Raw genomic sequence first — 72,089 nt, forward strand, 5'->3', positions numbered from 1 at the left:
CATCGAAGACTTCATCTTATCTTTCTTCTTGGAAAAGTCTTCATACTCTCGCATCCTTTGGCGAAAACGAGCAACCCCCTGAGGAAGCATAGCTGCAAGGTTGCAAGTACTAAGAATCATCCGGGACAGCATCACATCGTCATCCATTTCGGAGATAGTCTTGTGAACCGAAGGAGGAGCAATATGACTTAAGGCCTCTTCACAGACAGCAGCATCTTTAAAGCTATCATCAACCTTTACCGACCAGCTTGGCACATAAACTGCATCAGGATTCAACCCTTCAACGTCCATACTCGAAGAGCCTTGAACAGGTGTAGCAACAACCTTTTTGGTTGAATCCTTTTTGCCATGAACAACTAACTTCCTCTCCCTTTCAGAACCCGCCTCAACACCTTGGTCCTCAGACTCTTCAACATCATCACTCAACTCCACCAGTTCAGTAGAGGTGGATTGAGGAGCAGCTTTCAAACGACGAGTAGATCCCCGAGTCGAAGTCTTGGGGGCAAGAGGCTTAGAGAAACCTTTAACATTCGACACACTAACATACCCACCACCTTCAAACCTTTGCTCGGTACCTTTAACCACAACATTTTCATCAGGAACAACAGGAACATCCCCAAAAACCACGTCCGAAGTGTCATCACTTTTGATGAAATCCAAGGCAGACATAACTGCAAGCAACAAACAGATAGAACATGAGACAAAAATTAGAAAGGTAAAAGAAAGGAGAAAACAAAAATGCATACCCGTGCCATTTCTCATCAGAACCGGATCCCGGTCAGCTTTTTCCCACAACTTACTAACCCCTAATAAAACCAGCAAATGCTCAGGAAAGGGACGAACCCTCGCAGGGCATTTACGAATAGATTTCAGAAAAGCATCATTTAAATCAGATTCAAGGGGTTCCGGTTCATTGAGAACAGCATCCGGGTGACGCCACACAGTTTTAAACGGAACAATAGTGTCTGAAACCCAGAAAAAACGATTCTTCCAAGTTCCAAGTGTGGTAACCATAGATGAAATAAGGCCAGAGTCAACCTTAGATGCCTCAAAAGTAAACCAATCGCCATTCTTGGCCAATCGGGAAAAACGACGGAATAACAATAAGGAAGGATCATATCCGAGGGCACGGCACAAAACCTCGAAATGTAAAACCCTAGCCATGCCCTTTGGATGAATCTGACCAAAGGAAACCCGGTAATACTCTAACAAATTCAAAACAAACAGAGAAAACGGATAGCGAAGGTTTGAAAATTCAAAGTGACGACAATAAAGGGCGATGAAACCACTTGGGCATTTATCAATCGAAGCATCACACGCAGGAGCAGTAGGTGTAAACTCAATCCCAATGCCATATTCCTTACAAAACAACTCTACTTCCTCTTGGGTTAACCGGGAAAAGGATCTTGCTAAATCCTTAAGGGCACCCATTTTTGCAAGGAAACTATGAAAAAGTAAAGCAAAAGATAAACAACACTAACCTTGAAAGAAAAGGGGAAGACTTGCACAAAATACTTGGATGGAAAAATGAAACGGCAATTAAGAAAAATATAAACAAGTTAATATAGGGGCAAAAATGTAAATAACAACTTCTGCAAAACCGCCACCCTATCAAGTGCCATACATCAATCAAATCAACTGTCAGTCATTTAAAATTCAAATTCAAAATATTAACTGCCTTCATCCTTTCAAGCCATCAAGCAACGAACCCTTGAAACCTTCAAGCGATAAAACACATGCATAAAAGTCAGAAGTCTTTGAGCATACTACCCAAAAACCTCTGACTTGGGGGGCTGATGACGGGGGTAGCCCGAGACTAAATAAAGTGACTAAATATGCAAATGCTTAAATGGTTAAACGGTTCAATGGTTAAAAAGCGGTAAGATGGGAAAAGCGAGGAGGAAACAGTGGCCAGTCACATCCGGAGCTTGCTTCACCAACCCACGGCCGCAAAAGCAAAGCAGGTCTGCACAATACACACTATTACCCAGGGGTCAAAAGCCTTCAACCCCCAAAAGGGGAAACCCTCCACTGCAAGCAGGATTACTAGTCTTGTACATGCTACTTTGGGAGATGTCTTCCCTTATAAAAAGACACTTCATTTACTCCAGAAGACATCCCTGATCAGCTGAGATTCTCTAATCTCTGGTCATTCGTGTGGAGTACTTGCTTACGTCCAAGTCACTCCTTTTCACATCCACCACACACATTCTGTTTGCTCTCACTTCTGGATCTGAGTACACCTCAGAGAAAGAATCTTCAGCAAACAACAACTACGAACTAGTAAACCTCCTTCCACGTCTTGCAAACGTGGGGGGACCCCGCGACCTGCGTTAGGCAAGGTTGAACCCTTCAACCTTTTTACCTAACCAACTCAGCTACCATCTTTGGTCTCGTGTTTGTTACATCAACATGACTCTACACTTCAATCTAAACCACTGAACTACGACTTCACCCTGAAGTCATCACCCCACAATTCCCCACCACCCTCCCGTCATCCTAGTCCACCACCAGTTCACCAAATGGCCGATAACCAAACTGTCCACCAGCGTTCCACCGCGGGTTTTACCGCAAACTCACCCATCACCCTTCCTGAAATCACCAATGATAAGTCTTGGCAAATTCCTTTATACATCATGACTGCCATTAACAACTCTTGTCAGTTTCATGGTCGTGATGATGAGGACGCGCCAGCACATATCAATCGCCTCACCCGTCTGTGTAGCATCTTCGGCATCGAAGGCGTTAATCTTGATGCCCGCTTTCTCCAAGTCTTCCCCTTTTCACTTGCTGGCCACGCAGCCACATAGCTTGATTCGCAGCCAGCAGGTACTTACACTACTTGGGCTGGACTTTGGGATGCCTTCCTTGCTAAGTATTTTCCACCTGCGAAGGCCTCTCGCCTTCGAGATCAGATCCATTCCTTCAGAATGGAGCCTAACGAACCATATCACTTGGCTTGGGAGAGGTTTCAAACATTGCTCTCACGTTGCTCCCAACATGGACTGTCGGATTGGGCCTTAGTAGAAAAATTTTATAATGGTCTTACCCCTGAGTGCAAGGCCCGATTCGACACATCCGCAGGAGGCCACCTAATGGGAAAGAAAACTGTGTCTGACTGCAATGACCTCTTTGAGAGCTTCGCTCATGCTGATATAGATCATAGTGCTACCGGCAGGAATTCCAATCCTGTGATTACTTCCTCATCTTCTCGAGGAGTGAACCAAGTCGTTTCAGACTCAAAGGTAGTATCTCAGCTTGATTATATCACCAAAGAGTTGCTAGAAATTAAGAAGAAGGTAGATAGATGCGAAGTTTGTAGAGGTGGACATGACACCATAGAATGCCCAACACTTACCCTAGAACAGGTCGAGTATATAGCAGGTCAAAATAGGGGTCCAACTAACCATTCAACAATAGTAACCCTAGTTGGCGTGCTAACACTTATCGCTCATCAGGAAACCCCCCTGGTTTTTCATCAGGTCAATATCAAAGCAGGGGGCCAGGTTTTTATTATAGTGGGGGGTCGGGTCAAACAGGTCCATTTGCTAGTTCAGGTTCAGGTGGGCAGTTCAGAGGTGAGGGGTCAAACCAAGAGGTTCAACCTAAGAATGAGGGGTCAAATGGTAGTTTGTCTAGGATAGAGGACCTTCTTTCCCAATTATTGGATACGGATCAGGCTACCCAACGTACCTTAGAGGACCACGCTACGCTCCTCAAGAATAATCATTCAAGTTTCTTAGACCTTCAACGGCAAGTTGGGGATATTGCACGCCAGTTCAATTTTCGGGCAACACAAAGCCCAACCCATCTGGTACTTTGAAGGCAATTTCGACCCGTAGTGGTAGGACTCTAGGAGAGGTAGTGAGACCCGAGAGTGTTGAGATAGAAGATGAGGAGCCTGTAGATGAAGAGATTGAAATGGAGGCGCCCGGTAAAGTGCAATCTAAGTTCATCCCAGCAAGTACCGCACACACCGGGGGGCCTTCAAGTGAGAAAAGTGTAGGTAAAAAGCCCATTCAAGTTGTTCCATCACCCAATGTTGATATTTCCCGTGCTCCATTTCCTTCACGCCTTAAAAATCAAACGTATTCCAAAGAGTACGGGAAATTTTTAGAAATCTTTAAGCAGCTTAGAATCAACCTTCATTTCATAGAAGATCTCCAATCAATGCCCAAATATGCAAAATTCTTAAAAGACCTTCTAAAACGCAAGGATAGGTTAGGAGAGGTTTCAAACATCCCCCTTAGTGGAGGGTGTTCTGCCGTAGTGTTGAACAAGGTCCCGGAAAAATTGACGGATCCGGGCCTTTTTACCATCCCGTGCTTGTTTGGGAGTGATACCGAGTGTAGGGCCCTAGCCGATCTAGGAGCGAGTATAAACCTGATGCCATATTCCATGTATGAGAGGTTAGGTCTAGGAGAGTTGTCCCCTACACGCATGTCTATATCTCTATCCGATAGATCCGTTAAGTATCCACGTGGCATTATCGAAAACCTTCTAAGCAAAGTGGATAAATTCGTCTTTCCCGTAGACTTTGTCGTTCTTGATATGGAAGCCGACGAAAAGGTTCCTATCATTCTAGGATGCCCGTTCTTGTGTACCGCCAAGGCCATCATTGATGTCTTTGACGGGAAAATCACACTTCAAGTCGGTGAGGAGAGAGTCACTTTCGAGATAGCACGCTCCATGGAACATCCTAGTGGTTCTGATGATCTTAGTAGTCCTTGTCATTCGGTCTATTTCATAGAGTCTTTCTTATCTTGTGTTGACCATTGCTTTGACTATATTAGTGGAGCCGACCTAGTTGAGAGTAGGATAGATGAGGTAGTTGAGAAGGTAGAGGAGGTTGTGAGTGAGAGTGAGGGAGTAGAAGAGGACGAGTGGGTCCCCGAAGTGCTAGAATTGAGTGAGATCAAAAGTGAGAGTGAGAGTACACCTATAGAGAAACCCGCCCCATTAGAACTCAAAGTCCTCCCGTCCCACTTAGAGTACGCTTTCTTAGGTGAGGGTTCCGAGTTCCCCGTCATTATTTCGTCTAAGTTAGAGGAGGGAGAGAAGGGTAGGTTGTTAGAGGTGTTGAGAGTGAATAGGGAAGCCATTGCATGGCGTCTTTCGGATATCAAGGGCATAAGCCCCGCCTATTGTACCCACCGGATACTCATGGAAGATGACTATAAGCCGGTGGTGGAACCTCAAGGACGCCTCAATCCGAACATGCAATAGGTTGTTAAGAAAGAAGTGCTTAAGTTGTTAGATGCCGGGGTGATTTACCCCATTTCCGATTCACATTGGGTTAGCCCGACCCAAGTCGTCCCAAAGAAGGGTGGGATGACGGTGATCATGAATGAAAAGAACGAGTTGATCCCTTCCCGTACCGTTACCGGTTGGCGTGTGTGCATAGACTACCGAAAGTTAAACGACGCCACCCGGAAAGACCACTTCCCCTTGCCATTCATTGACCAAATGTTGGAGCGTCTAGCGGGTCAACAATTTTATTGTTTTCTCGATGGATTTTCGCGTTATTTTCAGATCCCCATCGCCCCGGAGGATCAAGATAAAACGACATTCACATGCCCTTACGGCACTTATGCGTATCGCCGCATGCCTTTCGGGTTATGCAACGCTCCGGCTACTGTCACACCCCGATTTCCACGTGTCTCACCGGTGGACCCGGTGGGGGATTACTGTGACGTAGTTGGCAACATTATATTCAAACCACACAATATATATGAATGCACAGCGGAAGCATAAAGATAAATATATTTCAACGTTAAGTGTAATATCAATGTATCACCATTGTTGAAATAAAAATCCACAGGGGATCAATAAAAATAACAAAAGTATTGTTCAACAGACTTCAGGCATCTTAAGCTTGCGAGACTTCTAATGATGCTAAGGAGAAATCCCAGCCAATTACGCATAGTACCTGCATTTAGTCTTTTTGGGGAAAATACGTCAGTTTACACTGGTAAATACATTCAACTGACACTTTTGTAAAATGTTTAATAAAATTGGTTTAAATGCTCAAGGCACAAACTCTTTATAACTTGGGATAATTTATAATCAAATCTTGTAAAGAATTACATGTTACTATGCGTTCAGTCGCCCGGGTCGTGCCGGATTAAAGTTTAATAGACACACCACATAGCATAAAACCGTGGTGGGTAAACCAACGGCTACACTTTTATAGTCATGGACATAATGCCGGGTGTACGCCTACACCCGGATGTCAAGGTCGTGGCCATTCGTAAATGCTGCTAAGGATATCTGGGACATGGTCATTAAGCCCCCAAAGGCGTAAAGCCAACAAAACAAGTTTTTAAACGGGTCACATTGATAATACCCAACTACTAATGAGTTGAGGTCAATTGCCCGACCAAGCGGTATTTTAGATACCGTAACCCAAGCCCGTATAACGGAAAATAATTTGCAAGTATAATTCCTTAATTAAAATAAATTGCAGATAGCTTTTACTGGTCCCCTATTCTGGAACGAAGGTTTAAATTAACCTATTAGAATCCTAACGGGTCTTTAATTTAGCCGTAGCTTAGACCGGTCAGTTTTAATGGATAGTTACGGTTTAATCGCATGAAAGGCGAAAACCGTGAATGGAGTGTGATTTTGACCCAACAAGTTTGAAGACTTGTTTTATATGGGTATAATAATCATACTCTGGATTTTGGGGTCAAAACAATATGGTTTGACCCGTTTCGGCTAATTTATGTAAACTAGTTACATAAGCCGAACCGTGCGCGCAAAAGGCGCAACGGGTAACCGTAAGAGTCCAACACTGTTTTCCTATGTCAATATGCCTTAAGGAGGTTGTGGTATCAGTAGGATACCTTCCTTAATGCCCGTTACGAGTTTAAGTTAATATTATGCCCCGTAGGGGTATTTCGGTCTTTTTAAAGATTATAAAAGAGGTTTCTGAGTTCTACAGGAAATCTGAGTTTCCCGAGCAGTTTGTAAAGTCTAAAATACTTTATTTACTATTTAAAATCAGTAGCAACTGGAATCGGATCAAAAGACCTTGTAGAACTCAAGTTATGGCCGAAAAGGGTATATTCGGTATTTACCGAACCGTTGCCATAACCGCAGGTTATGAGCAGGTTAAAAATAATTAAAAATCTTTAAAAATCCCAAAATATTATTTTACATCAATGAGTAAGAGGTTTGGTGTCGAAATCCGGGTTTAGATAGGCGTTATGCTAATTGCGCTATTTAATTACTAAAGTTTCGCAATTTGCGCTATTTAGCATAACTCCTATTCTAGACCTCGGATTGACATGAAATTTTAGGGACATGCTTAGAGATCAGTAACCAAGGTTATGATCCTTTCACATGTCCGAAATTCTCGTTTTAAATTTAAAAGGGCGTTACGGTCAACTTTTAAGCATTTAACGGAAATGTGTAAAAGACTCGGACAAACAACGAACCGGTCACAGAGGGTTATGCCATCATGTAACCTGGTCCTAAGAGAGTCCTAAGACATATCTAAATCAAACTTTAACGGGTCAGAACTGAAGTCAAAGAAAAAGTCAAACTTTTGCGACTTTCGGCTCCGAACCGGGTCAAAACAGAAAATGGTCGGATCAAACAAGCTTAGATTAGTTTATATACTTGTTATCATGTTTTATGAGTGTTCAAACAGGTTACATATCATCTACATTACAGATTATGCAAGAAATCGCAAAATGACATTTCTGTTGACTTTTTCTAAGCATGTTTGACTCGATATTTGGACTAGTTAGAGTGGTGATCAGGGGGTGCCCTTTTAAGGGTTTAATGGCCACATGAATACCAACATATAACTACCTTTGATTCGGTTAATCACTGGACCATTTGTGATTAACCGTTAAGTCAACCGTTAGTTACGACGGATTGACTTTTAAGCTAAAACTAAGCAAAAACTAAATAAGAAAGGGTCAAGCACACTTACTGAAGTCCTATGCAAGACAAGAGATGAGTAGAGAGTGTTCTTGAGCTCCAGATGTGATCAATGAAGGCAGAACAAGGTGTGAGGAACTTGTTTGCACAATGTGGCCTTTTATAGGCAATGTTGATGCATAGGATCATCACAACAAGGCCTATAAGTGCTTCTTGATGATCAACATCTGTCCCATAGTGCTAGGAGATGATTAGGGGTCGCCCATATCTTTGGAAGATCCTTACATTAATGTTTTACCATTTTAAACAGCCAACAGCCAACTTTCTGTCGCTGGGCGTCGCTTACGGACCGTATGGCATGGGCCTTGCGGTCCGTAAGCCTGTGGCGGAAAATGTTTTACCCTTTCACTCCCTTACGGTCCGTAAGGCTGGACCCTTACGGTCCATAAGCTCTTAACAGTGGCAAAAAAAATCAACCTTTCAAGATTTGAATGGTCAACTTGCATTATATAATTTCTGAGGCTTGCCTTTAACCCATACTTGATCAGATGTCTACCCTATTATGCATTATGGGTTTGCAAAAGGATGGGCTCATGAATAATCATTTGTATTGTATTATTTTCTTAGGATTTGGATTAGTAACTTAGATCCTTATTGATAATTAGTAATGACCGGATTAAGATATATTAGATGCTTATTAATTTTACTTAGGGTCTCGGGATTTATAATAACAAAGTCGCTCAGAGGTAGAAAATTAACATGTCGACACATTCGAAAATCCTACCGCATATCTTAATTAAATCCGGGTTTATATTATTTTTGTCGTATGCGACACGTGTCATTTATTTATTGGACACAAAATTCCGAGGTGTTACATCCTCACCCCCTTAAAATAAATCTCAACCCGAGATTTACTGGAACAAATAAGGGTATTTTTCTTTCATCGTGGATTCAACCTCCCACGTGAATTCGGGACCTCTACGGGCATCCCACTTGACCTTAACAATAGGTACATGCTTCCTTCGAAGCTTCTTTACCTGTCGATCTTCAATCGACAAAGGTTTTTCCACAAATTTCAAGCTCTCATCTATATGCACATCTATATGAGGTATCACCAATGATTCATCAGCGAAGCACTTCTTTAGATTGCAGATGTGGAACACATTGTGAATTCCATTGAGCTCTTCTGGCAAGTTTAACTTATAGGCAACAGACCCGACACGTTCGATAACCTCGAAAGGTCCTATGTATCTCGGGCTTAGTTTGCCTTTCTTGCCGAAACGCATCACCCCCTTCCAGGGCGATACTTTAAGTAACACTTTTTCACCTACTTCGAAGTGAAAATCTTTACGCTTCGGATCCGCGTAACTCTTCTGCCTATCACGGGCAGCTTTGAGACGGTCTCGAATCTGGACAATCTTGTCCGTCGTCTCGAAAACTATCTCTGGTCTTGATAATTGGACATCTCCAACTTCCGCCCAACAAACAGGCGATCTACACTTTCTACCGTATAATGCCTCGAAAGGCGCAACCTTAATGCTGGTGTGGTAGCTATTGTTGTAGGAGAATTCGATTAATGGTAGGTTATTATCCCAACTACCACCCAAATCGATAGCACATGCACGTAGCATGTCTTCCAACGTCTGAATAGTACGCTCACTCTGACCGTCTGTCTGAGGATGGTAAGCCGTACTAAAATTCAAACGTGTGCCCAAAGATTGCTGGAAACTCTTCCAGAAATGCGACGTGTATCTAGTATCCCGGTCAAAGATAATAGATACAGGTATGCCATGCAAGGCTACAATCTTATCAACGAATAACTGGGCTAACATGTCGGAGCTATAAGTCTCCTTGATGGGTAAGAAATGCGCTGACTTAGTCAGTCTATCAACGATAACCCATATTGTGTCATTTCCTTTCCTCGTCTTGGGTAACTTGGTAATAAAATCCATAGTTACACATTCCCACTTCCATTCGAGAAGTTCAGGCTGTTGTAGCAAGCCAGATGGCTTTTGATGCTCAGCCTTGACTTGCGCACAAGTTAAGCATTTTGCTACATAAGCGGCTACCGACTTTTTCAAGCCTATCCACCAATAATTTGCCTTTAGATCCTGATACATCTTATCAGCTCCTGGGTGAACAGAATATTTGGAACTATGGGCTTCCTGGAGGATAACATCTCGTAGTCCTCCATAAATCGGAACCCATATTCGTCCATTCAATCGTAAAATTCCGTCCTTGCTAAGAGTTAACTGCTCCTCAGTTACTCCTAACTTCTCTTTAGGATAGTTAGCTTCCAACACAGCTTCTTGCTGTGCAGCTAACAACCTTTCAATCAAATTATTCTTTACTTCAATGCTCTTGGCATTGATTCAGATGGGTTTCACCCTTTCCTTTCTACTCAGGGCATCAGCGACTACATTCGCCTTGCCGGGATGATATCTGATTTCACAATCATAATCATTTAAAGTCTCCATCCAACGGCGTTGCCTCATGTTCAATTCCTTCTGATTAAACAGATGTTGAAGGCTCTTATGATCCGAGTAGATTACAAACTTGATACCATACAGATAATGCCTCCATAGTTTTAGTGCGAACACAACGACACCCAGCTCCAAGTCATGGGTGGTGTAATTCTTCTCGTGCACCTTTAACTGTCTCGAAGCATAGGCAATAACCTTGCCTTTCTGCATGAGCACACACCCCATGCCCGTGTGTGAAGCGTCGCAGTAAATTACGAACTCCTCGGTACCTTCAGGTAATGTCAGCACAGGAGCGTTGCTCAGCTTCTGCTTCAGAATATCAAAGGACTCTTGCTGCTTAGGGCCCCAAACGAACTTTTCTTTCTTCTTGGTCAAAGAAGTTAAGGGCGCAGCAATCCTTGAAAAAATTTCAATGAATCGCCTGTAATATCCTGCTAAGCCCAGGAAACTACGAATCTCTGTAGGCGTCTTTGGCTCTTTCCAATTCATGACAGCCTCTACTTTAGCGGGATCCACCTGGATACCACGCTTGCTGACAACGTGTCCTAGGAATTGGACTTCTCGAAGCCAGAATTCGCACTTAGAGAATTTGGCATAGAGTTTCTCATGATGTAGCAGTTTGAGAATACAGCGAAGGTGTTTCTCATGGTCAGCTCGGTTCTTAGAGTAGATAAGAATGTCGTCGATGAAAACGATGACGAATTTGTCTAAGTACGGCTTGCAGACGCGATTCATGAGATCCATGAACGCAGCCGGTGCATTTGTGAGCCCTAAAGGCATCACTAGGAACTCGTAGTGACCGTAACGAGTCCTAAATGCGGTTTTATGTACGTCTCCATCTCTGACTCTCAGTTGATGGTAGCCTGACCTCAAGTCAATCTTCAAGAAATAACTTGCCCCTTGTAACTGATCGAACAAATCGTCGATCCTCGGCAAGGGATATCTATTCTTTATCTGACCTTATTAAGTTTGCGATAATCGATGCACAGACGCATCGATCCGTCCTTCTTTTTAACAAACAGGACAGGTGCTCCCCAGGGAGACGAACTGGGTTCGATGAAACCTTTAGCTAGTAGTTCATCCAGCTGGGTCCTTAACTCCTTCATTTCGGTTGGTGCTAGCCTGTAAGGTGCTCTAGCAATAGGTGCTGCTCCAGGGATAATATCGATCATGAATTCCACTTGCCTATCTGGTGGCAAACCAGGTAGATCTTCAGGGAAAACTTCTGGATATTCTGAAATGACGGGAATGTCTTCTATCTTCGGTTTAGGCTCTTCAATAATCACCTGTGCCATGTAGATGACACAACCCTTCTTTAGACATTTTGAAGCCTTGAGCATAGTTACTTGCTCAGGCAATCCGTACTGGGTATCTCCCCGAATGGTAAGCGATTCACCAGACGAAGTCTTTATCACCACTTGCTTTCTGTTGCAGACGATTTGAGCCTGATTATGAGATAACCAGTCCATACCCAATACTAGGTCAAAACCGGCCAATTTAAAGGGAAGTAGAGATAGAGGAAAAGAGTGGTTCTTAATGGATATCACACACCCATCTAACACAGTGGAGACAGTTTCTATGGTGCCATCTGCTAGCTCTACCTCGTAATTCACATTTAAGGTTTTGACAGGTATATTCAGCAATTTGCAAAATTTATGATCTACGAAAGACTTATCAGCGCCCGAATCAAATAGTACTCTTGCAAAGATATCATTTACGAGAAAAGTACCTGTGATCACGTTATCATCCAGCACTACTTCTTTCGCCTCCATCCTGAAGACTCTTGCATTGGTCTTCTTGGCCTCTTCAGGCTTCTTGGCATATTTAGGGAAGTTGCTTTTAATGTGCCCCTTCTCGTTGCAGTTATAGCAGGTTGCATCTTTTATCTTCTTGCAGTCCACGGTCTTGTGGTCCTTGGACTTGCACAACCCGCAAGCATACGACTTCGACTGAGTCTGCGAGTTTGATTCGAGCCTACACTTTCCAAAGTGATGTCTCTTGCAAGTCTTGCACTTGGGCTTCTCACCAGACTGTTGCCCATCCTTCCTTGACTCCGACCCCCTCTTGTTATCACCGTTTCCACGGTGCTTCTTGCCTGACCTCTGTGAAGTATCATCTTCACGCTTTCTCTTTTCAGCCTCTTTGTTCCTCAGCGATCTTTGTCGGACCGCATCCAGAGTAAGGGACAAAGATATGTCGGCTACAGATCGAAAGGTCGCTGGCCGAGAGGCCTTCACGTTTGCCTTTATTTCGGGGGCTAACCCACCGATGAAACGAGCTATTCTTTTTGGCTCCGGGGTTACCAGATACGAAACCAACCGGGACATTGTGTTGAAGCTCGTAAGGTAAGCTTGACAGTCAAGGTTTGTCATCACCAATGACAGGAAGTCAGTCTCTATCTTTTCAACCTCATGTTGAGGGCAGTAATTCTCCTTGATGAGAGAAACGAATTCCTCCCATGTCATGCTGTATAGAACAGCCTTTCCCGAGGCCTGAACCAACGACCTCCACCAAGCCAGGGCCTCGCCCTTGAATGATTGAGACACAAACTTTACCACGTCTCTTACTGCACAGCCGCTAATCTCCACCACGGTGTCCATCTCGTCAAGCCACGTCATACAATCGACCGCTCCTTTCTCCCCAGAGAAGTCTCGGGGTTTGCATGATACAAAGTACTTGTAGGTACAGCCCCTGGCGCGAGACGCATCAGTATACACTCTCTCTTGACGGACACTGTTTTCATTGGACGAGTGATTATCATCGTCCTTTTTAGGCTTGGACGGTGGCTTGCTGTGTGATTTTGAGTGGGTTTTCGGCTTGGAGTGTGGTTTGGATATGGTTCTGCTCTGAGATTCAGTATATTCCTCGTATTGCCGATCCAGGGCTGCCTTAACAGCGTTGTCGACAAGAGCTTTTAATTCTGCGCCCGTCAGATGAACCTGGGCGTTATCATATTCGTCTTCTTTCGTATGACTATTCTCCCCACTAGGATCAGCCATGGTAACTCGAATCTGTTACAGAAGATAACGGAAATTTTATTTAGGAGTTTATTATGGAATTGTCTTTTATGGCAATTCATTAACCATGGTAAACAGAGGCGATATCTGGTTAATTTGTTACTCACTTTTATTTAGGATTTGAATATAACTTATCCTAATTACAAACAATATTTCTAGTGGCATAAAAGCCTAGTCACTAGGACGTTTTTATAATATTAGCCGAGATTACAGAGAATCAAGGTATGAAGGTTTGAACCGTAGTCCTTTTACCCTTTCTGACAGGGAGTCATAGACCACCACTGTCTTTTGTCTTATATGACAATAATTATGGCCCGTAGGCACGACATCATTAATGGATGTTTTATAATTTGGCCCGTAGGCACTACACCGCTAATGGATGTTTATAAGTTTGGCCCGTAGGCACTACATCACTAATGGATGCTTTATAATTGATTATCTTTATTGATGATTTAACCCATGATTTATAAATCATTAATTTGGGCCTTGGAATCCTTAGAAGGATTCTTATATAAGAATGACGCATGCGATTTTAACGAATCACACCTGCCATGAACGTTAACATGATTACAGAGGTTAACAGGAATTCTGAATCTTTTAATCAGGTCTTACCATCTTGGCTGGATCTTATAAAGACACCTGGCTAGGTTTCACTCTTAAGATTCTTTATTTTAGGCAGATTTAAATTTTAAAAGGAATGATTTTTGATTTATTTCATATATAATAATAACAAAATGAAATTTATAACATAACATTCCATAAATTTCAAATGTGATCGCACGCTGCCCTAAACGGGACTTTTAAATAAATAAGTACCTACGCAGAGGTTTGTAGAAAGACAAGTCCACGTAGGGACCAATACAAGATAGATGTCCGCGCAGGGACTAAAAGATAAGTCCATGTAGGGACTGAAATACGATAAATGTCCACGCAGGGACTAAATTGCAAATACAACATTACATAAGGAGACTAATGGTCTCGTTTCTTCCTCCCTTTTAGTAGGTTTGCTAGGCCCTTGAGAAATCCACGATTACTCTTGCGTTCTTGTTCGAAGTCTCGTTCCACACGGTTTAAACGGTGGAGTATTTCTTCTTGCTCCGGTGGAGAAAAACGTGGCTGCTGCGACGGTTGCTGAACCGGAGGTCTAGGAGGTATTGGATACCCATGAGCTGAGTAATCTGGTCTCCAAGAGGTTCCATGGAGGGCATTGTAATTAGCTGCTACCACATATGGATCGGCATCATAGTTATAGTTGTAGTGCGTGTGAGTCGGCTGCCTAAACGGATTGTACGCCGTGGAAGCGCCGTACGCTGGTATCAGATTGTCATATCCGAATGGTGGCGGAGGTGGTGCAACTGGTGCAGAATTCACCTCTGCAGGGTGGCCAGAAGGTTCCCCTAATTGGGGTTCTTCTTCAGGTACTGACGGAAAGTGACTCGCACTCGAGTGGCGAGGGGTGCTGAAGTGGAATTCCCCTCCTCGGGTGGACATCCGTGCGCGCGATCTTCTACGCCTTGGCGGATCTGGAATTACTGGTTGAACTGGTGGCGGTGGCGTAACGGCCACGAACCGCGAATCCTCAGAAGGATCCTATTCTTGCTGTTGATCATGTGGCGAGTAATGATGTGAAGGTGTAAAGTACCAATTACATTGGTCAAACCTCGCCTGGTAGCTGTCGGGACCTTGATAGGGTGTCCCATGAAAGGATGACCCATCAGAGATCTCGATTGGATGATTGGGAGTACCCCGTGCAGGCTGGACGGGATCTGTATCCTCGTCCATATCCAGTGCATTATCTTCAGAAAAATGATCCTCTGGTCCTAGAGGGTTATACCCTATTGGCTCTTGGACATAATCCGCCGGGTTAAACTGTCCTATGAAGAAAGGTGAAGGATCGCCATAAGAACGGTGCGAAGCAAATCGCTGAAGAGGTATAAAGGATGGTTGAGGGTTATTGGGATTGTTTTCCGAATCTGGTCCGAAAGAATGGCGGTATGAGGGTGTTGAGCTATGCGAGGTAGAATGTCTCTGTTGGTGCAGTCATCTGTCGACTACGTCTAATGTCGAGTTCGGGTTGCGATGCGGTTCTGATCAAGTATGATGTCATCATGATTAATGATGACATCATGTGACATCATCATTATACTATGATCATCAACAACAACAAACGACAAAACACATATAAAGTTGCAAAAGTCTTTATGTCAAGTTGATGTTGATTGGACCAACATGAGGTCCAATGAGGTGTTGCCAATCTAAGGTCCAATGAAAAAGATTCATGTGTTTTCAAAAGTCAACAGGGAAGTTAGATGAAGAGGATCGCGTATATGGTCAATTATGTGGAACCGCCTTTACGACAACATGATGGAACCGCCTATTCGGAAACATGTGGAACCGCCTTTACGGCATAGTTGTTGAACCGCCTTTATGACATGTCATTTGGAGCGGTTCCTAGCTAGTATATATAGGTCATTGTTGATTTCATTTGTAACGATCTTCAGAATTGATACCGAGGTATTGCCGGTTTTCCTTGTGAATGTAAACATTGTAAAATCAATATACAAGAGGATTAAAGTGTGAATCTAGCTGTGTACGCATCTGTTTCTTTGTTTCCGCCTCTGAAACGGAGTTGAGCTCTTCCGAACGACTCGTTTAGGTCGGAGATCGATCCTACAATTGGTATCAGAGCCAAGGAGGAGGAGATCTCGCATATACAGCTCGTGTTTATTATTTTTTCTGCTTCTACACCTTTCTTTTTCGAAAAACGCAACTTTTTACGGTCAAAATCGCTCCAAATTCTCACAATATGTGCGGAATCATGATTTAACAAAACCTGGAAATTTTCAGACCTTAATTCGGCTTAAATTTGATTAAAATTGAATTTTTGCTTAAAAGCGGTTCGTGTTTGCTGACATCACCTCTGGAACCGCTCGAAAATACTGTCTGGAACCGCTCGAAAATATTGTTGGAACCGCTCCAAAGTTAACAAGTTGAATCGCTCAAGTGTCAATCCTTTGAACCGCTCCAAAATTAGTTCTTGGATCGCTCCAAAACAACTGTTGTGGTTCGCTCATAGGTATTGCCCGAAGTATTATCTGATTCTTAAAGCATGGATTCGGAGTTTTACAACGCGTTCGCTACAACTCCTGCTAGCCCGACCGACATTGCTAAGAACATGACAATGGAGAATGAAACCGGAATGATGCAAAAACCCCCGAAATTGATGGGGATTGAAGATTATCACGGATGGAAGAAACGTTTCGAGAATTGGGTGCAGGCGAATCATCTAAAAGCCTGGGAAAGCATCGAAACTGAATATGAGAGGCCAAAGAATTCAGTGGGTCTTGATAAAATCATTTCAGAGCTTACGGATCAAGAGAAAGAGAGTTATAAGGAGAGAAAATGATGATCAACTTGTTACAACAAGCTGTAAAGGAAGATATCTTTGTATTGCTCCAACATGATGACAATGCTTACTCTATCTGGGAGGCTCTTAAAAAGAAGTTTGAGGGAAGTACTGAGATGCTTCAAAGTAAAGCAGCATTGCTGAAAAAGGAGTTTGAGCTGTTTACTTGTATGCCTGGTGAAACGACAAAGACTCTCATTGAGAGATATTGTCATCTGGTTCGCACTATGTCGCTGTTGAAAATCACAAAGACTCCAGCTGAATGGGTTGAAAAGCTTGCTGATGCGTTACCACAAAAGGAATGGGGTACTTATTTGATGATATTGAAGAATTCCGGACAGTTTAGCAGGCTATCTATTGCACAGTTTATCGAGAAACTGGAGGCACAAGATTTGGAGCAGCAGAAAATTGCCAGAATGAACAGTTCTACTCATCAACAAGATATCAAATTGTATTACAAAGGAAATGTTCAAACTGCAGAAGCCAGTCCAAAGATACAAACCGCTTTTAGTGCTGGAAATCAATCTGAACCAAGTAGTCAAGGATCTGTAAACACTAGTGGATTCTCAACAGTGAATCCTCCAATTGCTCAAAATACATCAGTTGGAAATGGTCATCTGTTACAATGCAATGTGGCTCTACATCTTCAAAACGGACAGAATTATTCTGAAGAAGTTGTAAAGAGTCATATGGGATTACTGGTCACTGCATTGGAAGCTTATGAAGCGTTGATTGCAGGAAAAATTGGCAATCCAATGCTCACGAAGGAAGATTATGACCAGATCGATGCAGAGGAGCTAGAATTGATGGACATCAAGTGGGCCTTGGCGAGTGTTTTGAGGAGAGCTGAAAAGTTCAGATTGGTTACAGGGAGAAATGATTTCTTGGATGCAAACCTTTCTAACTTAGGATTTGATAAATCTAAAGTTGTTTGTTTTCGTTGTAGGGAGAAAGGCCACTTTAAAAGAGAGTGCAAGAATCAGCAGCCAAGAGGAGAAAAGGAATCGTCTGGGAAAGATGATTATTATAGGAAGACCATTTATCAGCAAATCACTCATCAACCGCATCAACAAAGAGAACCTCAAACGGCACATGGAAGAATGATCGAGGATGCAAACAAGAAAGCTTATTTTGGTATTGCTGATCAAGATGATGAGAAAATGGCTGAAGGATTTAGCTGGGACAAATATATCCCAACTGATTCAAATGTTAAAGCGTTCATTGCACACATTATTCAAAAGCCAGAAATGCTGAAGGAATGGATGGAAGTGTTATCTGATGAAGAGAAGAGTGAAGATGAAAGATCTGTTTCTTCCGAAAATAGTTCATCAGAAACAAGTGATAGTGATGAAGAAATTGAACAGATTAATATTGGAAAAACTCACTTATCTTCTGATAGCTTTGAATTTTATTTTGTAGAAAAACTGAAGAAACTGAAAGAGAAGAAAGCTGCAAAGGAGATAAAAGAAGTCAAAGTGATTGAGAAGATTGTGGAGGTTGAAAAAAGAGTTGAAGTCGAGAAGATCGTTGAAGTCACAAAACCCTGTCTTAAATGTTTAGAGTCGTGTAAACAATGTATAGAGAAAGACGAGAGGTTTAGCGAGCTAGAAAAGCTGAAAGAACAGTTGTTGTTTGATGTAAAAAACTTGAAAAAGTCGTATGATGTTTTGAATAGGAATGTGAATGGTCTGGAGACGACTAACTCAGAAAGAGAGAAAGCTTTGAAGATGTTGAATGCTACCATGATGACAAAGCAGAAAGAGATTAACATGTACATCGAAGAATGTGCAAAGTTGAAGAAAGCGTTAGAGAATGAAGCAGCTGAGAATGAAAGAATTCGAAGATTGCTGCAAAGTTACAAAGGTTGTGACTATGTAATGGATAGAATTTATCCAACGGTTGAAGGTTTCGAGGTGTTTAAAGATGAAGAAACAAGATCAAAGAAGAAAACGGATACTGGTAAGAAACAGGGTGTCTGTTATAATAGGTGTCCGCCTCCGATTTGGGAAGGGTACTCGCCTAGAAAACCTAACGAGGAAGAACTAAAACAGGCGGTCAATATTAAACTAGAATCCGAGATAACCGATGTTTTACCGGACAATATTGACGTCACGTTCACAGCGTCCGACACAGATCATGAGTCCGAACTGATAAAACGAGTGGTCGATCAGGTGTTGGATAAGGATGAGGAGTCAGAGTCAAAGTCCGAGTCCGAAAGTGCGTGTCAGTCAGTCAGGAGTTCGAGTTTGTCCGAAAAGAGTTCGAAATCGTCGGGAAAACGCGTTTATAGTAAAGAATTTTTGCTATCAAAATTTAATTTGAATGATGAAACGTTTGAAGTTGCATATACTTTGAATGGGTCTGACAAATTATATTTTGATAAAGAGTTTCCAATAAGAGGTGTTAAACCAGAAATGCTTAAAAAGGTTTTCAAACTAAAAGAAATTAATATTTCTGAAATAAAAGATGAAAATCTTATTGTAAAACCTAAATTTTACACCTCAAGAGTTCAACAAAGGTTAAACAAGAAAAAAGGTTACAATTCTGGTTCAGGTTTTCAAAAGAAACCAAACCAAAATCGTAGCTACAAAAAGAAAGGTCTTGGTTTTACTCCACCAGAAAACAATAAAAATGAAAAATTTTCTAAAACAAATACACAATTTGTTTCAGGTACAAGCTCGGAAAAGGAAGCAAAAAGCACATTCTGGAAACAATCTAACCAAGAGTTTCTAGCTGAGAAAAGAAAGAATGGAGCTTACGTGAAGAAAGAAACCAGAACCTGTTTCCGATGCAATGAAGCCGGTCACATTGCATGGAATTGTCCGAAAGCGACGAACACAAAACAGGGAGTTTCTGGAAAATTGAAACAAGTTGTAGTTGATAAAACCGAACCTCCAACTGAACAATTTAAAGTTTTCAAAAATTCAACATTTGAAGTTGGTGAATGTTCGAATAGATTTTACAGGCGAAGTGTGAAACTTGACAACCAAAAATGGGTTGTTAAGAAATCTGAGGTAAAATCTGGCGATGAATCTGATTCCACAAAATCAGAGGAGCCACAGTTTGATGAGAGTGATGAAAACTCAGTTCCTTCAATGGATGACGAGAACTTTCCACCATTGAGGACTGAGAATTTTAAAAGAAAAGTTGGAAAGACTGAAGTCTCAAATCAGGATTTTTCTGAAAAGGATAATTTTGATGTTGAGAAAGCTTTTAATGGGAATGTAAAGAAAATTTTCGGAAAAATGGTTGATAGGAAGGTGAAAGGGGTAAAAGACTTCTACGCTACAAAGAAAGCAACTTACACCCCAACAAAATCTGAATTGAAAACACCCAAGGCTGGTCAGGCTTGGGTGGATATTTTCTTCGTTTGAAAAACCTGACTCGCCGGAGATCCCAAGATTTTATCGTGGATCATGAATCGGCATCCGTCTAGTATTTGAGAAGTTTGAATGTTTGTGTTTAATGCTTAAATGTTTTTGTTTACAGGTTAAAGGACTACGCCGGAGCTTCCAGGTGGTTAAATGCGAAGCAGGAATCGGCATTCTGGTTGAAAAATGGTGATGTAGAGGTCACATTCCTACAAGTGGTAACCATTGTATCTACAAGTGGTAATCTTGATCCCACAAGTGGTAATTGTGGTTAAATTTTGAGATGTTTGGATACTTTGAAGTGTTTACATTTACAAGTGGTACAGAAGGTTCTTAGAGGCAAATGGTAAATCAGGGACATTAATTTGTACTTGATTTACTATTCATGACAAAAGATAGACAAGATGATGAACCACATCCCCGTTTTTAAGATTGATAAACCTACAAGTGGTTGTTATCAACACATATTCATTTTCCGGAAAAATCATTTTGATTAAAACAAACTTAAGTGTTTTGAAATCTAAATGAGAAAATGATTTGTGATAGGGGGAGTTCAGATTGTTTATGCCTAGTGAATGGCAATTTGATGTGATTCAGTGTCAGTTGTCAAGTTTTTGTACAGTTTGTTTTAAATTTTCTTTAATGTGTTTGCATTTTAGGGGGAGTAGAAAATTTCCAGAAAATCCAAAAACATTTGAAAATTTGAAAAAGCCAAAAACATGATAAAATTCAAAAATGAGTTTTGTTGCGAAAAAGAGGAAATGAAAGTACATCAGTGGACTATCACGGCACGCTAAAGAATTGAAAAGTTAAAAAGTGTTAAACAATCTTACTGCGGATATGTCAGTAGATTTTCGCACATTTAGTAAATTGAAACGAGATATAAATCTAAATCAAACTTGCTTAATTCGTGGGTAACTATTCTTGGATATATGGGTAACCCCCGAAATCTTGTTTGAAAGGTCCCGTATTTTGAGATACTAGGTATTTATACTCAGTGATATCTGGGGTATTATCCCGGGACTTCTGCTGTATGGAAGTACTGACCTAGTCCACGGATAATACTTTCTGCAAATGCTTGAAAAAGCGCCGCCCTCAGCATGCTGATGAAACAATAAAATTGATAGTCGCTGCTGTTGAAATGCAAAAAGATCCTCTAAAGGGGGCCCACCAAAGTCGAGCCGTCATCTCTCTGCTGAACGGAAGTTCTGACCTGAGCTCTCACGGTTTCGCATTTAACCCCTTTACAGATATCATCTGTGGTATACTCACCTGTAAGACTGAATATTTGGGATCTGGATACGGGAGTATATTCAAGTGGAGTGATACACAATTAAGTTTAAGTCTCTAAAACATTAATATCGTATCTCGAATCGATTGAAATTTGTGTTGAAAATTTAAGTGGACAAACATACTGACAATCTAGGTAAATTGTTTAAAACTGAGAATGTTTAAAGCTTAACGGTGTTAGTGATTTGTCTCAAAACTGATATGATCCTCTTGCACGAATTCACAAAAATATTGTTTGTAAATATTTCATTTCTGCATTTCAGTTTCTCTTTCAGAAAAATTCAAAAAGATTTTTGGTGTGTTTTAGCATAAATTTTTGAAAAGTCAAAAAGATTTTCGACAACTGATATTGGAAAACTGATTTTCAAAATTCCGTGTGCTAAACATGATGGGCAGTATTTGAGGGGGAGTGTTTGTGTAAATCTAACTGTTTTCGATAAATCTAACCTTCTTCATGTGGTTCATCATAGTTTGGTAATAGAGAGTCATGGGTTGATGCACAGGTTGTTGATATGTGATGAATCTAGGAAATTTATTTCTGGGTTAAGATTGTGCAGGAATCAAGAGATCTGATCAAGAGAATTAAAGCGTTTTTAGAGCTAGGTTATTTGATTCCGAAGGCTTGTGTAAGCCAGACGTCGATCCTGAAGATGTTGCTGAAGATCAAAGGAATGCCAGCAAATCGAGAGGGGGAGTCTGAAGATAGAGAGAGAGAAGTCCAAAGACTGATAAAGACTGAAGTCGTTGAAGACTCAACATTCAAGACTCGTCAACATCTGAGGGGGAGTCTGTTGGTGCAGTCATCTGTCGACTACGTCTAATGTCGAGTTCTGGTTGCGATGCGGTTCTGATCAAGTATGATGTCATCGTGATTAATGATGACATCATGTGACATCATCATTATACTATGATCATCAACAACAACAAACGACAAAACACATATAAAGTTGCAAAAGTCTTTATGTCAAGTTGATGTTGATTGGACCAACATGAGGTCCAATGAGGTGTTGCCAATCTAAGGTCCAATGAAAAAGATTCATGTGTTGTCAAAAGTCAACAGGGAAGTTAGATGAAGAGGATCGCGTATATGGTCAATTATGTGGAACCGCCTTTACGACAACATGATGGAACCGCCTATTCGGAAACATGTGGAACCGCCTTTACGGCATAGTTGTTGAACCGCCTTTATGACATGTCATTTGGAGCGGTTCCTAGCTAGTATATATAGGTCATTGTTGATTTCATTTGTAACGATCTTCAGAATTGATACCGAGGTATTGCCGGTTTTCCTTGTGAATGTAAACATTGTAAAATCAATATACAAGAGGATTAAAGTGTGAATCTAGCTGTGTACGCATCTGTTTCTTTGTTTCCGCCTCTGAAACGAAGTTGAGCTCTTCCGAACGACTCGTTTAGGTCGGAGATCGATCCTACAGTCTCGCAGGTTCAAAAAGGTTTCTTCTTCGTCTCTGTGGTTCCTCACTTCTTGTACTAGAAGGAGCTCGCATGTTCGAAGGTCCAGCCTCGTGATCATTGTGAGTAATGATCGTTCCTCTGCCTCTTCCTCCTCTTCCTCGTCTAATTGCAGGTGGCATATTTCCTGCTTTCAAAACTTTTAAATAACAATAAACAATAAAAAGACAAACTGGAATAACAATTCGAATTTGTCCTATGTTCTTGTCTAGACTCAAGTATGTGCAATTGTGTAACTGAGATTAAACACAAAGGTTAGTGTTTAATTCACTCAGTGTTGGCTCTGATACCAACCTGTCACACCCCGATTTCCACGTGTCTCACCGGTGGACCCGATGGGGGATTACCGTGACGTAGTTGGCAACATTATAGTCAAACCACACAATATATATGAATGCACAGCGGAAGCATAAAGATAAATATATTTCAACGTTAAGTGTAATATCAATGTATCACCATTGTTGAAAAAAAAATCCACAGGGGATCAATAAAAAAAACAAAAGTATTGTTCAACAGACTTCAGGCATCTTAAGCTTGCGAGACTTCTAATGATGCTAAGGAGAAATCCCAGCCAATTACGCATAGTACCTGCATTTAGTCTTTTTGGGGAAAATACGTCAGTTTACACTGGTAAATACATTCAACTGACACTTTTGTAAAATGTTTAATAAAATTGGTTTAAATGCTCAAGGCACAAACTCTTTATAACTTGGGATAATTTATAATCAAATCTTGTAAAGAATTACATGCTACTATGCGTTCGGTCGCCCGGGTCGTGCCGGGTTAAAGTTTAATAGACACACCACATTGCATAAAACCGTGGTGGGTAAACCAACGGCTACACTTTTATAGTCATGGACATAATGCCGGGTGTACGCCTACACCCGGATGTCAAGGTCATGGCCATTCGTAAATGCTGCCAAGGATATCCGGGACATGGTCATTAAGCCCCCAAAGGCGTAAAGCCAACAAAACAAGTTTTTAAACGGGTCACATTGATAATACCCAACTACTAATGAGTTGGGGTCAATTGCCCGACCAAGCGGTATTTTAGATACCCTAACCCAAGCCCGTATAACGGAAAATAAGTTAAAAGTATTTACCTTTGCAAGTATAATTCCTTAATTGAAATAAATTGCAGATAGCTTTTACTGGTCCCCTATTCTGGAACGAAGGTTTAAATTAACCTATTAGAATCCTAACGGGTCTTTAATTTAGCCGGAGCTTAGACCGGTCAGTTTTAATGGATAGTTACGGTTTAATCGCGTGAAAGTCGAAAACCGTGAATGGAGTGTGATTTTGACCCAACAAGTTTGAAGACTTGTTTTATATGGGTATAATAATCATACTCTGGATTTTGGGGTCAAAACAATATGGTTTGACCCGTTTCGGCTAATTTATGTAAACTAGTTACATAAGCCGAACCGTGCGCGCAAAAGGCGCAACGGGTAACCGTAAGAGTCCTACACTATTTTCCTAAGTCAATATACCTTAAGGAGGTTGTGGTATCAGTAGGATACCTTCCGTAATGCCCGTTACGAGTTTAAGTTAATATTATGCCCCGTAGGGGTATTTCGGTCTTTTTAAAGATTATAAAAGAGGTTTCTGAGTTCTATAGGAAATCTGAGTTTCCAGAACAGTTTTTAAAGTCTAAAATACTTTATTTATTATTTAAAATCAGTAGCAACTGGAATCGGGTCAAAAGATCTTGTAGAACTCAAGTTATGGCCGAAAAGGGTATATTCGGTATTTACCGAACCGTTGCCATAACCGCAGGTTATGATCAGGTTAAAAATAATTAAAAATCTTTAAAAATCCTAAAATATTATTTTACATTAGTGAGTAAGAGGTTTGGTGTCTAAATCCGGGTTTAGATAGGCGTTATGCTAATTGCGCTATTTAATTACTAAAGTTTCGCAATTTGCGCTATTTAGCATAACTCCTATTCTGGACCTCGGATTGACATGAAATTTTAGGGACACGCTTAGAGATCAGTAACCAAGGTTATGATCCTTTCACATGTCCGAAATTCTCGTTTTAAATTTAAAAGGGCGTTACGGTCAACTTTTAAGCATTTAACGGAAATGTGTAAAAGACTCGGACAAACAACGAACCGGTCACAGAGGGTTATGCCATCATGTAACCTGGTCCTAAGAGAGTCCTAAGGGATATCTAAATCAAACTTTAACGGGTCAGAACTGAAGTCAAAGCAAAAGTCAAACTTTTGCGACTTTCGGCTCCGAACTGGGTCAAAACAGAAAATGGTCGGATCAAACAAGCTTAGATTAGTTTATATACTTGCTATCATGTTTTATGAGTGTTCAAACAGGTTACATATCATCTACATTACAGATTATGCAAGAAATCGCAAAATAACATTTCTGTTGACTTTTTCTAAGCATGTTTGACTCGATATTTGGACTAGTTAGAGTGGTGATCAGGGGGTGCCCTTTTAAGGGTTTAATGCCCACATGAATACCAACATATAACTACCTTTGATTCGGTTAATCACTGGACCATTTGTGATTAACCGTTAAGTCAACCGTTAGTTACGACGGATTGACTTTTAAGCTAAAACTAAGCAAAAACTAAATAAGAAAGGGTCAAGCACACTTACTGAAGTCCTATGCAAGACAAGAGATGAGTAGAGAGTGTTCTTGAGCTCCAGATGTGATCAATGAAGGCAGAACAAGGTGTGAGGAACTTGTTTGCACAATGTGGCCTTTTATAGGCAATGTTGATGCATAGGATCATCACAACAAGGCCTATAAGTGCTTCTTGATGATCAACATCTGTCCCATAGTGCTAGGAGATGATTAGGGGTCGCCCATATCTTTGGAAGATCCTTACATTAATGTTTTACCATTTTAAACAGCCAACAGCCAACTTTCTGTCGCTGGGCGTCGCTTACGGACCGTATGGCATGGGCCTTGCGGTCCGTAAGCCTGTGGCGGAAAATGTTTTACCCTTTCACTCCCTTACGGTCCGTAAGGCTGGACCCTTACGGTCCGTAAGCTCTTAACAGTGGCAAAAAAAATTAACCTTTCAAGATTTGAATGGTCAACTTGCATTATATAATTTCTGAGGCTTGCCTTTAACCCATACTTGATCAGATGTCTACCCCATTATGCATTATGGGTTTGGAAAAGGATGGGCTCATGAATAATCATTTGTATTGTATTATTTTCTTAGGATTTGGATTAGTAACTTAGATCCTTATTGATAATTAGTAATGACCGGATTAAGATATATTAGATGCTTATTAATTTTGCTTAGGGTCTCGGGATTTATAATAACGAAGTCGCTCAGAGGTAGAAAATTAACATGTCGACACATTCGAAAATCCTACCGCATATCTTAACTAAATCCGGGTTTATATTATTTTTGTCGTATGCGACACGTGTCATTTATTTATTGGACACAAAATTCCGAGGTGTTACAACTACTTTCCAAAGATGCATGGTTGCTATATTCCAAGACATGCTTGAGACTTCCATGGAGGTTTTCATGGATGACTTCTCGGTTTATGGCACCACTTTCGAACAATGTCTTTTAAATCTTGATAGGATGCTTAAGAGGTGCATAGAGACAAATCTTATGTTGAATTGGGAGAAGTGTCACTTTATGGTGACGGAGGGGATAGCTTTAGGACACAAGGTGTCGAGAGAGGGTATAGAGGTGGATAGGGCCAAGATAGATACCATAAGTAGATTGCCTCCACCTACTAGTGTCAAGTCCGTTAGGAGCTTCCTAGGTCATGCGGGTTTTTATAGGCGTTTCATAAAGGATTTTTCCAAAATCACACGCCCGATGACTAGACTTTTAGAGAAAGATGTACCTTTCGTCTTCGACGAGGAGTGCATCAAGGTGTTTGACTTTTTAAAAGAGAAACTTGTGAGTGCCCCGATACTTGTTTCGCCCAATTGGAGCTTACCTTTTGAGCTCATGTGTGATGCAAGCGATTATGTCGTAGGTGCGGTCTTAGGACAGAGAGTCCATAAACACTTTCATCCAATCTACTATGCGAGCAAAACTTTAAATGATGCTCAAGAGAACTATACCACCACGGAAAAGGAACTCTTAGCCATAGTGTTTGCGTTTGATAAGTTTCGCTCATATCTCGTGCTTTCCAAAACCACCGTGTTCACCGACCACGCCGCTTTGTGTTTTCTGTTCCAAAAGAAAGACGCGAAGCCGCGTCTCATTAGATGGATTCTTTTGCTCTCCGAGTTCGATATAGAAATTAAGGATAAAAAGGGAGCGGAAAACGTGGCCGCCGACCACTTGTCACGTTTAGAAGATCCAAAGAGAGAAGAGGTTCGTGAGGATTCCATAGGAGATACTTTTCCTCACGAAACAATAGACTTTGTTAGCGCCGAGTTAGAGGGTTTGCCATGGTTCTCTGATTTGGCGAATTATTTAGCAACCGGAGATCTTGTGAGGGGTATGTCTTATCAACAGAAGAAAAAGCTTCTTAGGGAAGCTAGGAAGTATATTTGGGATGACCTGTACCTATTTAGGATAGGTGGAGATAGAGTGCTTAGGAGATGCGTTTCAAAGGAGGATGGTTTAGACATCCTTAGACATGTGCACGAGGGCTTAACGGGAGGCCATCACGGAGTAAATGTGACGACACAAAAGGTATTTGATAGTGGGTTTTATTGGCCAACGGTAGTTAAGGATGCCGTAGAGTTTGTTAGGATATGTGACCGTTGCCAACGTACCGGAAACATCTCATCCAAGGATGAAATGCCTCAAAATCCCATCCAAGTTCTTGAAATCTTTGACGTTTGGGGCATTGACTTCATGGGACCTTTCCCATCTTCAAGTAGGAATAGGTACATCCTCGTGGCCATTGATTACGTTTCAAAGTGGGTCGAAGCTCAAGCTTTGCCTACTAATGATGCCCGAGTGGTGGTGAGATTCCTTAAAAAGTTATTCACGCGTTTCGGAGTACCTAAAGCTATCATAAGTGACCGTGGCACGCATTTTTGCAATTCCGCCATGGAAAAAGCACTTGCACGCTACAATGTCACTCATCGTCTTTCCACCGCGTACCACCCGCAAACTAGTGGCCAAGTAGAGAATGCTAACCGAGGGATGAAGAGAATTCTAGAGAAAACGGTAGGAAAAAGTAGAAAGGATTGGTCGGAAAAGCTCGACACGCTTTGTGGGCATTCCGCACCGCCTATAAGACACCGTTAGGAACAACACCTATTATGATTGTGTATGGCAAAGCTTGCCATCTTCCGGTAGAGTTAGAGCATAGAGCTTTGTGGGCATTGAAAACCGTTAATCTTGACCTTACCGAGACCGCTAGAAGGAGATTTTTCCAGATTCATGAGTTGGAAGCCTTGAGGGATGCCGCCTATGAACGATCTTGGAGTATCAAGGAAAAAACTAAGGCGTTGCATGATAGGAGGTTGCGAGGCTTGAAAGAGTTTAAGGTAGGTGATAAGGTGCTCCTATTCAATTCGAGGTTAAAATTGATAGCAAGGAAGTTAAAATCGAGATGGAGTGGACCGTATGTGGTGAAAGAAGTGTTTTCATATGGCACGGTTGAATTATACGACGAAGTCGACAAAGGAGTATGGAAGGTAAACGGTCATAGATTGAAACATTACTTGGGAGGTCCCATTGATACCACCGAAGAGGAAGAAATTCCTCTAGAGGACCCACCCACCTTCACCAACCAGTGAGTGCGAAAAGCTTCGTGTGTAGAGTATGTACCGTTTGTAAATTTCTTAATTTTTCGTATTTTTCGTAATTTTTCGGTGTTTGTTTTGTGTCATTGAGAATTTTGCAGGTTTCATCACCGCTACGGAACGGAAAAAGCATGAGAAAAGAGGTCCCAGGTATGTTTCTTGGATACTTAGAAAAAGTTTTATGGGTTTTGGATGGCTTGGGGAAGTGTTAAAAATTTTTATAAGGCATGAACAAAGAATTTCCACGAAACCTTCTGTGAAAAATGGCCCTTGGCGTGACGCCAAGGGCCTTCGCGTCACGCTAGGCCAAAGAGTTCAAAAACAAATAAAAACGACCCCGCCGCGTTACGCGAGGCCCCCCGGACCCCATGGCGTCACGCGACGCCCTCTTGGACCGGATTAAAGCTTGTTAAATGAACATGTTGCTGAAATGCTTTCCTTTTCCCCATTTTCAAAACCCTAAGTCGCGAATTTCACAAAAATCACCATAACTCACTCGTTTTTCCACCAAATCACTCCATTCTTCTTCTTAAATCACCACAATCACATTCCCCACAATCTTAACCATCAATTTCACCCGAATTCGCGTTCCATTCTCGCGTTTTTGGATAAACTCGTGCACCACAAGTTCAAGGCTTCATTTTTCTTGCTAAATCCGAATCCAAGGTATGATTTCTGTGATTTCTCACTAGTAGGTAACTTTATTGCTTAGTTGTAGTGTCGGGCAGTCATGTTTTAGATCTAGGGTTTGTGTAGGTTGATAAAGTTAGGATTTTTGAGCCTTTGGTCATGTTAGTGGTATGCGGGAGGTTATGTTTGGGGTGTTTACATACAATGGGGCTTGCGGATGGTTCGGGTTGGTTTGCTTGGGGTTGTTTGAGACTTGTGGGGTATGTTTGGACAACTAGACAACATGTTTGAGCTTTATGGGTTTGTTTGGCTATAACTAAAGAATTTTTGCTAAAAAAATAGGTTTTTGAACTGATTTTTGCAAATGTGATTAGTTTTCTAAACGGATTTTATTGCCACAAACGTTGTGTTAAGGTTTAAAAAGTCAAACTCTCACTTGTTTCGCCTCAAGTGTGGGGATATTTTGGCACTTATGCTTAATTGAGGATAATTAAAGTGCCGGGAGGAGATAGTGTACATTGAGTCTTAGGTCGTTCGAGTCATTGAGTCTAGTAGTTTCTTTAGAGTAGTATTTCGAGTTTAGTGTCGGGTTTACTTATATGCATGTACAAGTTCACAACATTTTGCCCGTACTCAATCTCCATTCGGGTAGAATGATGTGTAACTTAAGCTTTCGTAAACGGTAACCCATGTTTTCGAAATTAGCCGCGAATGAAATGCTATACGGCTATTTTATGTTAAAAAAATAAAAAAATTAAAAACACCAAAAATAGCTTGTGATTACTAACAGTCTGCATTGTTTTTCTTGTCAAATCTTTCTTGTTTTGTAGAACATGTCGGGTGAAGGTTCATCGTCAAACCCAAGAAAAAGGAAGATCAAGTATCGCGGGAACGATAGGAGAGTGTATTCCCGAATTGAGAGGTTGGTCGATCACCCGGTTTTGGATTTTGAAGAGGATACCGAAGAGAGGGTAAAGCTCAAGAAATATGTGGTAACTCAAACATTGGAGCATCGTACTATTAATTGGGAGTGGTTACAAGGTATGGGAGCGAGTGAGCGTGTGGCGGAATTGTTGGGGCCGAGGCTGAGAGCGGCAATGGATTGTGATTGGCCGCAGTATACTGAACTTACACTTGAGTTCCATTGTACCTTTCGTCATAAAGAGGGTACTTTTGCTGAAAAAGACGTGGTTTCATTCTCATTGGTCAGAAATCTGTATGAAATGAATATTGCTCAGTTTGGAGTGGCTCTGGGTTTTTACACACCGGAGGAAGCGCAGTCAGAGGAGTTTGTCAATGGTTTAAGGGGTGTGTACAATCATGCTCGGCCGAAATGTTTAGGCCCGGAGGACTTGGCTGAATTTTGGGATACAGTTTCGACCCAACCGTTCACCCAAACGAACCTTATCACATCGGTTCGTGATCCGATATATTGGTATATTCTGAAGTCATTGGCGACTACAATTGTGGCGAGGAAGTCGGGTGAAAATAAAGCAAATTGGTTGGAGATTTTTGCGTTGATGTGTATGGTTGAAAAACGGAATTGGAACTTGGCAAGTTTCTTTGCATGGTGGTGCAATAGGCCTCGTCGGGGAGGAAAACGGGCTGCAATGGATCTTGGGCCTTACATAGCTAGATTGGCAAAGAATATAAGGGCCCTCACAAAATACAAGGTTGAGCAGATGCATGAGGGTATGCCAATGGTTCGTTGGGATGTTGCGGATCTACAGTTGGCGGGTATTCTAACATATACGGACCCGCCAGAGTGGAACTTCGCACATGGCGCTCCTCCGCCACGACAGCCGGGACCTCGACAGAGGCGTGCAGTCCCAGTGCCACAGCAGCCAGTTAGACAGCCGAGACCCGACCCGTTCACTCCTGAGGCTGCTTTTGACTACACACAGCAGAGGTTTGATCAGATTGAAAACAGGATGCGGGTTGACCACCAGTGGACGATGCAGAGCCACCACCGACAGGACGACATGCTCAGGTATATGATGTCAGGTATGTCACTAGATGCTCAGATACCTCCACCCTTTGCGGGATTGTTACCTCCACCAGTTTATGGAGGCGAGCAGCAGACCCCATATGTCTATGGTCAGTATCCGGGGTATGACCAGTGGAGGGGGCAAAGTGGTTATGCGTATAGTGGTAAGTCCGGGTGGCAGCAGGCTGGAGGTTCGGGGACCCAGCAGATGGAGGAAGATTCTGATGAGGAGTGATGTAGCAGACTGAAGCAGCATATATCCTTTCATGTTTATTTTATTTTTATGCTGTTTCAGTAGTTTGATTTGGTTGTACTAGTTAGACATATGTTTTTTTTTTATTTTTCATTTGAACTCTGGATGATGGTATGTTGAACACGTGGTACTCGTATGTTTGGTATGGTACTTATGTTTTAGGTTGATGATGTGGAGCCGCTTTCCATTCGTGTGAGAGAGAGTTCTGGTATTGTTTGCTGAGCACGTTCGGTATTGGAGGGCTTATGTGGAAACGACTGGCACTTTGACAGTCTCACATATTCAGTTAAGTCGTTTTCCTTTTTGTTGTTGTTGTATATTTTTATTTATTTCGTTTGCAGTTTTTATTTTTAGGTAGTGTCGAGTCGTATTTTCGTTCTTGCATTAGGGACAATGCAATTCTAAGTGTGGGGAGGGATACATGTAAATAATCGAGTCTTAATTATTAAAAATACAAAAAAATTAAAAAATTGAAAAAAAATCCAAAAAAAAAAATTGAAAAATCAGAAAATGTCTTTCGAATAAAAGAAGTTTGCATTTTTAAACGGAAAATGATAGAAAAGACAAATTTTTGCTCGGGTTCGAATAATAATAATATGAGAGTTAAATAAATCGAGCTTGCGTCTAGTTAGGGATATGTGGATAGGCCCGGGTTTGGTTTTAAGTCCCTTTGAGCTAATATACCTTAATTGTCGGTCTACTAGTGGGTTTTCGCCTGGGGGATATGGGAAACTAAAACCGCCAATAATAGTATAAGGGGCACCGTTATAAGTTAAAACCGTTAGAGTTTGTGATCATGCGAAAAAAAATAAATAGAATAAAAAGTGAGTTAGAAACTAAATGAAAGCAGTGCATTCCTATGTAGTCTGGGCTGGGGATAGCGACTCTACAGCAAGATTACCGCTAGGGTGTGCGAAATCGATTGTGCAAAGAAAAAGAAAAAAGTACCAAAACCTAAGTAATCTGTGGTTGGGGATAGCGACTCTACAGCCGGATTGCCTCTTGGTTAGGGAAAGCATCGTCTAGACTCGCTCATGAAAGAAAAAGAAAAGAGAAAAAAAATGGAAAAAGAAAAAAAAATTTGATTGTAAACTCTCTCTGTTTTGATATAAGACGGTTGGGAATTGGTCCAATGATCGTTCCTTTAGTCCTATAAGCTTGAGGCGGGAGTAGGTGGACTGTTGATTCGAGTGTGAGACCCTAGGTGGATTGACCGCACTTAAATTAAAATCACATGATAAGGGCTTAGGATTGGGTTCGGGTTTAAAGTGGACAAGTATATTCGCAATCGCAGCTAACGTAAGCCTTGGTTTTAATTAATTATACCTATAATTTTCGACCCGAGTGATTATTTGTCTATGATTCCGTTGCATAATTCTTTTTCGAGGACGAAAAAAGAGTAAGTGTGGGGATGTTTGATGTACTGCAAAGTACATATGTTTATAGTGTATATTTTGGTCAGTTTTCAGTCGTTTTGAGTCTAGTTTATGTTAGAGTTTCGATACTGCTGACGTTAAGCTTTGATTTCAGGTCCCGTAGCTTAAAGTGATGAAAAAGAGTAAAAATGAGCAGTTTAGAAGAAAACCGGGATTCGTACGCGCGTCGGAGGAGCTGGAAATCGAAATTGAATAAAAAAAATAATAAAATCAGTTCATGGAGGCGCCGCGTGACGCGACCCCCCCCCCCCTCGCGTCACGCCTAGGGTCATTATTCGTGGAAAAGTGTTTCCCAGCTAGGGTTTTGATGGGGATTTCCCAAGAAACTTAAGATAGAACCCTAATTAAGAAAAACAAACTCTAGGCGACTTTGGAGAGGAGATTTTGAGTCTTTCAAGGTGATTGAGCTCGCGGGAATCATTCGGTTGAAGCTTGGAGCATGGAAGTGAAGATTGTTCGGGTTTTATCTCCCGGTTTTCTTTAATTTCGTGTTTTCAATATTTTCCGATGAAGTCTTGTTTTGAACTTGATTTGTTTATTATGAACAGCATGTTTCTTGGCTAAACCCTAGATACTACCTAGACAAGATGATAGTTTGATTAACATTTGGATCTTTTAACGATTTATTGTTTGATTATGGATTGATTTCTGAAAGTAAAGTGTTCTAGAATTTTCTGATTTGGTGCGTGTGCATATTTACTTTTGGTTGTTGATTGTGTACTGTTTCACATAGATTTTGGTGAATGTCTTTCACATAATAAATTTGTGTTGATTATTTGCATCCTTGCGGGTTCGGGTGATCTTTGGGTAAATCGGCTGATAGCCTTAGAAACAGTAATTGAAATACAATTAGAAGTAAATATTCTGGTTAACTTGTCGCTGAGAGGCTCGAGTTAGTTATTAGGTCTCGGTGCAGTATACATCTAAAATAGATTTTGAGAGAAGTCGGTTTTAGTTCCCTAATTGCATTTGTGTCTAGTAAACCAAGTCAGAACCTAGAATTGTCTTAGATTGTCGCGCTGAGAGGTAGATAGTCGTATTAGGGCACTTTTAGAGTCGTTAGAGGACTGAGAGGAAGTCTAACAGTTGGTATATACAACAGCCTTGTAGGGTTTCCTAGGTTTCTTCCTGAGAAGGGTCGGGAAGTCTTAGCATTGAAATACCTTAAGGTTCAGTATTTTACGATCCCGGCTCCATACAACAATAATATTGTTAGAAGTCCATTCATAGTTAAACTGGATTCAAGTCTAGGTAGTCGTTAATCTCATCTGAATCAAACCCTAGTCTTCGTTCGTGTTTTAGTTTAAATTTCATTTTAATTGCAATTTTAGGATTTTAGTAAAAACCCCCCTTAAAACACAACAATTGTTTAGTCGTGTCAGTGTCTAGTCTAAATAGAGTTGTTAACGTAATTCATTAGAGTCCTTGTGGGTTCGACATCCGGACTTACTTTTCTGTGCTAGAGTCGACCGGTTCACTTGCCGGTGAGTAGTTTAGTCAGGTTAGAGAGTCTAGATTTTTATTACTTGAGTCTTAATTTAGGGTAATTTTAGTTTATTTAGTTGAACTTCTTTTTCCACATCAGCTTTCTTGGCCAACATTGTAGTAGCGGAGAAGGAAAAGAAAAGGAAGGTTGAAGTCAAGGACGTTCCAGTGGTTCGTGAATTTCCTCAGGTGTTCCCTGATGATCATCCTGGACTACCGCCAAGTCGTGATATCGACTTTCGTATCGACCTTATTCCTGGAGCTAACCCTGTTGCCAAAGCCCCTTATCGACTCGCTCCATCCGAAATGAGGGAACTCTCGAACCAACTCCAGGAGTTACTTGAAAAAGGCTTTATTCGCCCGAGCACCTCTCCTTGGGGCGCACTAGTCCTTTTCGTTAAAAAGAAGGATGGGTTGTTCAGGATGTGCATCGACTATCGGGAATTGAATAAGTTGACCATCAAGAACCGTTACCCTTTGCCTCGAATCGATGACTTACTTGATCAGCTGCAAGGTGCTAAATGTTTCTCGAAGATCGATCTATGTTCAGGCTATCATCAATTGCGCATTCAAGAGGAAGACATCCCCAAAACCGCTTTTCGCACTCGATACGGCTATTATGAATTCATTGTTATGCCTTTTGGTTTAACCAACACACCCGTGGTTTTCATGGATCTGATGAATCGCGTGTGTAAGCCATTTCAAGACCGTTTCGTCATCGTGTTCATCGACGATGTCTTGATTTATTCTAAGTCGAAAGCCGAACACGCGCAACATCTACGTTTGGTTCTCGAGCTACTCCAGGGGAATCAACTCTATGCCAAGTTCTCCAAGTGTGAATTCTGGCTAGAGGAGGTTCAGTTTCTGGGTCACATCGTTAATAGTCAAGGTATTCATGTCGATCCTGCGAAGATTGAAGCAGTTAAGAGCTGGATTACGCCTAAGAACCCGTCTGAAGTTCGTTCTTTTCTAGGACTAGCGGGCTATTATCGACGATTTATCGAAGGTTTCTCTATAATCGCTGTGCCGCTTACCGCCCTTACCCATAAAGATAAGTCTTTTGTTTGGGGAACTGAACAAGAGTCTACCTTTCAAGCCATCAAGCATATGCTTTGCAATGCCCCTGTTCTCACATTGCCCGACGGAAACAACGATTTCATTGTCTATTGTGATGCTTCCAACCTTGGTCTCGGCTGTGTTCTCATGCAACGGGACAAGGTTATAGCCTACGCATCTCGTCAGCTCAAAATCCACGAGAAGAACTATACAACCCATGATCTCGAGCTAGGCGCAATTGTTTTTGCATTGAAGATTTGGCGACACTACCTGTATGGTACCAAGTGTACGATATTCACCGATCACAGGAGTTTACAACACATCTTTAATTAGAAAGAACTTAACATGCGTCAACGCCGATGGGTAGAACTTCTTAACGATTACGACTGTGAGATTCGTTATCACCCAGACAAGGCAAATGTTGTTGCCGACGCGCTCAGCAGACGAAGTTATTTGCTCAGTATCCGCAATACCCAAGCCCAGCATGATCTCGAAACCCTCATCCGCGAAGCCCAGCATGCTTGTTTTAACGAACGCACCTTGAAGAAGGAGAGAATCTATCATGATGGAGCTCAACTTGTAAGCAAAGCAGATGGGATTTTCTATTATCTGGACCGAATTTGGATCCCTAGGCGGACCGATTTGCGAAAGATTATAATGAACGAAGCCCACAAATCTCGATACTCTATTCATCCTGGTGCCGATAAAATGTACCAGGACCTTCGTTACAAGTACTGGTGGCCGGGCAAGAAACGGGATATCGCTCTTTATGTTGGAAGTTGCCTGACTTGTGCGAGAGTTAAGGCTGAACATCAACGACCTTCTGGCTTACTCGAACAACCTCTAATCCCCATATGGAAGTGGGAGAGTATAGCTATGGATTTCATAACCAAACTTCCGCCCACGCCATCAGGTCACGACAGCATTTGGGTTATAGTTGATCGTCTGACCAAATCAGCCCACTTTTTGCTAATACGGGAAGACTACAATGTAGAATGACTAGCCCGAATCTACACCGACGAGATCATTTGTAATCATGGTACGCCTCGTGACATCATTTCAGACCGTGACACTCGGTTTACCTCGCGATTGTGGGAAATGTTTCAAGCGGATCTTGGTACATCGCTTAACTTAAGTACCGCATTTCATCCTCAAACCGACGGACAGACTAAACGAACGATCTGTACTCTCGAAGACATGCTCCGTGCGTGTGTTATAGACTTCGGTGGTAGTTGGAACAAATACCTACCGTTAGTCGAATTTTCGTACAACAACAGCTATCATGCCAGCATCCAAATGGCACCATTCGAGGCCCTATATGGAAGAAGATTTCGTTCGCCTATTGTATGGCACGAGATTGGTCACTCGCAATTAACCGGTCCCGAGTTACTACAAGAAACGACTGACAAAATCCTCCAGATTCGAGACAACTTGTCGAAAGCTAGGGATAGACAAAAAAGTTACGCCGATAGAAGACGCAAGCCCCTTAAATTTGACGTTGGCGACTACGTACTCCTAAAGGTATCACTTTGGAAGGCTGTGGTCAGATTCGACAAGAAAGGGAAACTAGCTCCTCGATATGTTGGACCTTTTAAGATTTTGGAAAGGATCGGAAAAGTCGCCTACAGACTCGAACTACCGGAGGAACTTAGTAACGTCCACCCAATTTTCCATGTGTCAAACTTCCGAAAATGCCTAGCTGATCATGATCTGATTGTACCTCTCGACGACCTTCAGGTCAACGAAATGTTACACTTCGTGGAAAAGCCTGTCGAAATCATGGATCGCCAAACCAAGCAACTCAGACGCTCGCGCATCCCTATCGTGAAAGTCCGATGGGAAGGCAAACGAGGCGCGGAGTTTACTTGGGAACTCGAAAGCGACATGAAGGCTAAGTACCCGCAGTTGTTTAAACAAAGATCTGAAGAAATTGGTAATATCATTCACGGTGCTGTGCAGCTTTCAGCCTAATTTCGGGACGAAATTCCCTAAACAAGGGGAGGATGTAACACCCCGTGTTTTCGAATGTCAAAGTCAAAGTCAAAGTCCAAGTCAAGTTTAACTTCTTTGACTGTAAATAGTCTATTTTATGTTTTGTATAATGTGGAGTAAGTGTTGCCTATCAAGAATCGAAGTAATCGAATGTTTAATCGACGCGAAACGATTTACGACTGTGAATAGTAGAAAGTATCAATGCGATAAAGTTAATCAATCAATAATCAAGCTAATCGAATCACCAATCGAACTCGAAACTCGAATTATGCGAAATTGGTGGTATTATACGTGTGTGTGTGCCTTACGTGTTACTTGTGTGTGTTTACTTTATTGTTATGTGTGGTGATCAATCGAATCGAAACTCGAAACTCAATCGAACTCAATCGAAATCGAAATCGAATATGGAGTATAGATGCTTGTATGTAGATATAGTGGTTGGGATTAAAAGTAATTTCAATATGAAACTCGATCGTATTCGTATCGTCTTCAATCGAAATCAAAATATCAAAAATCGTCTCACCGAACACTCGAAACAGGCTGTGGATCGATCAGGCTCCTAGCCGATCGAATAGCCCAGTCGATCGGACAGACTGTCCGATCAAGCAGGCTGTCCGATCGGGATGCCTGGCTGATCGGCCAGCCCTTTCCCCTTTTGGAAGCCTATAAATAGGCCTGTCATTATCATTCTTTCCACTTTTGGAAACTCTCTGACCGACCAGCTCGTGCTCCCCTTCTTTTCTCAGATTTCTTTCGATTTCGGTAAGTTTTCATCCTAAATCTTGTACTTTCTTGATCAATACATGCTCCTACACCTTTCTATCTTTCAAATCTTGATTTCTAACCGTGAAATCATCAAGATCTAAGCATTCTAGGATGATGTCATCATGGTGTTCCCCAAGAACATCATGTTTTGGCCTCAACCCACCAAGAATCACTTGGATCTAGCCGATTTCCACATAAACAAACTAAGATCTATCACATATCTAAACATTTACATGATGTGAAGGATTGAAAGAATGATTTCCAACTTTCTTTCAACTCTTAAACACTCAATGCCTTCAAACCGGTAGAAACGGAGCTTGAGCCAACTCACTACTCATTATAATGGTTGTGCGGTTCAAGATTCGGATTCTATCTATGAGGTTCACCGACTTCGGGTTAAACGTTAACTACCGTTCCGAACCGTTCACCGGCCGGACTTGGGTGATTCGTGTCCAAGCTAAGGAAACAAGTAGGAACGAAAGTGTCATGGTTCAGCTCGTTGTCAAAATACCTCGATATAACGTCAAACAATCAGAACAACCAAGTGTTAGACGAACAGGCCGTCCAGGTCAGGATGCTGACCGATCGGACAGGCTGTTCGAACGAACAGCCCAACCGATCGGACATGTCAGCCGATCGACCAGGCCAGCCGATCGGCTAGCAAGTGGCCCCACACTTGACAATTTTATGAAGTATGGTATTGAACGAAGTGATGTTCGATCGAACGAGCTGTTCGATAACATTACTCATCGGATCATGAGATACTATGCTTCAACCCTTAATCGATTTTGCAACTCGTTCGACGTATTGGAGTGCCACCCGATCGAACATGCTGTTCGATCAGGTGATATCCAGCTGAGGACTCACTATCGAAGTGTCTAACCGATCGGTTAAGACGGCCGATCGAACAGACCGTTCGATCGATCGACCTGAAAGGTAAGAACACTTCAGTGTTCTCAAATACTACAACGAAAACTTCAAAAGGTCAAACCATCATACACAAATACATCCTACACAAAGGAAGAAACAATCCACTCGAACAGTCCAACCGATCGAGCCTACCGACCGATCGAACAGACTGTCTGAATGGACTGCCTAACCGAACGAACAACCCATCCGATCGAACCTACTGTTCGATCGACCAGGCTGTTCGACTCAACTTCACTTGTTTCCATTTTACACGTTGCTCATTGTTATGCTATCAAACTATTCAGGCTAACCCTACTCTCAAGCGCTCCCTTCAATCCATCAATTAATCGCTGTGAGTATACTCGAATCCCTTTTTGCTTTAGCACTTTTGGGTGTTACATACGTTACTTATCAAAATCACAATCGAACACACTACTCAATTACTTTAAACACTAACCGATTATGCATGTATTACGTGACTAAATGAATGCTTGTTGATTGTGTTTACACGTGGAATGCTATCTACCTGCCTTAACGACGTAGTACTATAGTTTGCACTCAGCACCCGTTCACACGGGGGTTGTTAAGGATAATTACTTGCATGGATTACGGTGGTAATCATGTATTGCGAACTGTCTCGGACAGTCAACCCGCAGTCATTGGTATCGATAGATCCATGTCGTTAATTAACATGCTTCGTTTTCCTCTGTGTACGTGCTGGTTATGCGTAAACTATTTCGAACTCTATATGCTATTATCAAACTTGTATGCTCACCTTTACATTATATGTATTGACTTTATTTTAACGTATGTGACAGGTGTTTAAGATGCATTCTTGCTAGGGAAGCGAGGCTAGAATAAAGCGTCTAGAGCCCCCAACAAATAGTTGTCTGTAGCAGTCAATCTAGGGGTCTTTAGAAGCAGAAACAATATTTATTTTATTTAAATCTGAGTTGTCGGAACAGAATTACTTGACTAGTTGTTATCTGTAATAATTTATTGTATTATTTGGGATACGGTATGGGACGTATCATTTAACTGAATAGTATTAATAGTTGTTGTGGAAACTTCTGGACAATCTGTTTCGCTCAGTGCCATGCCCCGATGATTCCGCCATCGGTTGGGGTGTGACATGGCGTCTCAAGATTTGTGGGTTTGGCATGCTTTTTGTGGCCCGACGGGTTCACAAAACGACATCAACGTGCTCCAACAATCTCCGTTAGTTCTTACTCAATGAAACGGAACGGCGCCAAAGTGTCTATTTCAAGTGAACGACCACTTATACAAACGCGGGTATTATCTTACTGATGGGATCTACCCTAGCTGGTCCGTGTTTGTGAAGTCTTTTCCATATCCTCACATCCCGAATGAAAAAAAGTTCAAGAGGCAACACGAGGCTGCAAGAAAAGATGTGGAACGGGCGTTTGGTGTGTTAAAGGCGAAGTGGGGAATACTAAATCGTCCAATGCGTTCCAAAACGGTGAAAAAGATAAGGTCCATCGTGTATACGTGCATTATTTTACATAACATGATTATAAAAGACGACGGAAGGGCGATAGCACCGGTACACATTCAAGATCCTCCAGTTGAACCCCCCTCGATGATACTGCTTTTAGCGAGCTCATTGACGAAGAAACGCATTGGAGACTAAAACACGATCTCGTTGAGCATCTCGGACGTTTAGATCTACCTCACCTTGAAGCGAATTCCGACGATGAGTAGTTTGTTTTTTTAGTTTTTCTAGTTTGAATGTAATTTTTATTTTTAATTTAATGAAATGTCTTTTCTTAAATTTTATTTAATTTTTATTAATATTTGTTTAATTTACAATACATGCATAATTACAAAAAAAAAAAAAAAAAACAAGTCCCCCAAGAGAGGAGTGCCGCCATCAAATTGAGGGTGTGGGGGAGTTAAGGAGGGAGTTGACGTGGCGCGTGCTGATTGGGAGTGTGTAAGAGAGGTCACTCCCCTCTTAGAGGAGTGCCCCTCTCACCCTTAGGAAGGATTTTTAAGCAAAACTACGTAGTTTTGAATGAATTCACATTTAAGCTTAGATGTGAAACAGCCACTTATTCACTTTCCCCAATATATAATTAATATATAATTGTTATACTGTAAATATATTATCTTTTTAGATGGCAAGATAATATATTATATGATTGATTGTTAATTTTCAATGTAATAAAAATCGGTGAATACCGGTGCCGAACCGGTACCGAAAATACACCCGGTTTGATAAATTTGATATCGGTACCAGTACCAGTACCTGATACCATTTGCTTATCCCTTGATGATGTTACTATTTATTGGATTGTATATATAGGATGACTAGCCTAAGACCCCGCGACTTTCGCGGGTGGCTAAACACCAACTAAACACATAAAACAATTTAAACGTTGAACCGTTAAACATTAATTGTTAAACCTAATATTTTGAGACACTTGAGAACGTCCCAAAAGTACATCAACATAATGTTCGTTACACAATGATTTAATAAATTACACTCACAATTGGTTACTTTTTTATGAATATCCAAAACCATATGAGGAACAACTTTTTCATCATCAAAACCATCTAACAAACAAAAGCAAAAATTACATACAACACACCCTTAAATTTTTCAAATAGGCTGAGTTGGGTTAATCTAACCAGGAAGTCACAACCATGATCACATTAAGACTCTTTCATCATCACGACCACAAAATTTTGAAAGCAACCAAATAACAAAATACATCATTCTATTAAAACAGTTTATAAACAAAAAATATTTAAACTTCAATTCCTTTTTGACATCTAATCTGACTAAAGCAATTGGAATGAAAGTTTAATCAAATAAGAAAAACAAACATATGATGAATTCCAAATCTCCAAACAAAGTTTGACGTTTTTCCTAAAACTACAATTGTTCATTTAAAAGACTTTATTCAAAAACTTTGAGTCATGAAGCAAAGCACTACAATAAGTTCAATTAAATCATAAGAGAATAAGGTACCTTAATCACAAAATAACCATCTCAAACCTTCGGCAAAGAAAAGCACCAGTATTTAACGCCACGAAAACAACTAATAAAAACATTCGGCGGCAATCGATCCTAATTAACCCAACGCCAGCTACAAAAAACGCTAAATCGAATGGAATCTAGAGCAGGTACAAAGACGAAGTTAATCGACGAAGAAACCTCCACCACCATGGTCGCCTCTTCCCATAAAATTGCAATATGGCTCGTTCACATTTCACAAAGCTTCCCTATTTTTCAATCACAACTGCGCCTTCCTTAAAACTTCAACAGATGCTGCCAACTGAAACAAAGGAATGGCTATGAATGAAGATAAAATGATGTGAGATGGAGTATTGGTAATGATTAACTAAATTATACATTTGTTTCAACTTAGCATTTACCTTGGTAATGTAGCACTACATTAAAAGATATATATATATATATATGAAATTTTTAAGAGTATTAAATCGGTCTTTTAAATATAAGAAGTATCATTACCATGTAAAAAGGATAAGCAAGCATTGAAAAAGGGAGGGTGAAGCATAGTGTTCGTGCCATCCAATCCAAAGTCTTGAATGTTGTCTCGGTTAACTATAGAAGAAAATCAGGAAAACTAAATACATTGATCGTAAATTTTCAACATAATGTTGCAACTAACCATAAGAAAGATACCGGGTGCCATCATTTATCGTTTTTCAACATGTCCATGGTTTTGGTTATGATTCTATGACAATTTCTCTTGTAATGAGGAAATATTAATGTACTGTACAGCTTACATTGTACGTTTAAAAAATATTAGCCGAAAAAATATAAAAGTGTAAACGACAAAACGGGATTTTTTTCTTAGCATTACCCGTATGCATCTTGTGCAAGAAGGATGCCATTTTTGATATTTCCAAGACTAATATTTCATGGTACTCGCCAGTCGAGTGATTGATTCATCTTTGTAATACACAACATCAGTGTTAAATGATAAAATATGACCCTAATCTGACCCATTTCCTTGCTGATCACAGTTCATCTATGAAGCTGCTGCAAAATTCTATGTTGAAATAGCAACCGATCAACACAGATGTTGTGTATTACAAAGATGCATCAATCACTCGACTGGCGAGTACCATGAAAAATTAATCTCGGAGATATCAAAAACTCGCATCCTTCTTGCACAAGATGCATACGGGTAAATGTTGAGGAAAAATACGCAAATGGGTGGTAGAATGACAGGTCAAAAGGGTAGTATTGTTGACGGAACTATAGAAAATGCCTTTTGTAGAAAAATTTTATAAATAAGAAGTGGGTTACAGATGATTACAAAAAATATATTATTATTGATATAATCTAACTTTTAAATAAACACACCCTGCATAACTTTTGACTCATTCAGTCCATTTTATTGTAAGCTATTTTCTTTATATAATCACTGGATTAGAGAGTTACACGGGTCATGTAGCTTGACATAAATATCTATATAGGTTGTATTCGGATTCATTAATTCAACCCATCAACTTTACATGATTGTCACTGGACTATGAATCAGGGAATCAATTATTATATGCACATATGATAGACAACATTGATGTACAAATACCTGGAATGATTTTTGTATACATGAAGAAACCAGCATATGTTGTTAATGTCTAAAGCTTTCTGGAAGTGTTGATTCTGTAAAATACTCCTTTCTCATATCATCCGCCGAGCAAAACCGTACCTTTAAATGTGAATAAGCATGAAAGGAAGGAGCAATAGTGCTAGTTATAGATAGCAATTATGACCCATTTACTTGTAAAATGGGTTGATTTACGTTACGCTCAATCTATAACGGGTCAAACCAATTTATAAAAGGAAACGGGCAAAAAGTCACCCAAAGCGTAATTTAATGCATAAAACCTATAAACCTTTTGACCCAAAACAATTACAATACTCGAGACAAAATGTGTAATGGTCAAGCGAACTTAGCCCATTTAAATAATTACAGGTTTTGACCCGTTACCTAACCCACCCAGTTTGCCACTTCTACTAATTTGTATGGAAAGACGGTGTAAAAAGTATACCAGAGAAGCATACGACTTTACTAAAGGCTTGGCAAGCTGCCAAATTGGCTGAAATACAAATGGAGCTTCGACAAATAGCACTTGCCCCAGTCGGCTCGGGTAATAATAATACAGGACATCAAACTGTCAATATTCAAGAAAAAACATTAGCTTTCAATATCCATAATTTTAATGCCAGGCATTCTGCTAGTCTCAGTTACATGCCAAAAAATAATAATAATAACTACAATAAATAAACTATTATCCGTTTATTTGTGAATAAGTTGATTTGGGTTATGTTTTATCTTTAGCAGGCCATTCATAACTTACCAAAAATGTCAAGAATTTAAGATCTGAATTCTTCAAACTAAATCCTTGAAGATCAAATATTCCAAGTATCTCTTCTTTACCTTCTGGAAGTCTCCAAGTATCTCTTCTTTACCTTCTGGAAGTCTACTCAATGCCTTCTCTAGCAAGAGTACTACACATTTTTGGTACTACACATATCATAAAAAATGACAATTATAATAGTGTCACTTGGCCCGTTTAAACCGTTCAATAGAAACTACTCATTTGACCCGTTCAATGAATAATGCCAATTTTTTACTATCACTTGTAACCCATTTGACCCGTCCAATAATTTAAGACTAAACGGATGTTGAACTCATGTGTTAAGAAACTTATATTTTAACTTCTTTGACGACATAATTGAGGAAAAAATGGTGCAAAAAGTGTCGATTACATTAACCGGGCCTAGAGATAAGTTGACATTTTTTTTCTTTAACTGGTTCGGGTTTTTTTAAGAAGGATTAGAACCGGTTTATAGCCAAAAATAATATGAAAAACAGAAAATGTCATTGCATGTATTACAAATATGATATTAAATAAGTTCCAGCTATAAATGTTCAACTTGCTAAATTAGTTTTCATATGAAATCAAGATACCTCAAAGGCGGGCAAGCCGTACAACCTCAAACCAACTTTGATCATCGCTCGTCGATCCATCCATCCATGTCTGGTGCTCGTGGAGTCATGGACCCAAATGAACCCATGTGACAGTTCCACATCCTGCAGGGAACGATACATCAAGAAACACATCAATGCTTTGTTACGGCAATTCCCATAAAAACATCCTTAACAAAACATTACCTTTTCTCCTGCAGATATATCGAATCTTCCTTTAGTTGAATCCTTTATAATGTTTATCTAGTTAAAAAAAAACAGGTGTTATATATTTTCCCGTACATGATTGCCTTGAAGCATAAACTTGAATCCTTTATAATGTTTATCTAGTTAAAAAAAATAGTCACATACCTGACTCCACCAAATTTGCCTGTGTAGCGCCACGAATCATCCTAGCCAATATTTATACGTTGTTTGTCTTTTACTCGATTAATCTCTAATCTGAAAAAACAGAATGACGTAAGACGCAATGTACTCCCACTCAATTAATATAAAAAATCATAGTGCTTAACACACATGGGAATGAAACATAAGCTTACAGTGAATGAGCCCCAAATCTTGAACTACATTTTACCTCTTGATCTTGTGATCATTGCATGGTCTTGATAACGTATTTAGTCTGAAGGGCAGCCATAACAACATCACCTCTTCTAAAAAACGTAATTACATTCAGTTTTCATAAATGTCTACTACTTATCTACAAATTTTTTTTAATACCTCGATTACTTTGCTAGGTGCAACACGTATCACTTTGACCAAATTACACTTTGAAAAGTCTAGTTCAGCCTTCGGTCTTCATGACCTCACATAAGAGCATTGATAACAAAATCTGGCTAAATATGTTAAACAAAGAGAATTCGATTAAAAAACTAATATTTTACCATATTCTTTTGAACAACTCCTTGAGATCTGTCCAAGTCCAAGTTTTTCAAATCAAATTGGTTATTCACCATCAATAATTTTATTTCACACTTTTGGCATCCCATTGTTGAACACCCCTAAAAAAATTATAGCAGAAACCATGTAACTAAATTAGACATTTAACAATAATTTCATTGTTTGATTTTTGATATGACCTCAAAGCTCATTTACAATTTTCTTCTTCTTCACATTTGGTTCAGTCAAGAATCCACATAATCCAAAAAAATTATATCTATTATCAACAATAAATCTTAACAATACATAAAGAAGGGATTCGTACCTTGTAGATGACGAAATTTGATTATTAGAATCCGAAAAGAGAATCGATCGAAGATGAACAAACCGTAGATAAGAATGACTGCAAATAAAAAAAACAATACAAATCAATACCGAATGTTAAAGACTCGGAGAATCAACATCACTAAAAGAAAGAAAGCGTAACGATAAGGTCCAAAAACATACTATCCTTAGTACTAAACGTGTGTGAAAGAATGAAATCTAATAATAAGGTCCAAACCATAGAAAATCAAAAGGAAGATTGAGGCAAACCTTTTCAACAAACCTGTAAACACCAACAGATTAACAGGTTCTGCAACGAACAATAGCGAATTTCTGCATTTGAAAAGAGCTCCGCTGATGTACTTTGATTCTGCGTCAAATCCCTTTTGAATCTGCAAACAGTTTCAGCAAATCAATCATCAAAGAATAGACTCGTTCTCAACAATAAAACAACAAACAACAGATGAAAAATTCAGCGAATGAGCGACTGACTATATACGCGGATCGTAATATCAGCGAGTGAAAAGAATTTGCAGCAACGAATTAACTAATTACGGTAAATGGACACTGTTTTATCGAACGGACACTATTTCTGCACCATAAACAGTAGCTCAAAGCCACGAGCTATAAGTTCCTTCTTGTCATGAAATTATGAACCGGTATGTGTAACTCCCTCCTGGTCTAATTGGACATTGTGTAATAAACTCGGGCCCATCAGCCCTGCTCATGGGATCTTGAAAACCATCTTTAGTCCGTTCATAAGGACCCACCAAGATCTAGATCAAGTAAGAATCAACTCAAAACTGAAATAATAAAAAAATCAACGCTTACCAAATGATGAATGGTATTTGTGTATTGAAATCTATATATTTTTTAAAAAATTTACCAAAACCTTTGCACTTCCAAAGTCACATAATATGAGCTGGCAAATCACGTTTAGTCATCATAGCCCCCTCAATGGCCGATAAACTTCATTCACAATGTAATAGCTGGATATCTAACTGTGCATAGCAACAATATGCAATAAAAAGCATTTGAAATAAAATGAGTCAGTTCTTGCTTATGGGATCTTGAAAACCATCTTTAGTCCGTTCATAAGGACCCACCAAGATCTAGATCAAGTAAGAATCAACTCAAAACTGAAATAATAAAAAAAATGCTTACCAAATGAAGAATGGTATTTGTGTATTGAAATCTATATATTTTTAAAAAAAAATTACCAAAACCTTTGCACTTCCAAAGTCATAGAATATGACTTAGCTGGCAAATCACATTTAGTCATCATAGCCCCCTCAACGCCTGATAAACTTCATTCGCAATGTAATAGCTGGATATTTAACTGTGCATAGCAACAATATGCAATAAAAAGCATTTGAAATAAAATGAGTGAGTTCTTGCTTATGGGATCTTGAACCTAGTATTTCCACTTTCGGTCACTTTAGGCAAAACAAAAACAATCTATCCACAAAAAAAAAAAAAAAAAAAAAAAAAAACAATATTTACACATAACACAATAACAACAAATGAACCTAATATTTCCACTTTCGGTAAACAATCAACCGAAAGTAATCACCCAAATAAAGTGAGTAAACCACACTTTTACTTCTATAACAACCAAATTAATGCAAAATCAAAGTTTTATTTCCTTGTGAAGAAGCAAAATCCAAAGAAGCCACAAAAGTCCTAATCGAAAAGGCAAAATCCTTGACAATTAAAGCAAAAAACAACACACAAAGGCTAACTCTACGACTGATATCCCGTGTAACATCCAAAATTAAGATCTTCAACTTCTATAATGCCTTTTTCTTAGATCATGTATCATTAGACATCAAAATATATTAACTTATTTAGCTGAAACGAAGATTATACATATATGAAACATAAATCGAAGAAAAAATGAGCGTTAAACGAAGATTATACATATATGAAACACAAATCATCCAAGAAAAAACTCACCTTGATTAGAGATTGAAGAATATGGTGAGAACCGAATTGACAGTTAGGGTTTTAATCTTCAAAAAAATTGATGTTCTACATTTATTGTTGCTAGCAATTGGTACGTGCGCGACTACACATATTTTTACAATGAAATTACACACGAATTGGCTTTAAATTTATAAAAGTGATTATTACTTTTACATCAAAACACACACGAAAGGGCAAGTGTACCCCGTCATATATGTAGTAAAGTATCGGTAAGAACCAAGTATCGATCCACGGAAATGGGCGGAGAAATAATACTAGACCTTTGCCACTAAATTACCGGTAAAAACATAAGTTGTTTTGGTTTTAATTAATCTAAAGTAAGCATATATAAATACTTATAAAACATAGTAAATTATATATAAATAGCCTTGCTTAATACACAACCAAAGCATGTCAACTAAGTCAGTTTTGGCACTAGAAGCATTCGGTCAATTTTCCATTTTGAGACAATTAGTATCCCTTTCGGGAATCCTAACATGACAATCATTCGGAAAGTTAAAATGATAAACACACTTTAACCACCTAAAATTGTTCTTTAACGTGCAATTGATTAATGTCTACAAAAATCTCCTAAAAATAAGTTAGTCATCCGTTAGGAGTTTTCTAACCTCACTTAATCAAGGAAAGCAACACCGATAAACACAATGCAACCACCGAGACAAGCATAGACTAGATTAAATCACAACCGAGTTCATTTTACAAATCTTACGCATAAATTCACCAAGATAGCAATTTTGGCCGAAACTACTAACTAAGCTAACAAATCATGGCAAGAATTCATAACAACACCATCTAACCCGTTAGAGTCCTTCCGTGAGGGCAAGCTTTCTTGATTAACAATAATTACATTTTATTAAACCACTAACCCGTTAGAGTATCATGGTGCCCACATTTTAACCAAGTTAAGCTAGTTAACCAAATTAAAAGTTTACTAATACATGATTAAATAAGCTTCATTTTTCAACTATCTTACCTAACCAAGCACCAATCATCCAACACAATTACTTATAATCAAGAAATCAATATCAATAACAAGGTTGCAAACTAATCATCAAAGATAATCATAGAAAACACTTCCAAATTTCATTACAAACATAGATTAACATACTAATGGTTATAATCAAGCAAGGGATTGTTATGTTTTTGCCCAAAGGCTACAATAATACATAAATATTAATCTAAATGCTTGAAACATTATCAAAATTCTGGAAACGTTAGAAATCCAAACCATAAACAAGCACAAGATTAAGAATCCGGATAGTAAACGAGCAAAACCGGGCAATGTGGCTTGAATCCGGGCTAAAGCTGATGCTTCCGGAGCCTGAAAATCGCCTGTGGAGCTCTCCAAAATTCCAGAGTTACTACTAAAATGGTTCTGTTCTGTTTAAATGCTTTTTCGAAGTTGCACGGCCGTTCTCCCGATCGCACGACCGTGCACTTTAAGCATTATTGGTGGTGGGCCACCATACTGCATGACGTCACAGATCGTTGACTGGTCTTCGGTCATGCACGGGCGTTCCACATTGGGCACGGGCGTTCCTTACCAAGGTCTGAGTTGCACGCTTGGTTCCTTGGTCGTTCAGTTCCGATGTTATGTTTGATCTCGGAAACGCACGACCGTTCTTCACTGGAACGACCGTGCCGTTTCGGGTTTGGCCTTTATCTCGGAGTTGCACCCTCGTTCACCGCTGGTCTTCATGGGTCATCGGATATGCACGGTCGTGCATATGGCCGCATGACCGTGCCAAACGCCCAGGTCAGATTTCTTCACAGAATCTTCGCAGCCTTGTCGTTTTGTACGGAAAGTCCTCGTTTTCGCTATCATCTTGTCTGGTATGCTGTTTTAGGCCTGTAAACAAAAATGTAGATAATTAAGTATCCGAATGACGGTTTTACGGCCGAAAACGCATAAAATGGGGGTAAAACGGGGGACTAAAATATGTGTAAATTAGCGAATATCAAATCTCCCCACACTTGAACCTTGCTTGTCCTCAAGCAAGCTGAACTAAAAAGCAATAAAAGACGGAAATAAACAAGAACGATAATTTACACACTATTTTATTGAAAACTACCATAAACGGTTAGCCGGTTTGTCGAAAGACGTCATCAAAAGACTCAAACCCAATCAAGCATATGCAATTAAAAAGTGACAACCAAAAAGCCGTGACTTCACATTTAATTGACTCACATGCTAATCTTCACACGACTCACAATGTTCACACACTCGGTTTTATTTATGAAACATACATAAAATGTGTATGTGTAAACACTCAACGCCTAGTCAATGAAACATGCAATATCATAAGCTTGTCATAAGATCTCGTCTCCACCAACTAACATGCAAATAAGTGTAAATCAAGAGGTCTTTACGGGTTGTAACGTTAGGCTTGGGCGAAGGGTATGGAAGTAGATGTTTAAAGTGGCGAAAATGGTTAAAACTCGGTTTTAGCGTTTAACTAGCAAGAACATAATACAACTATACATACAAACGCCTTAAAAAGGCGACTAAAGCGCAATCGAGCTTATCAACGAAATTTTAACATTTAAGCATTCAAAATTGCTCGATTTCTATCAACTTCACCCTATTTTAGGGTGTTTTATTTTCTGGGTTGTTTTTTATATATATATATATATATAAATAACTATACAATAAACCGAAACAAATGCTAGTTAAACGATTATTTTGTCCGAGTTTCAACACTAAAAAGGGTTTAAAACATACAAAGGCTAAATTTGGCTAAGTGGGCGATAATGTGGGTAAACAAAGGTAAACGGGAAGGCTCGACATGGTTAATCCTAAAGGGTAATATAAGGTGAACGGTAAGCACAACACAAAGAACAAGGCTTACAACAAAGGGGTAATCTAAGTGCCTCTATCACTTTTACACAAATTCACAAGTTCATGGTTTTAACAAGCATGCTAGTGACAAGTTCTATATTACACATAACATCCGGCTCACTCCTATATCCGAAATGAACAAATATATAACAATAGGCTCAAATATGCTCACGTAACGGATGGAATGGGTAAAAGTGTGAAAACTATCATGTAAGTCTTTCTTTGTTTGTCACGCTTTCCGGTTTCCTTTTTCAAAAATATTTTGCTTGTCGAGTTTTTATCAAGTCCGATGCTTTCTAAAACACAATCAACCGGATTATTTACTAAAATATATACAAAATACAGGTATTTTTGAATGATTTTTCTGATTTTTTTTTTAATATGAGGACAAACAAAGTTAACAAAGTTAACCCCCTCCCCACACTTGAACTTCGCATTGTCCCCAATGCGAAACCCGAAATATAGAGAAAAAGGATAATAATACTCCCCTCAAGATGATATCTGATGAATCGAGGCTTCCAAAGCTGCGTCTGTCATATGCTCCGGTCAAAGACTTGATAGCCACAATCTGCAAATATGTCATATGGTACAGCATAACAGAACAGTAACAGAATAAACACAAATAAACCATAATGTACATAAATACTACTAGTTCAAACAAAGACACAACATAAAGTAAAGAGTTTTAAAATACAGTACAATCCGAGGGTGTTCGACATACTAAGCAAAAAGAACACCCGAAATAACAAGTACTAATAATAACCATAAAAACCACCAACGAACATCACCACCAACTCCTACTCGTCATCGCCGTCATCGTCTCTCGTGAAGGATGGGCCCGCACCACCATAACCAGGTGGGTTCCACGGTGGGAACTGTGGAGGGTGCTGGAAGTAGTCGGGATATGCATGGTGCATCTCCCCGAATAGGTACGAAAACCCGGCACTCACCCCCTGGTATAAGCTCTCCTGGCTCTGCCTCAGCTGATCCTGCGTGGTCCTGAGCTGATCCTGACTAGCCCGGATCTGGTCCTGGCTGGTCCTAATCTGATCGATGTACGTACCATACTGTTCCTGCGTGACACGCATCTGCTGGAACTGCTGATAAAACTCAGGCCAGTCCTGGTGCTGGTAGAACTCATGGTGCTGCGGCTGGTGTGGCGGTGTCTGGTGTGGCGGTGTGTGTGGCTGGTACTGCTCATGCATCTCTACATCTTCTTCCTCTTCCTCTGCTGGGAGCGGGGGTAACGGGTCCCAGACCTCGTTATTCAGCCCCCTCAACCTATCCCCCTGATCAGTCTCTACAATCAAACCCATTGCCTTCAGTGATCTGATGTCAATATGGACCCCCTCGGCGATCAGAGTGAGACTCTGAAGTACCTCCTCAGTCATAAGGTGTTCGTTGTATGCAATTTCGGTCACATACTGACCGCCATGTATTTGACTGCTGGGAGTCCTCCCTGAGCACTTCACAAAGTATTCAGCCATTCGCGCCGCTAAGTTGATGGGCGCCTTCTCCACCAATGCATACAAAAAAATCAAATCAGGTGTTGGACAGTTACCAAGACTGTCCATGCGCCCGCATATAGTGTGGCTAAACACATGGTGCATCACTCGCACCAGAGGGTCTTTAAGTCGTGAGGCCTTTGACATCCTTGGGTTGTATGGGTCCCCAACAGCATTTGCAGCCCAAAACTCATCCCTTGCTGCATCAGACGGGAAGGTGAATTTATCTGTGAAGACCTCGGGGTCATCCATGTCTTCCCTAGTGTAGATCCCGAGTCTCCTTCCCAAACGACCAACCGACCACCTGTGCCATCTTCCACACAATCTGAAAGCTATGCGATCCTTGTAGCGGAATTTGGGTCGTCGAGCAGCAACTGGCTTTTCGTAAGCATATGATGCAAATAACTCTATGGTAAGCTCCAAGTAAACGGGTCGGTTGCAACCGACCAGATTTATAAGTGGACGACTCATCATGTTTTCTAAACGGTCATACTGATTTAGTTCTTGCATTACTTCCCAATCCAGCCATCTAGGGACTCCGAATTGCCCCCTCCGGGCCCATAACTCGTCTCTTTTTGGAATGCATAAAGCTTCACGCTCGTCGTTGGGGTCAAACTGTAGGAAGGGATGATTCATCTGTAATGGGGAACAATGTTAGAAAGACAGAAACAGGAGAAAATGGAATTGAAAACAGCTGAGCAGCAAATTATGAAGCTTCTGTAAAACTGATCTGGGCTAACGGCACGGGGGTGCGGCCATTAGCACGGCCGTGCATCACCGAGATCGAGGAGATGTGGCCGGCTAATACCGTATACGCACGGCGTGCGAACATCGGAACGACCGTGCCATTCCGAACCAACATCAGAAGCAGTGAACACCTGGAAATGCACGACCGTTCCATACACGAACGGCCGTGCAACACCGATTCTGCAGTATTTTGAACCCCTGATCTAATAACAGCCTGATTTTTCGCAAATTTCAACAAGTATTGGGCCAACAAGGGTCGGAATCACAATCGGGTGTTCACGATACTTCGATTCAACAAGGGTTAGGGTTTCGATTTGTTTATGAAGAGAACCCTAATAAATCCCTTGTTGAATCGGAGGAAATCTACTTAGAAAGCAAGAAAACAAGAAATCTAACACTAAAGACGTACCGTGCGAAGTTGGGTGCGAGATCGTGCGAAAAATCGTGCGATTTGGTGTAAAAACCGCTCTGGAACGGCTGCAGTTGCTAGGGTTCGCGAATCAGGGATTTTGCTGCAGATGAGGGTATATATAATGTGCAAAATGACAAAAATGCCCTCAGCCTGCCGCACGGTCGTTCGCCGTTTGGCACGGTCGTGCGAATCCGACGACTTTCGTTTCCTCGGTGATGCACCGGGTGTGCGACCCACCGTGCCGGAACCTCGAAAACGCACGGTCATGCGGATCCTGGCACGGGCGTGCATCAGCTGCAGATCAGAATTTTATGCAGAAGGCATTTCCAGCAACTGTTTTGGCCGTTTTTTCGCCATTTTTTCAACACGCCTACTGTTCTAACAATATTGCAACATAGAACCTTCGCTCGGCACGAATAGAAACTGTACAGACTAACGGAAACTACCTAACTAACCTAAATTACGCTAAAACTATAAAAACATAAAAATGGACAATTTTGCCCCTATAGCGCCAAAGACGCTCCTGCTACATTTTTGTCGGCGAGTCAGTAGCGTAGACTCATGCTAAATTTTTGTCGACGAGTCGATAGCAAGACTCCAAGCTAAAACTAGAAATTAAATCCTAAATGACTAAACTACCCCTAAAGCGCAAAATACGCTCTTGCTGCATTTTTGATCCACGAGTCAGCAGCGTAGACTCTCTCCTCCCCACACTTATGATGTGTGCGGGGTTTGGAGCTCAATGACCTCCATCACCGACTCTGTCGGCCCGGCAACGTATAACTTCAAGCGATGCCCATTTACTTTGAAACTAACGCCATCCGCGTTCTCTATTGCAACAGTCCCATACGGAAATATCTCTTTAACCGTGTATGGGCCTGTCCAACGTGAATGAAGCTTCCCGGGAAATAAGCGCAACCGCGAGTTGTAAAGAAGAACAAGATCGCCCGCTTGGAATTCTTTGTGGTCCTTCAAGCGTTTATCGTGCAATCTCTTCGTGCGCTCCTTGTACAACACGGAGTTCTCATAAGCGCGCTGTCGCAACTCTTCCAACTCGTGAATTTGGAGGAACCGGGCTTCACCTCCGGCTTTTAGGTCCAGATTTGCGGTCTTTAGCGCCCACATCGCTTTATGTTCCAGCTCAACCGGTAAATGGCATGCCTTTCCGTAAACAAGCCTAAAGGGAATAGTCCCAATAGGCGTCTTGTAAGCCGTACGGAAGGCCCACAACGCTTCATCAAGCTTATCTGACCAATCCTTGCGGTTTGCACCTACTGACCGCTCAAGGATTCTTTTCAGCCCCCGGTTCGTGACTTCCACCTGCCCGCTTGTCTGTGGATGATAGGGCGTGGATAGACGGTGATGCACACCGTAACAGGACAAGGCTCTCTCGAGCTGAGTATTGCAAAAATGCGTCCCTCTGTCACTGATAAGTGCTTTCGGAGCGCCGAACCGGGCAAATAAGCTTTTCAAAAATCTCACGACCACCCTGGCATCATTGGTGGGCAAGGCCTGTGCCTCCGCCCACTTCGATACATAGTCAACCGCGACCAAGATGTACTTATTACCTCGTGAGGGGGGAAATGGTCCCATGAAGTCTATCCCCCAGATATCAAAGACTTCACAAACCTGAATCCAGGTCTGAGGCATTTCATCATGTGCCGATATATTTGTCGCTCTCTGGCAAGCATCGCACGTTCTAACCCAACTCTGCACATCACGAAATATAGTAGGCCAATAAAACCCGGAGTCCAACACTTTCTTGGCGGTTAAGTTGGCTCCATGGTGGCCTCCGGTAGGTCCCTCGTGACAGTGGCGTAGAATATCGGTCGCCTCCTTCCCTGAAACACATCTCCTAATCACCTGATCAGCACCAACCCGAAAAAAGTAAGGGTCATCCCAAATGTAGTGCTTGACATCCGAAAAGAATTTCCTCTTTTGCTGGTGAGTCAACCCTTTAATCAGAATCCCGCAAGCAAGGTAGTTCGCAAGGTCAGCGAACCATGGTAACTCATCGCATATCTCAACACTCATCAAAGACTCGTGTGGGAAGTTGTCATTTATGGAATCCCAACGTGCGTCCACGATGTCTCCCTGCTCTAACCGAGATAGATGGTCAGCCGCTACATTCAACGCACCCTTTTTATCTTGAATCTCAATATCAAACTCCTGCAGCAACAAGATCCACCTGATCAGACGTGGCTTAGCGTCCTGCTTGCTGAAGAGATATCGGATGGCAGCGTGATCAGTATACACAACGGTTTTCGAAAGCACCAAGTACGATCTAAATTTGTCAAATGCGAAAACGACCGCCAAGAGCTCTTTTTCAGTCGTGGTATAATGCTCTTGAGCGTCGTGAAGAGTTTTGCTCGCATAATAGATCGGGTGAAAGTGCTTTTCTCTCTTTTGACCAAGAACGGCCCCTATGGCGTAATCACTCGCGTCGCACATAATCTCAAACGGCAAACTCCAGTCCGGTGCAACTAAAATAGGGGCCTCAATCAACTTTTGCTTGAGAAGGTCAAAGGCTCTCAAGCAATCATCTCCGAATATGAACGGAGCGTCTTTCTCCAACAGACGGGTCATGGGTCTGGCGATTTTTGAAAAATCTTTAATGAATCGCCGATAGAACCCGGCATGACCGAGAAAGCTCCGTATCGCTCTAACAGAGGTGGGAGGCGGAAGTCGTGAAATGATATCCACTTTGGCTGGATCGACCTCCATACCAGCATGCGAAATCTTGTGTCCCAGAACTATGCCCTCCTTCACCATGAAGTGGCATTTCTCCCAGTTCAGGACCAGATTCGTCTCCTCACACCTCTTCAACATCTTTCTCAAATTTTCCAAGCAGTGATCGAAGGAATCCCCAAATACCGAAAAATCATCCATGAAAACCTCCATGGAATCCTCGATCATGTCATGGAAAATTGCAACCATGCATCTCTGGAAGGTCGCTGGTGCATTACACAACCCAAAAGGCATCCGCCGGTAGGCGAATGTGCCGAAGGGGCATGTAAAGGTAGTCTTCTCCTGATCCTCAGGAGCGATAGGAATCTGAAAGTACCCAGAGAATCCGTCAAGGAAACAGTAATACAACTTCCCCGACAGACGTTCCAACATCTGGTCGATGAATGGAAGCGTGAAGTGATCCTTTCGAGTAGCATCATTGAGCTTGCGGTAGTCAATGCAAACTCGCCACCCAGTGACGGTACGGGTAGGAATTAGTTCATTCCTATCATTCGAGACTACAGTCATACCACCTTTCTTAGGTACAACCTGCACCGGACTCACCCACACAGAGTCAGAAATAGGATAAATCATGCCGGCATCCAACAATTTAATCACCTCCTTCTTCACCACGTCCTGCATATTTGGATTTAAACGTCTCTGATGCTGTGCACATGGTTTGTACTCGTCTTCCATCAGAATCTTGTGAGTACAAAAAGAAGGATTGATGCCCTTGATATCCATGATTTTCCATGCAATGGCTCTCTTATGAAGTCTCAGAACCTCGAGAAGCCGATTTTTCTCATCCTTTTCCAATGATGCTGAAATTATGACCGGTAGGCGACGCTCCACGTCCAGAAATGCGTACTCGAGATGTGGCGGGAGTTCTTTCAACTCCAAAGGCGTCGGATCTTCAACCGAAGGCTCTGCTTCCCCCTTTTTCACATGGTCGATTTCAAGAAATTTCTCCGGACTCTGGGAACCATCGTCACCAATCTGATAGACTGGCTGCTCGAAATCGTGGCCCTCCTGCGTAATGCCAATCAGGTCCCCACACGACAGACGTGTGTCCGAATCAATCTTGTCAATAGTACCTTGAAAATGAGAGCACACACATGCATCAACAATGTCGACGTAATAAAGCTTGTCATCGTGACATTGCGGATGCTGCATCGATCTTTTGATATCGAATGTCACGTGCTCATCATTCACTCGGAGCGTGATTTGGCCAGCTGCCACATCAACAATCGTCCTCGCTGTATTAAGGAAAGGACGTCCAAGTATTAAAGGTACCCTTGAATCTTCATCCATGTCAAGGATAACAAAGCCCACGGGGAAAACAAATTTATCGATTTTTACAAGCATGTTTTCCACAAATCCGCGCGGATACTTTATTGAGCGATCTGCCAACCGAATGCTCATCCTAGTGGGTGATGGCTCACCCAGATCCAGTTTAGTAAAAACCTTATACGGCATAAGGTTAATACTCGCTCCCAAGTCAGCCAATGCATGGCTAACAGATATGTTTCCAATCAAACACGGGAGCGTGAAACTACCAGGATCTCCCATTTTCGTGGGCAGACGGTTTTGCAGAACGGCGGAACAAGTCTCATTCATCACCACACATGATATATCCTCGAGCTTCTGTTTATTCGAGAGGATATCCTTAAGGAATTTCGCATACTTTGGCATCTGGGCCAAGGCTTCAACAAACGGTATATTGATGTGTAGTTGCTTAAACAACTCTAGGAACTTACCGTATTGTTCTTCATTCTTCTGCTTCTTCAGCCTGCCTGGATAAGGTACCGGAGGAGTGTAATCTTTGACCGGCTCCTGGACTTGTGCTGTACTTGCTGGGCGCAGCCTGGCTTGCACCTCGTCCGGTGTGTCAGTCGGGACCGCTTCAGTGATCGGTACTGAGTCCGATATGACGGGTCCGGTAGTTTTTCCACTCCTGGTCATGACAGCATTCACATCCCTGTGTCCACCCGGGTTTGGTTCTATATTACCCGGAAGACCGCCCGGGGGTCTTTTGGACATCATCTGTGCCAGCTGACCAACCTGATTCTCGATATTCTGAATCGAGGCTTTCTGACTCCTCATTTCTCCCTCGTTAGCCAGAAAACGATCTTCGCTTTATTGGTATCGTTTTTCAGAGCTAGAGAGAAGCTGAGCCATCATATCCTCCAGCTTGGAACTAGACTGAGGGGCCTGCTGCTGGGAGCTACTCCCAGTGCCCTGATTCTGGTACGAATATGGACGCTGCTGGTAGGGTTGGTTGTACTGCTGGTACTGCTGACCTTGCTGAGGCGCTGGAGCACGCTGAGTGAACCCCAATGGGTTCTGATTTCCTGCATTCGCTCGCCACCCAAAATTTGGGTGATTTCTCCAACCGGGATTATAGGTGTTGCTGTACGGGTTGTTCTGCGACCTTACTTGATTACTCACAAAATCTACCTCTTCGTGGCCCTCATATACGACTCCCTGAAAACATGCCCCAGGCTCGTGTGACACTCCGCACTGGTCACATCCCGAGCCAGCATGCACAATCATCTGGGACTTGTCGAATCTCGATGTAAGAGCCGAGAGTTGTGCAGTAATGGCCGTGTAGTCGTCTACAGCATGAACTCCTGAGCGAGATGATGATGATCGACCTCTATCTCCTTCCCGACGCGAGCTGGATTTCAACGCAGCTTTTTTTATAATGTCATACGCTTCATTCGGCGTCTTAGTTCCAAGATCGCCTCCCGCGTTTACGTCTAATCGCTCTTGCGTATTATAGCTGAGCCCCTGATAGAACGTCAAAACCAGCTGTCGCTTGGAGAAGCCATGATGTGGCACATCAATCAACAAATCCTTGAATCTCTCCCAAGCTGCATGCAACGACTCGCCCTCGTCCTGGCGAAAGGAAACAATCCGGTTCCGTAGTTTGTTCGTTTTCTCAGGCGGAAAATATTTCTGCATAAACTGCTCCGCCAACTGATTCCAGGTCCTGATGGACCCGGCAGGAAGTGACATAAGCCAAGCTCTAGCTTTTTCACGTAACGAAAACGGAAACAACCTCAACCGAATCGCATCCTCCGAAACACCTGTAATCCTAAATGTCGAACAGACAGCGAGAAAAGCAGCGATATGTCTCCCAGGATCCTCATGCTCACGTCCGTCAAACTGTACAGAATTTTGTACCATATTAATAATACTAGGTCTAATTTCAAAAGTAGGAGTATCTATAGTAGGCTGAAGGATACTCGGCTCCAGGCCTGCCCTTCCGGGCTGGTTTGTTTCATTCAGCGGTCGGTCGTCGTCCGCCATGACGACTCTCTCCTCGTCCCCTGAGCTTTCGTCTTCAGAGATAATCACCGGCTCGTCGATTGCATTCACTATGCGTTGTGCAACGACAAGCGACCTTTCGCGCAGCCTCTTACTTCTTCTAAGATTATGCGCTGGTTCGTCAGTCGGCTCAGCAATAGCGGGCGCGGGAGTTGAGGACATCAACCTGCAAACGAAAAACTGACACAATGAATATTTTATTAATAAAATAATGCTGTTTTTTTTTTGAATAGAAGCAGAATATGTATAAATATGGGCTGTAAAATTTATAAAAATCCGAAAATGGGCCGAAATTTTTATAAAAATTAAAGCAACGAAAATAATCGAATTGGCTAGTACAAAAATGATTTTTAAGAGCCGAAAACTCAAAGAATAAATGAATAAATAAATCCGGATTTGAACAAATAAATAGAATAAAAATTTACAAGTGTACAAAAGAATCACAAAAATGAATAAATTGAATTAAAAGCAAGAAATATTAACAAATAAATCAACAAATAAATAATCACGAAAAATATACACAAATATTGACAAGTATATACGCCGATAACACAATGACTCGGGTCGTTCCTAAAACTCGCCATTCCCCGGCAGCGGCGCCAAAAACTTGGTACATGCGCGACTACACATATTTTTACAATGAAATTACACACGAATTGGTTTTAAATTTATAAAAGTGATTATTACTTTTACATCAAAACACACACGAAAGGGCAAGTGTACCCCGTCATATATGTAGTAAAGTATCGGTAAGAACCAAGTATCGATCCACGGAAATGGGCGGAGAAATAATACTAGACCTTTGCCACTAAATTACCGGTAAAAACATAAGTTGTTTTGGTTTTAATTAATCTAAAGTAAGCATAAATAAATACTTATAAAACATAGTAAATTATATATAAATAGCCTTGCTTAATACACAACCAAAGCATGTCAACTAAGTCAGTTTTGGCACTAGAAGCATTCGGTCAATTTTCCATTTTGAGACAATTAGTATCCCTTTCGGGAATCCTAACATGACGATCATTCGGAAAGTTAAAACGATAAACACACTTTAACCACCTAAAATTGTTCTTTAACGTGCAATTGATTAATGTCTACAAAAATCTCCTAAAAATAAGTTAGTCATCCGTTAGGAGTTTTCTAACCTCACTTAATCAAGGAAAGCAACACCGATAAACACAATGCAACCACCGAGACAAGCATAGACTAGATTAAATCACAACCGAGTTCATTTTACAAATCTTACGCATAAATTCACCAAGATAGCAATTTTGGCCGAAACTACTAACTAAGCTAACAAATCATGGCAAGAATTCATAACAACACCATCTAACCCGTTAGAGTCCTTCCGTGAGGGCAAGCTTTCTTGATTAACAATAATTACATTTTATTAAACCACTAACCCGTTAGAGTATCATGGTGCCCACATTTTAACCAAGTTAAGCTAGTTAACCAAATTAAAAGTTTACTAATACATGATTAAATAAGCTTCATTTTTCAACTATCTTACCTAACCAAGCACCAATCATCCAACACAATTACTTATAATCAAGAAATCAATATCAATAACAAGGTTGCAAACTAATCATCAAAGATAATCATAGAAAACACTTCCAAATTTCATTACAAACATAGATTAACATACTAATGGTTATAATCAAGCAAGGGATTGTTGTGTTTTTGCCCAAAGGCTACAATAATACATAAATATTAATCTAAATGCTTGAAACATTATCAAAATTCTGGAAACGTTAGAAATCCAAACCATAAACAAGCACAAGATTAAGAATCCGGATAGTAAACGAGCAAAACCGGGCAATGTGGCTTGAATCCGGGCTAAAGCTGATGCTTCCGGAGCCTGAAAATCGCCTGTGGAGCTCTCCAAAATTCCAGAGTTACTACTAAAATGGTTCTGTTCTGTTTAAATGCTTTTTCGAAGTTGCACGGCCGTTCTCCCGATCGCACGACCGTGCACTTTAAGCATTATTGGTGGTGGGCCACCATACTGCATGACGTCACAGATCGTTGACTGGTCTTCGGTCATGCACGGGCGTTCCACATTGGGCACGGGCGTTCCTTACCGAGGTCTGAGTTGCACGCTTGGTTCCTTGGTCGTTCAGTTCCGATGTTATGTTTGATCTCAGAAACGCACGACCGTTCTTCACTGGAACGACCGTGCCGTTTCGGGTTTGGCCTTTATCTCGGAGTTGCACCCTCGTTCACCGCTGGTCTTCATGGGTCATCGGATATGCACGGTCGTGCATATGGCCGCATGACCGTGCCAAACGCCCAGGTCAGTTTTCTTCACAGAATCTTCGCAGCCTTGTCGTTTTGTACGGAAAGTCCTCGTTTTCGCTATCATCTTGTCTGGTATGCTGTTTTAGGCCTGTAAACAAAAATGTAGATAATTAAGTATCCGAATGACGGTTTTACGGCCGAAAACGCATAAAATGGGGGTAAAACGGGGGACTAAAATATATGTAAATTAGCGAATATCAGCAATCAAACGATTGGGTTTTTTTACCTCCTTCAAATCAGAAAGAAAAACTAAATTAGAACCATGTAACTAATGGAGTAAAGATTAGAAAAAGAAAGTTCATACCTAATTCCATAAATTCAAAAATCGAAACCGGATCGTCGCCGAGAGACAAAGAGCAGGTGGATAAAATCTAGGGTTACATGAACATACCAGGATTTGAGGAAATCAACATAGATGAATTCAATAGATGAAGTCGTCATTGATAAAAACGGGAGATTGATGAAAGAAAATGGGGGAAAAAGGATAGATGTTCAGGAGGATTAAAGAAAATTAGGGTTTTTGAATGATACGGATGTAAAGCGTGTATAAGAAGCCGCGTGAAAGGAAAATAGAGGAAAAGGGTTTGGCGCTCAAAGAGAATTCTCTGGCCTAAGAGAGTGTCCACATCATCAAAATGATTGGCTAAGAATAAATCTTATGGCTTAAGAGAATTCATTTAGTATAATAGATAGATGTTATTATTCATTTCATTAATGCTAGACAGAAAACCCTCAAATTCTTAGAAAACTCTGGAAACCCAAATCTCCCCCCATTTTTACCCAACCTCCCGACATTTTTTTTTTGAAAAAAATTACACATGTAATATACATGTTTTAGAGTGTTTTGCGCTAAAAAAAACAAAAAAACGCCGAAGGGATTTTTTTAAAAACAATAAACAAAATTCAGTGCCTAACATGTGTTAGACAAAAATGCTGAAAATTGCTGAAATTTTTTTTTTTTTAAATTATCCCTTCGGCGCTTTTTTGATTTTTTTGGCTCAAAACTCTTAAAAACATGTATATTACATGTGTTATTTTTTTCAAAAAAAAAAAATGTCAGGAGTTTGGGTTTTCTAGGATTTTTTATATAGATAGAGTTTTCTATCTGGTCTTACCCTACTAATTAGAATATGTTTATACAGTCTACATTAACGTTTATTAAATTCAACTTTATGGTGGTGTACAGCTTGCACATAGTGAATTTGTTGCAACTTTTTTATTAATTTTCAATGATCCATGGTGATATAGCCGATAAAGATGCCCCCAAACTTTTCCACCAAATCATCAGAATCCATGGAGAAGCTAAGGGTGTCCGGGGCGTAGTCGGGGAGTGGCTTCGGTGAGGGGTTTCCCCGATCGGGAACACCGCCGCCATCACTGCGGGGTCCCGATTCGGGGTTGAACTTGGGCATGGACTCACCGATGGAGGAGGGGGGAAGTTTGGTGGGCCAGCTGAGCATCAACCAATCATAGATTTTCTTTCTTTGTTTGTTTTTTTTTTTTTTTTTTTGAATAAAAAAATAAGGGGTGTTAAGAGGGGAGTGGCGCCATCAAATGGGGGTGTTAGGGGAGTTTAAGAAGGGAGTTGACGTGGCACACGGGGATTGATTTGGCGTAAGAGAGGGGACTCACCTATTAGGTGAGCACCCCGTTCACCCTAAACCTCTTTTGCATCCTAACACCATTCATGGGTCATGCTGGCCAGCTCGTAGCCAGACACATGGTCAAAACCTTTGACCACATCACCGCCACCGTACTCGTTATCAAGCTCCCAGGTGACGAAATAGGCACCGATTACACCAACTCCTTCACAGACCACATTCAAATCAACTTCATCCATTTCCCACCTATGGATCTTCATTTGTTTCAACAATGCCCAACCCTCGGCTTCAGGGTTGATGCAGTCATCAACCACCACAAGCCCATCATAAGGGACCTTGTGGCTAGTGCGTCCACTGGGCCTGGCCCAATGGGCGCACTAATTGTTGACATGTTCTGTACAACAATAATTGATGTTGCCAAAGAGTTTAATCTCCCTGCCTACGTGTTCTTCACATCCAATGCGGCTTTTCTCGGGACCATGTTTCATTTCCAGACGCTCCAAGATGAACTGGGTCAAGACATATCCGAACTGAGTCACTCACCCACTGAGTTGCAAGTGCCGAGTTACGCCAACCCGGTTCCACCAAGTGTCGTGCCCAATGTGTTATTGGATAGGGATCAATGGTCCAAAAGGTTCCTTTGTTACGCCCGAAAGTACCGAGAAGCGAATGGTATAATCGTGAACACGTTTCAAGAGCTCGAGCATCATGCGTTGCGTTGGTATGATGGTAACACTCCTCCGGTGTATACAGTCGGTCCATTGATAAAACCGAAAAAGCCGACACCGGATCATGAAGTGTTGCAGTGGCTGAAAGGTCAACCGGAGTCGTCGGTCCTGTTGTTATGCTTCGGGTCCCGGGGATGGTTCGGTGTGGACCAGGTGAGAGGAATCGCGGTCGCGATAGAGCGGAGTGGATGCCGGTTCATATGGTCCCTACGCCGTGCGTCTCCCGAGGAGCTTAACGGGTTCCCTGACGAATACGCAGATTACAATGAAGTCCTGCCAGATGGATTCCTAGAGCGTACGGCTGAAAAGGGGAAAGTGGTTGGGTGGGTCCCACAGGCGGAAGTGCTGGTTGACATGGCGACTGGGGGGTTTTGTGTCGCACTGTGGGTGGAGCTCGTTACTGGAGAGTATTTGGTACGGGTTCCTGTTGCGACGTGGCCGATATATGCAGAGCAACAACTGGATGCGTTTCAAATGGTTAAGGACTTGGGTTTAGCGGTGGAGATTTCGTTGGATTATAACCAAATGAACAAGGATCAACAATTGGTGTCGGCAGAAACGATTGAGAAGGGGATACGAGAAGTGATGGATCGCAATAGTGCGGTTCGAGCCAAGGTGAAGGAGATGAGCGCTAAGAGCCGAATGGCGATGGAAGAAGGCGGTTCTTCGTTCGAGAGTTTGAGGAGGCTTGTTGATGATATTATGTGACTGTCATCAAACATGGAGTAAAGGGTTAAGCTGCAATAGATGTAGGAAATAATTGGGATTATCTTCAGAACGTGTTTTAATAACAATTGTTGTATTTACTCGTATTTTTCATCTTTTGGCAGTTGTTTTGTGGTGATCCAAAAGTTTGTTTTATAACTTGTGCTGGAATGCATTAATCTAATTTCTTATTGTAGACATTTGTTTCATATATAACTCCCACCAAATATGGTTCTGTTTTGGTAAATATATTATCAAGCATGTATTTGGTTATTTTGTTATCAAGCGTAGACCATGATTACTTTTTTACATGTTAGATCTTTATTTTTTATTAAGGGAGCATTCTGATTTTTTTTTTTTTTTGAACGGCAAATTTGGATCATGGACAGACCACTGGAGTATCATCGTGCCACCAACGGAATCACCCGATCATATCCATCTCCACTAGGCAATAATGCCTATATACCAATTCAGGAGAAAACCCAATAAAATAATGCCTATACACCAATTCAGGAGGAAACCCAATAAATTCAGGAAAAACCCCCATTATGGGAATCGAACTCATGATCAAACGGTCATAGGCCTTATCCCATCCCTAAAATACCACTAAGCTATAATGCCATGGTTAACATTTTGAATATTTGATAAACAATCAAACATAGAATTTAACTAGGTTGCTAGTAAAACATTTGATCAATAATACATACATACAAACAAAATAAAATTAAAACAATTATTTAATTTAATTTTTTCTTTGATAACTTACGTTTGTTAATATATATATATATAGGGAGGGGCTCATGCGAGAACCACCCTTATTGTGAGAACCTTGAGAACCAATGTGAACACAACCTAAAATAGCTAAAAAAACCTAACCCCCACCCCCCTCCCCAAAAAACCTAACCCCCCCCCCAAAAAAAAAGGGTCCTTCTATTTTCACACCCTTATTTTCTTATTTTCACATCCCTAGATGTATACGGGCCGTATAACATTATACGACCCGTATAGAATGTTGTTGCACAGAAATAGATGCAATGGAATGTTTTTTTTTTGTTTTACATGTATACGACAGTATAGCATTATACGAGCCGTATACAATTGTATACGAATAATATAATTTTATACGACCAATGTATACGAGCAGTATAACATTATACGAGCAATATAATGTTATACGACCAAATGTATACGGGCCGTATAACATTATACGAGCATTATATACGACCACCCTAAAAGCTTATGTCACATGGTGTATACGGGTAGTATAAGGTTATACGGCCCGTATAGAATAAAATAAACTGACAAAGACTTTGTCAGTCCATTTTATTCTATACAAGTCGTATAACCTTATACGGCCCGTATACACCATGTGAGAATAAGCTTTTACCATGTGTGATTATTAGGACCCAAAACCCCCCCCCCTCCCAAGCTAACCCCCCCCCCCCCCAAAGCTAAATGCTAAAAACTAAAACCCACAAAGAAACCTAAAAAAAACCTAACCCCCCCCCCCCCAAGCTAAAATGCTAAAAACTAAACCCCTAAAAAACCTAAAAAATCTAAAAAAATCAAAAAAAAAATCTAAAAATTTTTTTTTAATATTTTTTACGCTCAAATCGCTACTTTTAGTGGCTAAATTTTTTTTTTTTTTAAAATTAAATTTTTTTTTGCTTCGAAAAGTAGCGATTTTTATATAAAAAATATTAAAAAAATTTGTGTGATTTTTAGCTATTTTTAGGCATTTTTGGTGTGTTCACATTGGTTCTCGCGGTTCTCACAATAAGAGGTGGTTCTCGCATGATCTTCTCCCTATATATATTACCCTATATAGGGAATGGCTAAGTGAAAAACCCCATCTTTTTTAGAAAACTATGAAAACCCAATATCAACTATTGATTATGTTTCATCTAAGTGGATCAATGGTTCTCCTATTTTTAGGTAAATATTAGTTTTTAAATAATTCTTATATTAGTTTCTAGTACAACTAAAGGGCTAGGTAGTGAAAAAAGTACTTTTTGTGCTTTTGAAATTGAAAGTGACTTTCCAGAACCATCAAATCACCAACCCTTTCTCTTTCACTTTCCTCCCCCACCCCACAAACGCGAAGAAGAACAAGAAGAAGATGATCTCATTTCAGAATTCAAATATCCAAGATCTAAAAGTGATCTCAACAAACACTAATACCAGATCTTTTAGAGAGAGAATGATGGCAGGACAACAGTTTTTAGAGAGATGAATTTTTTGTTTTAGAGAGAGAAACAACAATCTTCATCATGTTCATCTATAACACCAAGAACACACATACAAGTGTGTGAGAGAGAGAAGAAGTTTGAAGTGTGTTGTTTTAGAGAGAGAACGATGACAAGATGAATGTTTTTAGAGAGAGAAAGTTGATGTTTTAGATAGAGAAACAACAATCTTTATCACAAAGACACACGCACGAGTGTGTGTGTGAGAAGAAGGTTTGAAGATCTTATTTGTGTTCATCGGACGGTTCTAGATCCGGTAAGTGTTCTTGAATAAATCAAAAAACTTTAGGATGAGATTTTGAACGGGTTTTTTTGTTAGTTTGGTTGCTTGTTAGGGGCTTTTTATCTTAACAGTAGCTGTTTTTTTTTTGTTGGTTTGGGTTGCTTGTTTGGGTTTTTGATCTGAACAGTAAGTGTTTTTTTTGTTGGGTTGCTTGATTCACAGACTCAGACCCATAACATGTGTTAAGCCCCCTGTTAGAATGTTATATAACATGTGTTGATTTACAGAAACAGATCCATAAAAGATATTCAATTGACAAGCTGGATGGATGTAGGCGACGTTAATGCGGGGACATTGAATAAGTCACATCCTTTGGGAAAGAACTGTTCGTTCATTTATAACATGTGTAGTGGTTCATGCTGTAACAGAGCACTATGATGTAACCTGACATGTGTTCATGTATAACATGTGTTAAGCCCATGTATAACGTGTGTTAACCTTTTGTTAATTAAAAAAAACAAGTAATGTCTATTTTATTTTTGTTGATGTTTAAAATATCCGATTATGTGGATACTGAGCGTAAAACTTGTACAAGTAATAAATGTACAAGTTAGTATGTAACGTGTAACGTGTAATATGAAACGAGCCATTTATGGTAACACATGTACCGGTAATTTTGGAATATATAATATGAAATGGGTCATTTGTTTTGCACATTTTGGAATGTATAACATGTGTTAAGCCTCTGTTATAATCTTTTTGTAACCTGACATGTATTCATGTATAACATGTGTTACATTTACATGATAAGGGTGAAAACAGTCGACGGGGGCGATGAGTTTAATGGTGAGCTTAGTTAATATCGTAATCTTGTTGTAACCCCACTTATATACATATGATAACATGTAAGCATCCATTATAACCCGACTTGTATTCATGTATATGAAAGTGGTTTGCAAAACACCATGATGTGCATATACTGATCGTAACACGTGTACAAGTTAATATGGAATTATAATCTTGGTTTAACCCAACATGGTGTCATGTATAAGCTAGTGGTTTCCAAAACACCATGATTTGTATATACATATTGTAACATGTGTTACGCGCCTGACATGTATAACGTGTGTTAAGCCTCTATTATAACGTGTGTTAAGACTTCCAAAATGGATGCATAAACTCCAATAGTAACTTAATAACAACAATGTATACCTGATATAACATGTGTTAAGCCTCTTTTATAACGTGTGTTAAGACTTCCAGGATGTGTCAAGTCCATACCGTTTTAACATCATGTACTAGACAAAACAAAATAAGAGTCTCACATTACATATTACTAGTAAACGAAAATACATAGCACTAAGAAAATGGTGGAGCTTCCTTTTACAGTCTGCCTTAGCTGTCACACCCTGGCTTTGCGGAAGCGTGGGTTTATTTGGTGTGACTTCTTAATACCATAGCAACAATCATAACAATGCTATATGATAAAAACATGAGTTATTCACCATTAATAAAGTTTAGAAAAATACCCTTTTATACTTGTCTTAAAACAACAATCACCAAAATATGTTACAAACCTTGACTTGATTTAAATGAGTTCATAAAAACTTAGCAAAAAACTTTAAACAATACTAGGTTTAGAGTTATGTAACCCGTCCAGGAAGAGGTTACACCTTCTAAACCCTGGATGTCTTCTTTATTTCAAACGCAGCTTGAAAATACGTGCATACCGTGCCAGATCCGTTAGTTTCCTGAAATACATGTAGTTTGAAAAGTCAACATAAAGTTGAGCGAGTTCATGTGTAAGTGGGTATGTATAACCCGTTGTAAAAATGTCTGTATGTATAAAAATCCCTGGTATGTAGCAAATAAGGAAAAATGAGATCACCATTGGTTTGCAAGGCCAATAATATGTGTGAAGTGCAGTAGGAAGACTCAAACCTAGCAGATTTTTGCGTCGGGCTCAAAGTCACCACCTGGTTCATTCGGCGGACTCAGGGGTTGGGCTCGCTACACCCTGATAGATCTACCGCTAATGACCCTCGGTCCTACTATGAGGATTAATGGCCTCCAGTTCCCGCCTACCCACTCACATGATCTAAGTAGTAACCTTCCTTACGCTAACCATGCGATGTAAAAGTATTCGTAATCATTGTAACATGTATTTCACCCCCGAAGTTTAAAAACTGAAAACAGTTAAGAGAAAAGGGGGACATGAACTCACAGTATTGCGTCTTCGTACTCGTAACCCAAATATCCGCGGCAAACACGACTACCTACAATGGTCTAATGTCTATTAGACGAACGAGTAGTGCCTTGTCTTAGTATGTATGATTTTGAGTTACGATCCTGGTATTATTCCAAGTTATAATAATTGTATTTAGTTCTGGAATCATAGTTAGACAACTATCTTAGAGTTATACTTCACAAGTATTGTATATGCGTATTTCCTTCCCAAGGATGGGGGCTTCAATACGTGTGCGTTTATGTAATTCCAAGAATATATTATTAAGTCTCACTTAATAAAATATATTTTAATTCATTCGTCTAAAACATTCTATCTCCAAAATATAAATATTTTTCCCAAAAATAGTATATTTTATTCCATACAATTTTCCAAAATAATGCTTTGTCAAAATACACCATTAAGAGTATTTTCCGAAGATACGTGCGTTACATTTTAGAATTCGCGTTGTAAAAACAACACCGATGTAACTTAAATATTTATTTGTGAGGGCGTTGGTATTATTTTGGAGTCGTATTTCATGGTATATCAAGTAATATTACTTTTACCCTAAAAAAATAATATATCTTTTGTTCACATAATAAGCACGTAAGCACACAAGCGTTTTATTAAGAAATATACGTTCTCAATATATATTTAACAAGTTTCCTTTACAAAAATCCACCTCCGACACTTGGTTATTTTGTAATAAAAATCATGGCGAAATTTATATTTTGAAAACAAGTAAAAAAATATATTTATAACACTTGTCACAAAAATATTTCTAAGTGTTATATTTCTAGAAAAATTTCGCCAGAGTTTCCTCTGTAACTGGAGGTGGCCATGCTTACTAGCGTATCATTTTCTTTTCATATAACACATTAGATCTCTTTCAAATAACCAACCTGACATTTAGGCATGCAAAATATTACTTATATCGATTCAGCTTTAAAACACAAAACTGGGCTGTCTTCGGGTAATTTATTAAAATAGTTATCTTATTCCGAAAATTCCCAAATTCTTACAGAATGACTTATACGATCCAAATATTATTGTGTAAAAATATCGTGGTCCAAATCATCACCAATATTTTATAGAAAATCATTTTCCGGACTACATTCAGATCTACCTTTTTCTGGCTGCAGTGCACGGAATATTTTATCTAAAATTCATTGTAAGTCCGTTTGACGTAATTCTAGTTGGAGGATCACGGCGACAACTGTGACCATCTACAGTATAAATTTTATGATCTAACTCTACAAGGAATTCAAGTTACGGCTGAAAATATAACTCTCATTTACTGCTGTAAAAATGCAGCTTTAGCTGCTGTTACAAATCGACGTTTTAAAAATAGTAAACGAAGTCCCAAAAATTATGATTCTGGTGCCATTAGAACCGTATTTCATAGTATATAAACCCAGACTTCAGAAAACACATTTTTCGTTAAGGTATGACTTGTTTACAGCCAGTTAAAGTCGGCTGAATGTGCAAATCAGCATGCTGTTTAAAGGTTAAATGTTACTGAAACGCACACATACGACCGTCATCCTTTCTAATACGATTTATCTCATAACACATGTTATTTAAAGCAGATTATTGTTCATTTAATTCAGATTTACCATGTACCATCATCTCTTATCTTGTGATCTTTATGTAAAGCATCATGTTTGAGATTTAAGTGTAAGATCTTTTAGTGTTCATAGATTTTCATCATACTTTAACTATTACCCACCTTCATAGCATGTAAAATGAATGGATCTAAGAGACTTACCACTAGCACAAAGCTAGGAGAGTTCGAGTGAAGAAATATGGTGGTTAAAAGAAAACGAGAGAGGTCCTTGAGCTTCCGAACACACCACGCTTCGTTGTATGATCACTTGCACCTTTGTATGTATGGAAAATGAGTGAACAAGACTTGAATGATGGGTAGATGATGGTGGATGGTTTCGGCTGAAGATAGGCAAAGGGAGAGAGGAAGATGGTTGTTGTTGATGCTTAGATGAAAGAGAGTGGTAAACTAGTGAACTTATTTATAACCCATCTCTAATCTTTGTCCACCATGCAATATGTCTACTAGATACTAAGCAAGCTTAATAAAATAATCAAAGAATTAGAGGTGTGTCCCCTCATGGGAAACCGATCGGACTAGGGGGGGTAATAGTTGGATTTGGATG

At 40.6% G+C, this 72,089-nt stretch overlaps 1 protein-coding gene, 3 long non-coding RNA genes and 1 pseudogene across 4 annotated transcripts; 2 read left to right on the forward strand and 3 right to left on the reverse strand.

Annotated features, from left to right (window-relative positions):
* The first annotated feature begins 28,149 nt into the window (after positions 1-28,149).
* Positions 28,150-28,629, forward strand: LOC110866462. Its single transcript, XM_022115610.1, has one exon. The coding sequence runs from the start codon at positions 28,150-28,152 to the stop codon at positions 28,627-28,629; it is 480 nt and encodes a 159-aa protein (XP_021971302.1).
* Positions 28,630-42,053: 13,424 nt separating this feature from the next.
* On the reverse strand, positions 42,054-44,307 carry LOC110866197. Its single transcript, XR_002551218.2, has 4 exons — positions 44,201-44,307; positions 43,738-43,857; positions 42,648-42,740; positions 42,054-42,450 (listed from the first exon to the last, which is right to left on the reverse strand). It is a non-coding gene; the product is annotated as an uncharacterized LOC110866197 (long non-coding RNA).
* A 1,013-nt stretch (positions 44,308-45,320) lies between these two features.
* LOC110866198 lies at positions 45,321-45,762 on the reverse strand. Its single transcript, XR_002551219.2, has 3 exons — positions 45,681-45,762; positions 45,493-45,582; positions 45,321-45,384 (listed from the first exon to the last, which is right to left on the reverse strand). It is a non-coding gene; the product is annotated as an uncharacterized LOC110866198 (long non-coding RNA).
* A 283-nt stretch (positions 45,763-46,045) lies between these two features.
* LOC118480363 lies at positions 46,046-46,877 on the reverse strand. Its single transcript, XR_004862186.1, has 4 exons — positions 46,834-46,877; positions 46,612-46,733; positions 46,343-46,420; positions 46,046-46,139 (listed from the first exon to the last, which is right to left on the reverse strand). It is a non-coding gene; the product is annotated as an uncharacterized LOC118480363 (long non-coding RNA).
* A 16,885-nt stretch (positions 46,878-63,762) lies between these two features.
* LOC110897789 lies at positions 63,763-65,400 on the forward strand (annotated as a pseudogene).
* The last annotated feature ends 6,689 nt before the right edge of the window (positions 65,401-72,089 follow it).

Source organism: Helianthus annuus, chromosome 7 (genome assembly GCF_002127325.2).
Source record: "Helianthus annuus cultivar XRQ/B chromosome 7, HanXRQr2.0-SUNRISE, whole genome shotgun sequence".
In the NCBI taxonomy this organism is placed as follows: domain Eukaryota; kingdom Viridiplantae; phylum Streptophyta; class Magnoliopsida; order Asterales; family Asteraceae; genus Helianthus; species Helianthus annuus.

Bases quoted from the DNA above. Each gene is read 5' to 3' on its own strand.
- LOC110866462 (XM_022115610.1), top strand. From the start codon at position 28,150: ATGATTGTGTATGGCAAAGCTTGCCATCTTCCGGTAGAGTTAGAGCAT.